Source organism: Aegilops tauschii, chromosome 5 (assembly GCF_002575655.3).
Source record: "Aegilops tauschii subsp. strangulata cultivar AL8/78 chromosome 5, Aet v6.0, whole genome shotgun sequence".
Taxonomy (NCBI): Eukaryota; Viridiplantae; Streptophyta; class Magnoliopsida; order Poales; family Poaceae; genus Aegilops; species Aegilops tauschii.
In genome coordinates, this window is record NC_053039.3 from 392,001,236 (window position 1) to 392,073,324 (window position 72,089).

The following is a 72,089-nucleotide window of genomic DNA, read 5'->3' on the forward strand; positions in this document are numbered from 1 at the left end:
TGCTATGCTTAGGATTGGGTCTTGTCCATCACATCATTCTCCTAATGATGTGATCCCGTTATCAATGACATCCAATGTCCATGGTCAGGAAACCATAACCATCTATTGATCAACGAGCTAGTCAACTAGAGGCTTACTAGGGACATGTTGTGGTCTATGTATTCACACATGTATTACGGTTCCCAGTTAATACAATTATAGCATGAACAATAGACAATTATCATGAACAAGGAAATATAATAATAACCATTTTATTATTGCCTCTAGGGCATATTTCCAACAGACAACTATTATTAACACTGCAAAGAGCACGTATGGAGTGGAAATATCAACCCACATGGCATACGGGGCTAAGAAGGCAGCAAAGAATGTTGTGTTAGAAGATCAGAAGGCCCAGTACACCAGGATTAGGGATTATTTGCAGGCTGTGCTAGATACTAATCCAGGTTCAAGGTGTATAGTGACAACAAGATATCTGAGGGAGCATCCAAGCAAAAACCCTAGGTTTCATGCATTATTCTTTTGCCTAAATGGATGCAAAGAAGGGTTTCTCAGTGGCTGCAGACCATTCATAGGTAATTCCTTGGTATTGATGGATGATTTTGCCTAATGTGTGTTTTCAACTAGTTCCTGCTGGCTTGTTACATTGTTATAGGTCTAGATGGATGCTTCATAAAGCTCACTACTGGTCAACAAATTATTGCTGCTACTGGAAGAGATGGGAACAATAATATATTTCCCATTGCTTTTGGAATTGTTGATAAGGAGGACACATATTCCTGGACTTGGTTTCTGTATCAGCTGAGGGTAGCACTAGGTGGCCAATCTGGGAAGTTTGGTAACTACACAATCATTTTTGATAGGCAGAAGGTAATGAGATCCACTTGTGCTAGTTTTCATTTAGTTATTTCTAGTAGTTACTTGCATTTAGGTGTAGTTACTTTCTGTACACAATCATTTAGTTTTCATTTAGCTCTTTCTAGTAGTTACTTGCATTTAGGTGTAGTCACTAAGTTGGTCAGTAAGTTGTAGTTAATTTCACACAGGGCCTGCTTAAAGCCATAAACAGAGTCTTTCCCAATTGTCCACAAAGGTTTTGCCTTAGACATATTTACCAGAACTTTCAAAATGCTGGGTTTAGAGGGCCAGAATTAAAGAAATACATGGATGAAGCAAGTTACTCATACACTGAATATGGTTTTAATGTTGCAATGATGAGTTGAAGAGAGAGTGTGAGGCAGCATGGGCTTGGCTTAGTAAAATCCCAAAGCACACTTGGGCCAGACATGCCATGGACACAAATTCCAAAATAGATTTAGTAGTTAACAACTTAAGTGAGGTTTTCAACAAGTGGGTTCTAGATGTCAGGGCTAAGCCAATAAGGACCATGGTTGATGGAATTAGAACAAAGTTAATGGTCAAGTTTAATGCAAATAGAACCAAGACTCAGACTGTCAGATGGGAGATTTGTCCAACATATGGAGAGAAATTGGAGGAACCAAAGAAGTGGTCTAGAAACTGCCAATCAATGATGGCTGGCCCCAACCTTTACCAAGTTACTAGTGGGGAGAGAACATATGCTGTTAACCTAGCACATAGGGATTGTGGGTGTAAGAAGTGGGATATGACAGTAGTTCCTTGCAATCATGTTGTTTTTGCTATACACAAGGCTAAGCTTCAGCTAGAGGACTTTGTTCACGATTTCTTCAAAAAACCTATGTACCTGGCAGCTTACAGTCCTATAATATATCATGTACCTGCCCTGACATGTGGCCCAGGACAGATAGTTTGGACACTGAGCCTCCTATTTTCAAAGAACACAAGGGCAAAGCACAGACTAAGAGGAGAAAGGGCCAATTTGAGAAGCCATCTCACAAAGACACTTCAAGGATGGCCTCAATTACCTGCTCGAACTGTAATAAGGTGGGCCAAAGGTACACCAATTGCCATGATGCTCTGAAGCCTGCACTGGCTATGAGAAAGAACAAACATCAGGTAACCACTCTGCTAATAGTAGGACTAAATTTCTTGGTACTTTGTTACTTACTAATATTAAACTACTTCTTTCATTGTAGCCAAGCACCAGCTCTTATCCACCTGATAGTAGAACTACACCAGCACCTGCAAGGACTGCAGCCTCTGCTACTGCCACTGCTGGTGGATCATCAAGGAGGGCAACATCCGCTGCCAGTAGACCAGCTCCAGCAAGGAGGGAAACATCTGCTGCAAGGAGGGCAACATCTGTTGCTGCATCAGGTGCTGCTACTAATACCACACCAGCTAGGAGGCCAACTAGATCAGCTGTTGCTAGTGCACTAGCTGCTCCCAAGGGTAAGGCACCATCCACTAAATCTTCATCAGTTGCTCCCAAGAGTAAGGCACCAGCTGCTCCCAAGGGTAAGGCACCAGCAACTAGATCTTCATCAGCTGCTGCAAAGGAACCAAGGTTAGCTTTCATGCCTCCAAGACCAACTGATGGCTCCCAGAGAGTCAGGAAGCCCAACAACAGAACGAAGGGATACTTGACTTCCTCTGGTGCAGAATGGTGACTATGTTGTCTTGATGCTGTATCAAACTATGGCATTTTGGTTGTGTTGTGTCAAACTATGTTGTGTTGGTACTGTAATGATCAAGTGATGATCAATTAATGTAGTGCTAATCCAGTTATGATCCTTCTGTGAAACTTTGGCATTCTAGTAGTCCTGTGATGATCAACTATGATGATCAATTGGTGTAGTGCTACTCCAGTTTTAAACCTTGTGTCAAACTATGGCATTCTAGTAGTACTGTGATACTCTTGTGATGATGGTGATGGTGCTACTCTTGTGATGATAATGTTGTGCTAAAAAACCAAATTGACCCTACTTGATGCCTCAGTGTCAACAAAAAGCCAAAAAACCCTAATTGACCCTACTAGATGCCTTGGTGTCGATAAAAAACCAAAAACCGCTCACTTGCCCTACTTGATGCCTCGGCGTCGACAAAGAGCCAAAAAACCCTAATTGACCCTACTTGATGCCTCGGCGTCGACAAAAAGCCAAAAACCCCTCACTTGCCCTACTTGATGCCTCGACGTCGATAAAAAGCCAAAGACCCCTAATTGACCCTACTTGATGCCTCGGCGTCGATAAAAAGCCAAAAAACCCTCACTTGCCCTACTTGATGCCTCGGCATCGATAAAAAGCCAAAGACCCCTCACTTGCCCTACTTGATGCCTCAGTGTCGATAAAAAGCCAAAAACCCCTCACTTGCCCTACTTGATGCCTCGGCGTCGATAATAAGCCAAAAAACCCTCACTTGCCCTACTTGATGCCGAGGCATCGACAAAAAGCCAAAAGACCCTCACTTGCCCTACTTGATGCCTCGACGTCGACAAAAAGCCAAAAACCCTAATTGACCCTACTTGATGCCTCAGCGTCGATAAAAAGCCAAAAAACCCTCACTTGCTCTACTTGATGCCTAGGCATCGAGAAAAAGCCAAAAAAACCCTCACTTGCTCTACTTGATGCCGAGGCATCGACAAAAAGCCAAAAACCCTAATTGACCCTACTTGATGCCTCGGTGTCGACAAAAAACCAAAAAACCCTCACTTGCCCTCCTTGATGCCTCGGTATCGACAAAAAGCCAAAAACCCTAATTGACCCTACTTGATGCCTCAGCGTCGACAAAAAGCCAAAAACCACAAATTGACTCTACTTAAGCTCACAATCATCAGTTGAACAGAAACATACTTAAGATCACAATCATCAATTGCAAACATCTTACTTAAGATAACATTAACCAACTCTAAATACCACCACATTCAGGACTAGTTCAAATCCATACATAATCATAGTACTAGATTAGTACATTACATATCCATAGTTCAGGAGTACTCATAGTTAATAGAATTTAAATTACTATCATTACAGCAAATGCCAAACCACACCCTGCAAAAGGTCAGCAAATGCCAAATGATATTGCCCATTCTTCTCTTCCACAACCACCTGCTTATCCATTTATGATGGCCTTGATCCCCTCCAGCTTCACATTGCTCTCTTCAACTGGCTTCTTGAGCTCGTCAATGTGGATCTGCAGATTCTTCCTCTCTTCAGCTAGCTTCAACTTCATGTTCCTAATGACACTAGCTTGAGCAGCTGCTAGGTTCTTAACAGTGTCATACTTCTCCTGCAACTTGGTGGTTTCAGCATCTTTCCTTTCTATCACTGCCCTCTGCTCCTGGGCATCCATAAGTGCATTGACATCTTCAACCAACTTCTCATAGCTGGCCTGGAGTTTCTTTTTCTCTTGTGTCAGGTCATGAATAGCAAATGAATGCATCAGACTGTCCTCATTCATGTCTCTCTTACTCTGTTCATACATAAACCATAACTTGGATAGTGCATTCCCAAGGGTATTGGGCCAAGATGGATCAATCCATTCTACTAGTCCATAGTTTTTATCTTCCTGAAAAAACAATATTAACATAAAGAATTACATAACAGTGACTTTCTTGCAATGATGGGCTAGATTACTTTATACTAAAATTCAGATCATGCAAGCTCAAGCTCAAGATAGAATATTTAAACATGTCCTAAAGTAAACAATGATTTGCTCTAAAGTAAACAACTACTAAGTAAACAATGATGGTGTGCTAACCCATGCATCTTCTGTCTTAAAATAAGCTAACATGGCAGAGTCAACAAAATGACCTAACTAAACAATGTTGCCAGATCCAGACTAAACAATGCTGCCATAGTAAACAATTAATGAATCCACTGTCCAAACTTCACAATATAATACAATTAGTGAAGTTGGAACCATACCTTCTCTGCACAACAAAGGAACCTCCTGCCAGTGTGAATCCCTTCAAAAGAAACACGCCTCTCTGCTGCCTTCCCGTGTCCATGGCACAAAACATACATATCTGTCTCAGGGCCCTCGAAATCTGAGTCTTCGGTGCTAGCAGGAACCTGGAGTGCAAAGGAATGACCGAGATTTGGTCCATAATTTGAAAAGAAGCTCATTCAAGAAATCCCCAAATATCAAACCCTAACCCTAACTCTGAGAACTGACCTTAATGGTGCCGTCGTCGAAAGCTGAGCTCATGTGCTCCACGGTGTGCTCGCTGCTATCCGACCCATCACTCCACGACACCATGGCACTGCGGCGGCGCGGCGGCGACGGATGCGGCGACCAAGAACAGAGCGAGAGCGAGAGATGAGCGAGCGAGAAGACTGGATAAGGAGTAACGGTTCACACTTTTGACTGCTAGGACCGAACGGTGCCGTCTCGCCGTCTAACGGCTGCCGGGACGGCCTGGAGTGCCACGTAGGCGAAAAACGGGCCCCATCTGTCGTAAACTCACTTAAAGCGGCCCGATCCGCCGATCAGTGGTTTTTGCAAAAGAATTACGCAAGACGTGGTGCTTTCTGCAGAGAATCTGTATCCTAGTGTTTTTCGCAAACCTAGCCCTCAAAGTGGTGGTTTTATGCAATCTACTCGACGGGAAGAGATGCTCGTTAATAATCTAAAACTTATTGTGTTTAATAAGATATATAACTCTCTTTATCTTAGTATTGTAAAGAAGCTGGATTGTTTTCCGACAGAGAAAAAAATAACCTTCTCTTGAGTTTGACATAAGAGCCATATCAAAATTAAGAAACAATATCTCTCTACTATTTCTCATTACTAGACTTTCATATCAGCACTTGGACCAGACGGTATGCTCATAAATCTGGAGTCACTGCTTTGAGAGTACTCCTCCCGAGTCTCGCTTTCTCTTGACGAAAGTGAGCACAAATGCACAATATTTGCATTGGCATCCATCCTGAATGGACTAGTGGAGGAGTCGAGAAATAGAGACCTAACCCTTGCTTATTTTTGCGAAACACATTTCACGATGTTTCAGGCCAAATGCAGAATCAATGGCACAATAATGGGATCATTCTCATTCCTGGATAGGCGGCATTCGATAGATGAATGGAAGCCGGCATGGTTCGTCATCTGAAACCCCAAGAAGCCCTGCTTTTTCGTAGGATTCGATACTATCTGCGAGTGTCTCCTCCAACTTCCTTGGTTTCCACCCTAAATTCTTCAGCTTTTCCGAAGTGACTCCAACGCTAAAATCCACATCAACCATCCTGCCAACCCAAAATTTCGTAATGAAAATCCTTCGTATTTGATAATCAAGCTATGACATGGTGTCGATAGTCTTGATGCTATGACACTTACTTGTCTACATAAATGTAGCTAGGGTACATGCTCTTCAGGATTGCGAGCAAATCCTTTAGGTCCATTTGGTCCAGTGAGCATATGTATCTCTCAGACTGCCCTGCCTTGTTGTACAACAGGAGCAATGCGTCGGCGATATCACGAACGTCTACTATGGGAAAGAACTTGTTGTTCATCGTGTCGGGGCCTCCTGCGATCGGACATATGATGGAATTACATTTACGCACAAGGATGTGTACTTTAAAAGGTCATTTTCTGAACTTCATTAAAACCGAGGCTGTCTTAATACACTCTTAATATAAAAGCCGAGGAGCTCCTCCGGCGTCAATTTTTGTTCTGAACTTCATCGCTCTGCTGCACTTCGACGACAACAACAACAGCAAAATGGAAGGAAAACAACCGGCTTTGGTTTCCAATAGTACTAACCTCTAACCATATGTGATGTGCAATGTACAAAATGATTATGTATCCTTGTGATGCATGAGCTGAGGAGTGGAACCTTTTATCATGTAGACGAGGACCTTGCTGCTGGTATTGACCGCCACATGCTTCAACAGAGGGCCGAAAACCAGACCAGGGCAAAATGTGACGACGTGCAGCCCGTTCTTCTCTCCGTATTCCAGGGCCATCTCCTCGGCTTCAGTCTTTGCAAGAGAATACCAGTTCTGCCAACACAAACATGAATAATTTCAAGATTTCGGTGGCAGATTTTAATCCTGGGGCATGCACTTGGTGCATTTATTAATTCACCATCAATGATTAATTGCTGAGCGCTGACCTCAGTCTGTCTGCAGAACTCCTTGTCTGACCAACAGCTCTCATCTTTGATTTTATCTCGAGGCCAATCCGGGTTGAAGCAATTAGTGGCGATGGACGAGACCACGATGAGTTTATGAACTTTCGTAGCTGAGCAAGCCTTGAGCACATTCATGGTGCCCTTGACAGCAGGTTCCATCATCTCTTTCTGCACAAATTTTCAAGTTTATTATCAGTAATAACAGCAGAAGGGTTTACTATAGAAGCAGAGAGTTTTCTGAATGAAGATTTTATTGATCTTTCTATTGAAAAGAATCAAAACTGAGAAGAAAAGCATCTTGACATCAGTGACCAGTAGCACTCGCAGTCAAACTCTGAGCTCATCCAAAACACATTCCTCTTCTCTTGCACTTCTTCAATTCCATCCCAAACTAACAGTCAGTATTTTTTTCAGATCTAGCTTGAATAATACTAACAGTTAGTAGTAATTTTTTTTTCAGGTATAGCTTGAATAATTTTGGAATAGTTGCAGTTAAGCAAATTTGCACTTGCCTGTGGGTCAACCATCTTTTGATCGGGCACTGGAGTGGCAACATGGAAGACGCCCTCGCAGCCGGCGAACGCGGCCGCCACCGTCTCGTAGTCGAGCATGTCCGCCTTGAACAGCCGCAGGTTCGCCGGGGCTCCGTCCAGTTCCGCCAGGAACGCGTTCTTCGGATCACCTGCAAGAGAAACCACGCATCGACCCGGAAGATTAACAAGATGCAGAAATTGAGCGGTGTCGTCAGGGCAGCTGTTGGTGGTGGTTGCATTGCATACGTGGGTCGCGGACGGTGGCGTGGACGGCGTAGCCGCGGGAGAGGAGCAGCTTGACGAGCCACGAGCCTATGAACCCGTTGCCGCCGGTGACGCACACGCGGGGCGGCGGCGGGGACGACGTCGCCATCTCCTGTTGTTCAGAGTTCAGAGTTCAGTGTAGGTGAGAGGACGCGAGAGTTTTCGTTATCGTTTCACAGGACAACCATTCTTGACTCTCTGTCTCTCGCCACAAGCGGCTCGTGTGGATGGCTTCACGCGCACTAACAAAGTCGGGCAACGCGGCTACCAAAGATTTCCGATGATATGTCCAGTGTAGGCATTGTTTGAAAAACCGCACTGGTGACCCGTTTTTGGTTTTAACCGGTCGGACCACCGGTTCACATTTTCAACCGTTGGTTGTTTAGACAAAAGTAAAATGTGCAAAAATAAAAACTCGTATATTAGTTGTCGCTCAAAAGGATGTATCTAGCACAGAAATACGTCTAGATACATCCGTTTTAGCGTCTGCTAGATACATCCGTTTGAGCGATGTATTATATACATCCGTTTGAGCGACAACTAATATAGATCAGAGACCATCATTTGTCAGAAACTTACGCTTGGCTAGATGGTACTAGCTTAGCCCGTGCGGCGGCACGCCGCGCCTAATGCTTATCGATACGATGTGTCCATTTACAACAAATGTTACTGGTTTAAGGTAAGAGAACCCTGTATGTAAAAAGATAAACAGGAAAGAGACATAGAGAAATACACATTGCGACCTCTCCAATAAGACACATTTATTCTCGCCATGCCGTTCTATAAAACAAAGAGCATGCTACAATTTACTTCCTTCTGTTAGTTTCAGTATATAAAGGCACCATTAGCCGAGGGAGTGCCATATTAGTAGTTAACATGATAGAGTTCATTTTTTTTAGAAAAGGAGGATGACCCCCGGCCTCTGCATCTGGGCGATGTATACGGCCACTTTATTAATTATTCTCACAAGACCTTACAAAGTAATATAACAGTAAGACTAAAGCCGCCGTCTAATCATCTCTATCCCGCTGATGAAGGGGCGCAGATAGCCTGGGCCTAATACCAAACAGACATCGCAGCCAAACCTAACATCTAAGACCTGAGAACTCATCCAGGACGCCTGCCAGGCATGGGTCTCACCGATCCGGCGTGCACTCAGATGCCGCCTCCGCCAACTGCCACCGCTCCATCTTCAGAACTGTCCTGATGCATCAACCTTGCTCGGTCTAGCTAACGTCGACGCCACCACGGCGCCAAACGACACCTCCTCCCTGCGCGCAAACAGCTGAACACGTCGCGGTCGCAACTGATACACCTCAGCGCCATGCTGCCAAGTATCACCAGCCGACACAGCTTGAAGTCCTTGGAAGATCTGTCGTGCGTAGCACCTGCCGACTAGGCATGACAAGGCGTAGCACCTGTCGGTCAGGCATGACTTGACATCACCACCGAAGCTCCGTGCAAGATGAAGCCGCTCCACCTCCTGCCTCTGACCTCCAGCGCTGCTCCGCAAACGATGCTCCCAAGAGAGAAACGACACTGCAGTGCCGCCATCGTCCGATCTGGAACACCAGATCCTAGGGTTTCCCCCGGAGCAGCACGAGTGGGTCGACAATAGTTACACGACGATGCCTTCATCAAGGTAACGGCGAGAACGCCGCCATCGCCTGCCATTGGCTCGGTTTTCACCGGCAACCATGTCTCCCCTACTCGTAGCCGGGACAAGATGATGGATCTCGAGATCCGATCACCAAGCCTCTGGCCGGCCATCTCGGGAAGAAGATGACCACCACGTCCAGCAGTGTCACCACGCCTGGCACGCGTCGCCGCCGGCACCCCCATGGTGCCTAGAGGCCGACAAGCCCCGACGATTCCCCTCCAGCCGCCATGGCCCAGACCCCGGCACCCCCAGATCCAGATCGGATCGGGGTCCAGGGCCCCAAGCCGTAACCGCCGCGGAGGCAGCACCACTGGACGATGCCAAGCCCTCCAGCCCGCCGCCGAGTCATCGCCGAAGCTTCGCCGTGCCACGCCGCCAAGCCACCGCCGGGATACCTCGAGCCGCCACTAGAGAAGCCGCAGCCGCCGCGCGTTGGAGAGGGCTCAAGCCGCAGTAGCCCCGCCGCCAGGCAGGGACGCCGCCACCCAGCACGCCCTCCGCCGCGCCGCTAGGCCCCGCCCAGCCCAGCGTCGTCCCGCGCCGCGCCGTCCCGCGCCGGACGCCAGCCGCGAGGAGGGGCAAGATCCCCGCCGCCACCAACGCCGGCCGGTCTTTGCCCGGCGGCGCTGTGCGGTGGCGGCGGGGGGAGAAGTCGACGAGGGTGGGCGAGAGGCGGTGGCTAGGGTTTCCCCCGAGGACGCTCGCGGGAGCGGCTCGGGGGTCTCGAGTGTGTCGTGCTCGTGAGATAATAATGTGCATGAACCTATGCCTGAATCAGTCATTTATGACCATATATACTTCAGCTATACATCGAGATAATGTTTGTGTATAAAAGTGGAAATACCAATGTTTATGTATAGGAAGAAATACCAATAGGTACGACCATCTGTTGCAGTTTTTTTGTCTGACGGTGACTAACTTGCATTCATGACATAGCAATTGAAAAACATTTTCTCAGCCAGAAGCCAGGCAAAATTAGACACATTTCACTGATCTTTAGACTGGTCATTGTCTCATAACATTCAAAGGAAAAACAAATATACAACACAGAGAAACATAGCAAGTGAGATGGGAACACATCACACAAAGAAGAAAAGGTACAGTGATTGTAGTATAAAACCAGGTAGACCGCGCATACAAATTTTGATTCATAAAGTAAGTTTTTTCCTCACAGAAATATAAACTGGGAGAGAAAAGTAAGCTTTCAAAATCAAACACTGGGAGAAAAATGTAAGATGTCCATGTAAATTAGTTGGTGTGCTGCAGAAAAGAATGAATACTGAAAATAGGGTAAAACCATATTTTTAGTATTGATGCCTACATACAACAAATATGAGAATGGGGGTAAACCCATACTGTTTAGTAAGTATCGAGGACTGGTGAAAAATGAGTTACAATATAAATCTTGTAAATAAATAGTTTTGACTGGAATTGGTTCAGTTATTAATTGTAGTCAAGTGACACATATGTTAGTAAAGCATGACAGGCAACAACTAACCAGTGCTATCCTTACGATACTTCAGGAAATTATGTAAATTGTGGGCACATAAACCCACAACTTAATCGATATCCAATTAAATGTAATACAATATAAGATAAAAAGATTCATGTCTAGGTGCGGCCATCATTACTGCTTCCACTTGAATCACGAAGAAACAGTACAAAGGTTCAGGATGAGTTAAACAATGCATCAGTTCAGCTTCAGAAGCTTGTTCTGTTGCCTGGTACTATAATGGCCAGAGCCAATGCGTTTCTTTCCGAGAGCCATTACGCTGAGCTCTAGAGAGCCTTTGAGCTCGTATAAGTAAATAAATACAAAGATATACAGCCTGCCAGTGCTGCTTTCGGCAAGAGAGGCTTCTACGGTTCTACGTTGGCAGCAGAGTGTTGGGGAACACAGTAATTTAAAAAAAAATCCTACGATCACGCAAGATCTATCTAGGTGATGCATAGCAACGAGAGGGGAGAGTGTTGTCTACGTATCCTCGTAGACCGAAAGCGGAAGCGTTATGACAACACGGTTGATGTAGTCGTACGTCTTCACGATCCGAACGATCCTAGCACCGAAGGTACGGCACCTCCGCGATCTACACACGTTCAGCTCGGTGACGTCCCACGAACTCTAGATCCAGCTGAGGTCGAGGGAGAGTTTCGTCAGCACGACGGCGTGGTGACGGTGATGATGAAGTTACCGGCACAGGGCTTCGCCTGAGCACTACGACGATATGACCGAGGTGTGTAACTGTGGAGGGGGGCACCGCACACGGCTAAGACAAATCTTGAGTGCCTTTGGGGTGCTCCCCTCCCCCGTATATAAAGGAGGGAGGGAGGAGGCGGCCGGCCTAGGCGGCGCGCCAAGCATAGGGAGTCCTACTAGGACTCCCAAGTCCTAGTAGGATTCCCTTTCCTATTCGGAGTAGGAGAGAAGGAAAGAGAGGGAGAGGGAGAGGGGGAAGGAAAGGGGGGCCGCACCCTGATAACCCACAAGTATAGGGGATCGCAACAGTTTTCGAGGGTAGAGTATTCAACCCAAATTTATTGACTCTACACAAGGGAAGCCAAAGAATATTCTCAAGTATTAGCAGTTGAGTTCTCAATTCAACCACACCTGGATAACTTAATATCTGCAGCAAAGTATTTAGTAGCAAAGTAGTATGATAGTAACGGTAACGGTAGCAAAAGTAATATTTTTGGGTTTTGTAGTGATTGTAACAGTAGCAACGGTAAAGTAAATAAGCGAAGAACAATATGTGAAAAGCTCGTAGGCATTGGATCGGTGATGGAGAATTATGCCGGATGCGGTTCATCATGTAACAGTCATAACATAGGGTGACACAGAACTAGCTCCAATTCATCAATATAATGTAGGCATGTATTCCGAATATAGTCATACGTGCTTATGGAAAAGAACTTGCATGACATCTTTTGTCCTACCCTCCCGTGGCAGCGGGGTTCTATTGGAAACTAAGGGATATTAAGGCCTCCTTTTAATAGAGTACTGGACCAAAGCATTAACACATAGTGAATACATGAACTCCTCAAACTACGGTCATCACCGGGAGTGGTCCCGATTATTGTCACTTCGGGGTTGCCGGATCATAACACATAGTAGGTGACTATAGACTTGCAAGATAGGATCAAGAACTCACATATATTCATGAAAACATAATAGGTTCAGATCTGAAATCATGGCACTCGGGCCCTAGTGACAAGCATTAAGCATAGCAAAGTCATAGCAACATCAATCACAGAACATAGTGGATACTAGGGATCAAACCCTAACAAAACTAACTCGATTACATGATAAATCTCATCCAACCCATCACCGTCCAGCAAGCCTACGATGGAATTACTCACGCACGATGATGAGCATCATGAAATTGGTGATGGAGGATGGTTGATGATGACGATGGCGACGGATTCCCCTCTGCGGAGCCCCGAACGGACTCCAGATCAGCCCTCCCGAGAGAGTTTAGGGCTTGGCGGCGGCTCCGTATCGTAAAACGCGATGAATCTTTCTCTCTGATTTTTTTCTCCCCGAACACGAATATATGGAGTTGGAGTTGAGGTCGGTGGAGCTCCAGGGGGCCCACGAGGCAGGGGGCGCGCCTCCCACCCTCGTGGAAAGGGTGTGGCCCCCCTGGCCTTGATTCTTTCGCCAGTATTTTTAATTATTTCCAAAAATAATCTCCGTGAAGTTTCAGGTCATTCCGAGAACTTTTGTTTCTGCACAAAGATAACACCATGGCAATTCTGCTGAAAACAGCGTTAGTCCGGGTTAGTTCCATTCAAATCATGCAAATTAGAGTCCAAAACAAGGGCAAAAGTGTTTGCAAAAGTAGATACGACGGAGACGTATCAACTCCCCCAAGCTTAAACCTTTGCTTGTCCTCAAGCAATTCAGTTGATAAACTGAAAGTTGCTCTTGTTGTTGTAAATATGTAAAGCCAGCATTCAAGTTTTCAGCAAGGATTATGAACTAACCATATTCACAATAACATTTAGGTCTCATGTTTACTCATATCAATGACATAATCAACTAGCGAGCAATAATAATAAATCTCGGATGACAACACTTTCTCAAAACAATCATAATATGATATAACAAGATGGTATCTCGCTAGCCCTTTCTCAGACCGCAAAACATAAATGTAGAGCACCTTTAAAGATCAAGGACTGACTAGACATTGTAATTCATGGTAAAAGAGATCCAATCATAGTCATACCCAATATAAATTAACAGTAATGAATGCAAATGACAGCGGTGCTCTCCAGCTGGTGCTTTTTAATAAGAGGGTGATGACTCAACATAAAAGTAAATAGATAGGCCCTTCGCAGAGGGAAACAGGGATTTGTAGAGGTGCTAGAGCTCGGTTTTGAAATAGAGATAAATAATATTTTGAGTGGCATACTTTCATTGTCAACATAACAACCGAGAGATGGCGATATCTTTCATGCTACACACATTATAGGCGGTTCCCAAACAGAATGGTAAAGTTTATACTCCCCCTCCACCAACAAGCATCAATCCATGGCTTGCTCGAAACAACGAGTGCCTCCAACTAACAAGAGTCCCGGGGGAGTTTTGTTTGCAATTATTTTGATTTGATTTGCATAAAGCATGGGACTGGGCATCCCGGTGACCAGCCATTTTCTCGTGAGTGAGGAGCGGAGTCCAATCTTCTTGAGAATAACCCGCCTAACATGGAAGATACGGACAGCCCTAGTTGATACATGAGCTATTCGAGCATACAAAACAGAATTTTATTTGAAGGTTTAGAGTTTGGCACATACAAATTTACTTGGAACGGCAGGTAGATACCGCATATAGGAAGGTATAGTGGACTCATATGGAATAACTTTGGGGTTTAAGGGATTGGATGCACAAGCAGTATTCCCGCTTAGTACAAATGAAGGCTAGCAAAAGACTGGGAAGCGACCAACTAGAGAGCGACAACAGTCATGAACATGCATTAAAATTAATAAACATTGAGTACAAGCATGAGTAGGATATAATCCACCATGAACATAAATATCATGAAGGCTATGTTGATTTTGTTTCAACTACATGCGTGAACATGTGGCAAGTCAAGTCACTCGAATCATTCAAAGGAGGATACCACCCTATCATACCACATCACAACCATTTTAATAGCATGTTGGCACGCAAGGTAAACTATTATAAACTCCTAGCTAATTAAGCATGACATAAGTAACTATAATCTCTAATTGTCATTGCAACCATGTTTATTCATAATAGGCTAAATCAGGAACAAGAGAGGTCGAGTTCATACCAGCTTATCTCATCTCAATCAGTCCATCATATATCGTCATAATTGCCTTTCACTTGCACGACCGAATGGTGTGAATAATAATAGTGCATGTGCATTGGACTAAGCTGGAATCTGCAGGCATTCAATAAACAGGAGAAGAAAAGGCAATACGGGCTCTTGGTTAAATCAACAATAATGCATATAAGAGCCACTTCAACAATTTCATTATGGTCTTCTCCTATCGACCCCCAAAGAAAAGAAATAAAAACTATTTACACGGGAAAGCTCCCAACAGCAAAAGAAGAACATGAAATATTTTTGGTTTTTCTTTTAATTATTACTACTACAGCAAGAAAATAAGCTAGCTAAAAGCTAATACTATTTTTTTGGTTTTCTTAAGGTTTTTCAAACACACAAGAAGAAAGCCCAAAAGGAAAATAAACTAGCATGGATAATACAATGAAAGAGTATGAGCACCGACATCTAGCATGAGCGTGTGAACATAAATGTAATGTCGGTGAGAAATACGTACTCCCCCAAGCTTAGGCTTTTGGCCTAAGTTGGTCTAATGCCACGGCTGGCCTGGCGGATATCCAAAGTTGTAACTGTGGTCGTACTGAGATGAAGCCTCGGGTTGCCACTGGCTGGCAATCTCCTCCGGATTCCACTGATAAACAGACTGTCGTGAAGGATCAAATTGTGGTTCCGGCTCTGGCTCTGTAGCTAATGTGGGGTTCCGGTAGGCGTGAATGGTCTCCAAGGGAACAAGGTACTTGCCTGCAGATAAATCAAACAAGGAAGGAGCAGGCAAGGTAATAGTCTCAGGGTGATTTTTATCAAATAACAGTCTATAGTTAAACTCCTTTCTCCCGTTCTTAACAATGAAATCATGTGCAACCATACTCTTGTAATCTAGAAGAACAGTAGGCAACAATTTTTCTTCTTTCTCAGAATGCCTAATAGGTATTTCAAAATGTTTAGCAAGGCGTGAAGCATAGACACCTCCAAAGATGGGGCCCTTTGTACGGTTCAGACTTAACCGTTTGGCAATAATAGCGCCCATACTAACAGAGTCATCACGGAATAAAGCATGAAACAAAATAATAATATCGGGAACACTAAGGTTTCCACAGTTTCCGTGACCAATTAAGCAACGACTAGCAAATATTGCAAAGTAGCGTAAAACAGGATAATGTATGCTAGTGATTCTTGCATCGGAAACCTTCCTAGTTTCCCTACAGTAATAGTATCAATAAACCCATCCACATCTCTACAATGTGGTTCCTTTAGGCTACCCTCGAAAGGTATTTTGCAAACCCTGCAAAATTCATATAGTGACATCTTCTTAACCACATCATATAAATGAAACTCTACTGAAGGAGGTGATTCCTTAGGATAATAGAAGAACTTTTGCACAAAAGTATTAGTGAGTAAGAGATACTATTCAATCTGGTCGTGGAGGAAGTCGGTGAGGCCTGCATTCTCAATCAATTCATAAAAATCATCATAAATCCCGGCTGCTCTCAAGAAATCATCGCAAGGCCATTCACACGACTGAACCTCCGCGGTGCGAGGCAGATTATATTTGGGCCTCTCTTCTTCTTCACTTTTCTTATCCTTCGAGCTTCGGCTCGAAGAGCCCCTCAAAAATCTCTTCATCATTTTATGAAAATTTCTGAAATTTTTAGTAACTTCTAATAAAAGTGAACCAAACTCAACAAAACTGATAGCAACTACTCCCACAAGTGCCTAGAGACTAAATCATGCATTAGAACTACTTGGAACCATATAAATTTGACATGCAACCTCAAGAACATGGTCACCTAGGCAGCATAAATTTGCAATGAATAAAGAACTAAAGCAGAAACTAATTGGACCATTGGAGGAGTCACATACCAAGGAGCAATCCCCCAAAGCAGTTTTGTGAGAGGTGCTTTGAGCAAGGAGATCGAAAATTGCAGCAAAATGAGCTAGAACTCGTGCTTGAGCTGGTTGGTGATTTTTTTGGGAGGAAGAAGGAGTGTGTGGGTGCAGGAATAAGTGGAGGGGAGCCACCATGGGCCCACGAGGCAGGGGGCGCCCTGTAGGGGTGGGCGCGCCCTGGACCCTCGTGGCCAGGTGCTTGCTCCCCCTGTTGTGTTCTCAATGCCAGATATTCTCAAATATTCTAGAAAAAATCATATTTCAATTTCGGGGCATTTGGAGAACTTTTATTTTCGGGGTATTTTTTATTGCACGGATAATTCAGAAAACTGACAGAATATACTATTTTTGCTTTATTTCAACTAAATAACAGAAAGTAAAAGAAGGGTACAGAAAGTTGTGCTTTCTAACTTCATCCATCTCATGCTCATCAAAAGGAATCCACTAACAAGGTTGATCAGGTCTTGTTAACAAACTCATTCCGGATTGCATGAAACCGGAGAATTTTCGAATAACACTATGTTACCTCAACGGGGATATGCACATCCCCAATAATAAGAATATCATATTTCTTCTTGACAGTAGGAAGAGGAAATTCAAAACCTCCAAAAATAATCGATAGAATTTTTCCAATAGAATTTATATTGTGGACTTGAGGTTGTTTCCTCGGAAAGTGTACCGTATGCTCATTGCCATTAACATGAAAAGTGACATTGCCTTTGTTGCAATCAATAACAGCCCCTTTACTACCTGTGTCGGGTTATCAAGACCATGTGTTTCTTCAACAGGCGGTAAATTAAGACCATGTATTTCTTCAATAGGAGGTAAATTCTTAACATCTTCAGCTTTTATACGTTTTTTTCATAGATTTCTTTGCCTCTTGCATATCTTCAGGACTGAGAAATAGAACACCCCTTTTCTTCGGAGTTGGCTTAGGAGTTGGTTCAGGAAGTATCCAATCATTTTCATTAGTCAACATATTATTCAATAGAATTTCAGCTTGATCAACTGTTCTTTCCCTGAAAACACAACCAACACAACTATCCAGGTGGTCTCTGGAAGCATCGGTTAGTCCATTATAAAAGATATAAAGTATTTCATTTTTCTTGAGAGGATGATCAGGCAAAGCATTAAGTAATTGGAGAAGCCTCCCCCAAGCTTGTGGGAGACTCTCTTCTTCAATTTGCACAAAATTATATATATATATCCCTTAAAGCAGCTTGTTTCTTATGAGCAGGGAAATATTTAGCAGAGAAGTAATAAATCATATCCTGGGGACTACGCACACAACCAGGATCAAGAGAATTAAATCATATCTTATCATCACCCTTTAATGAGAACGGAAATATTTTAAGGATATAATAGTAGCGAGTTTTCTCATCATTAGTGAACAGGGTGGCTATATCATTTAATTTAGTAAGATGTGCCACAACAGTTTCAGATTCATAACCATAAAAAGGATCAGATTCAACCAAAGTAATTATATCAGGATCAACAGAGAATTCATAATCCTTATCAGTAACAAAGATAGGTTAAGTAGCATAAGCAGGATCATATTTCATTCTAGCATTCAAAGTTTTTCTTTGAGCTTAGCTAATAATTTCTTAAGATCACTCCTATCATTGCAAGCAAGAAAGTCTCTAGCAGTTTCTTCATCCATAACATAGCCCTCAGACACAACAGGCAATTCATATTTAGGGGGAGAATCTTCATCATCACTTTCATCAATACTATCAGTTTCAATAATTTCGTTCTCTCTAGCCCTAGCAAGTTGTTCATCAAGAAATTCACCAAGTGCCACAGTAGTATCAAGCATAGAAGTAGTTTCATCATAAGTATCATGCATAGCAGAAGTGGCATCATCAATAACATGCGACATATCAGAATTAATAGCAGAAGCAGGTTTAGGTGTCACAAGCTTACTCAAAACAGAAGGTGAATCAAGTGCAGAGCTAGATGGCAGTTCCTTACCTCCCCTCGTAGTTGAGGGATAGATTTTTGTTTTTGCGTCTTTCAAGTTCTTCATAGTGACCAGCAGATATAAATCCCAAGTGACTCAAAGAATAGAGCTATGCTCCCCGGTACCGGCGCGAGAAAATAGTCTTGGTAACCCACAAGTATAGGGGACCACAACAGTTTTCGAGGGTAGAGCATTCAACCCAAATTTATTGATTCGACACAAGGGGAGCCAAAGAATATTCTCAAGTATTAGCAGTTGAGTTGTCAATTCAACCACACCTGGATAACATAATATCTGCAGCAAAGTATTTAGTAGCAAAGTAGTATGATAGTAACGGTAACGGTAGCAAAAGTAATATTTTTGGGTTTTGTAGTGATTGTAACAGTAGCAACGAAAAAGTAAATAAGCGAAGAACAATATGTGAAAAGCTCGTAGGCATTGGATCGGTGATGGAGAATTATGCCGGATGCGGTTCATCATGTAACAGTCATAACATAGGGTGACACAGAACTAGCTCCAATTCATCAATGTAATGTAGGCATGTATTCCGAATATAGTCATACGTGCTTATGGAAAAGAACTTGCATGACATCTTTTGTCCTACCCTCCCGTGGCAGCGGGGTCCTATTGGAAACTAAGGGATATTAAGGCCTCCTTTTAATAGAGTACCGGATCAAAGCATTAACACATAGTGAATACATGAACTCCTCAAACTACGTTCATCACCGGGAGTGGTCCCGATCATTGTCACTTCGGGGTTGCCGGATCATAACACATAGTAGGTGACTATAGACTTGCAAGATAGGATCAAGAACTCACATATATTCATGAAAACATAATAGCTTCAGATCTGAAATCATGGCACTCGGGCCCTAGTGACAAGCATTAAGCATAGCAAAGTCATAGCAACATCAATCTCAGAACATAGTGGATACTAAGGATCAAACCCTAACAAAACTAACTCGATTACATGATAAATCTCATCAAACCCATCACCGTCCAGCAAGCCTACGATGGAATTACTCACGCACGGCGGTGAGCATCATGAAATTGGTGATGGAGGATGGTTGATGATGACGATGGCGACAGATTCCCCTCTGCGGAGCCCCGAACGGACTCCAGATCAGCCCTTCCGAGAGAGTTTAGGGCTTGGCGGCGGCTCCGTATCGTAAAATGCGATGAATCTTTCTCTTTGATTTTTTTCTCCCCGAATACGAATATATGGAGTTGGATTTGAGGTCGGTGAAGCTCCAGGGGGCCCATGAGGCAGGGGCCCGCCCTGGGGGGGCAGGCGCGCCTCCCACCCTCGTGGACAGGGTGTGGGCCCCCTGGCCTTGATTATTTCGCCAGTATTTTTAATTATTTCCAAAAATAATCTCCGTGAAGTTACAGGTCATTCCGAAAACTTTTGTTTCTGCACAAAGATAACACCATGGCAATTCTGCTGAAAACAGCGTTAGTCCGGGTTAGTTCCATTCAAATCATGCAAATTAGAGTCCAAAACAAGGTCAAAAGTGTTTGGAAAAGTAGATACGACGGAGACGTATCACACCCTCACCCCTTGTCCAATTCGGTTTGGGCAGGGGGGAGGCGCGCGCCACCTCTTGGCCCTTCTCCCCTCTCTCCACTAAAGCTCAATAAGGCCCATTACTTCTCCCGGCGAATTCTCGTAACTCCCCGGTACTCCGAAAAATACCCGAATCACTCAGAACCTTTCCGATGTCCGAATATAGCCTTCCAATATATTAATCTTTACATCTTGACCATTTCGAGACTCCTCGTCACGTCCGTGATCTCATCCGGGACTCCGAACAACCTTCGGTCATAAAATCACTTAAACTCATAATACAAATCGTCATCGAACGTTAAGCGTGCGGACCCTACGGCAAGTCTCTTTACTCGTTCCGTAATGCATCATCCTGCAACTAACTCATTAGTCACAATGCTTGCAAGGCTTATAGTGATGTGCATTACCGAGAGGGCCCAGAGATACCTCTCCGATACACGGAGTGACAAATCCTATTCTCGATCTATGCCAACCCAATAAACATCATCGGAGACACCTGTAGAGCATCTTTATAATCACCCAATTACGTTGTGACGTTTGATAGCACACAAGGTGTTCCTCCGGAATTCGGGAGTTGCATAATCTCATAGTCCGAGGAACATGTATAAGTCATGAAGAAAGCAGTATCAATGAAACTGTAACGATCATAATGCTAAGCTAACGAATGGGTTTTGTCCATAAAATCATTCTCCTAATGATGTTATCCCATTCATCAAATGACAACACATTTCTATGGCCAGGAAACATAACCATCTTTGATTAACGAGCTAGTCAAGTAGAGGCATACTAGGGACACTTTGTTTGTCTATGTATTCACATATGTACTAAGTTACCGGTTAATACAATTCTAGCATGAATAATAAACATTTATCATGACATAAGGAAATATAAATAACAACTTTATTATTGCCTCTAGGGCATATTTCCTTCAGTCTCCCACTTGCACTAGAGTCAATAATCTAGTTCACATCGCCATGTGAATTAACACCAATAGTTCAAATCACCATGTGATTAGTTCACAGCGCCATGTGACTAATACCCAAAGGGTTTTACTAGAGTCAATAATCTAGTTCACATCGTTATGTGATTAACACCCAAAGAGTACTAAGGTGTGATCATGTTTTGCTTGTGAGAGAAGCTTATTCAATGGTCTGTCATATTCAGAGCCGTATGTATTTTGGAAATTTTCTATGTCTACAATGCTCTGCATGGAGCTACTCTAGCTAATTGCTCCCACCTTCAATATGTATCCAGATTGAGACTCAGAGTCATCTGGATCGGTGTAAAAGCTTGCATCGGCGTAACTCTTTACGACGAACTCTTTATCACCTCCATAACCGAGAAATATCTCCTTAGTCTTCTAAGGATAATTTTGACCGCTGTTAAGTGATCCACTCCTGGATCAATATCGTACCCCCTTGCCAAACTCATGGCAAGGTACACAAAAAGGTTCGGTACATAGCATAGCATACTTTATAGAACCTATGGCTGAGGCATAGGGAATGACTTTCATTCTCTTTCTATTTTCTGCCGTGGTCATGTTTTGGGACTTACTCAACTTTACACCTTGCAATACAGGCAAGAACTCCTTCTTTGACTGTTCCATTTTGAACTACTTCAAAATCTTGTCAAGGTATGTATTCATTGAAAAAACTTATCAAGCGTCTTGATCTATCTCTATAGATCTTGATGCTTAATATGTATGCAGCTTCACCGAGGTCTTTCTTTGAAAAACTCCTTTCAAACACTCCTTTATGCTTTCTAGAAAATTCAACATCATTTCTGATCAACAATATGTCATTCGCATATACTTATCAGAAAGGCTGTAGTGCTCCCACTCACTTTCTTGTAAATACAGGCTTCACCACAAGTCTGTATAAAACCATATGCTTTGATCACACTATCAAAGCGTATATTCCAACTCCGATAGGCTTGCACCAGTCCATAAATGGATCGCTGGAGCTTGTACACTTTGTTAGCACCTTTAGTATCGACAAAACCTTCTGGTTGCATCATATACAACTCTTCTTTGAGATATCCATTAAGGAAAATGCAGTTTTGAGATCCATTTGCCAAATTTCATAAAATGCGGCAATTACTAACATGATTCGGACAGACTCTAAGCATCGATACGAGTGAGAAAATCTCATCGTAGTCAACACCTTGAACTTGTCGAAAACCTTTTGCGACAATTCGAGCTTTGTAGACAGTAACACTACTATCAGCGTTCGTCTTCCTCTTGAAGATCCATTTATTCTCAACGGCTCACCGATCATCGGGCAAGTCAATCAAAGTCCATACTTTGTTCTCTTACATGGATCCCATCTCAGATTTCATGGCCCCAAACCATATCGTGGAATCTGGGCTCATCATCGCTTCCTCATAGTTCATAGGTTCATCATGGTCTAGTAACATGATTCCCAGAATAGGATTACAGTACCACTCTGGTGCGGAACATATTCTGTTTGACCTACGAGGTTCGGTAGTAACTTGATCTGAAGTTTCATGATCATCATCATTAACTTCCTCACTAATTGGTGTAGGCATCACTAGAACTGATATCCGTGATGAACTACTTTCCAATTCAGGAGCATGTACAATTACCTCATCAAGTTCTACTTTCCTCCCACTCACTTCTTTCGAGAGAACTCCTTCTCTAGAAAGGATCCATTCTTAGCAACGAATATCTTGCCTTCGGATTTGTGATAGAAGGTGTACACAACAGTTTCCTTTGGGTATCCTATGAAGACGCATTTCTCCGATTTGGGTTCGACCTTATCAGGTTGAAGCTTTTTCACATAAGCATCGCAGCCCCACAGCTTAGGTTTCTTGCCAAACCACAGTTCATATTGTGTCATCTCAACAGATTTAGATGGTGCCCTATTTAACGTGAATGCAGTTGTCTCTAATGCATAACCCCAAAACGATAGTGATAAATCGGTAAGAGACATCATAGATCGCACCATATCTAATAAAGTACGGTTGTGACGTTCGGACACACCATTACGTTGTGGTGTTCCAGGTGGCGTGAGTTGCGAAACTATTCCACATCATTTCAAATGAAGACCAAACTCATAACTCAAATATTCATCTCCGCGATCAGATCATAGAAACTTTATTTTCTTGTTACGATGGTTTTTCCACTTCACTCTGAAATTCTTTGAACTTTTCTAATGTTTCAGACTTATGTTTCATCAATTAGATATACCCATATCTGCTCAAATCATCTGTGAAGGCCAGAAAATAATGATACCCGCCGCGAGCCTCAATACTCATCGGATCGCATACATCAGTACGTATTATTTCCAATAAGTCAGTTGCTCGCTCCATTGTTCAGGAGAACGGAGTCTTAGTCATCTTGCCCATGAGGCATGATTCGCAAGCATCAAGTGATTCCAAAAGCCCATCAGCATGGAGTTTCTTCACGTGCTTTACACCAATATGACCTAAACGGCAGTGCCACAATTATGTTGCACTATCATTATCAACTTTGCATCTTTTGGCATCAATATTTATGAATGTGTGTATCACTACGGTCGAGATTCAATAAACCATTCACCTTGGGTGTATGACCACATAAGGTTTTATTCATGTAAACAGAATAACAATTATTCTTTGACTTAAATGAATAACCGTTTTGCAATAATTATGATCCAATCATATTATGCTCAAGGCAAACACCAAATAACATTTATTTTAGGTTCAACACTAATCCCGAAGGTAAAAGGGAGTGTGTGATGGTGATCTTATCAACCTTGGAATCACTTCCAACACACATCGTCACCTTGCCCCCAATTAGTCTTTGTTCATTTTGTAACTCCTATTTCGAATTACTAATCATAGCAACTGAACCAGTATCAAATACCCAGGGGCTACTATGAACACTAGTAAAGTACACATCAATAACATGTATATCATATATACTTTTGTTCACTTTGCCATCCTTCTTATCCGCTAAGGATTTGGGGCAGTTCCGCTTCCAGTGACCTTTTCCTTTGCAGTAGAAGCACTCAGTTTCAGGCTTGGGTCTAGTTTTGGGTTTCTTCATGGGAGTGGCAACTTGCTTGCCATTTTTCTTGAAGTTCCCTTTCTTTCCCTTGCCCTTTTACTTGAAACTAGTGTGAAAGAAATATGCCCTAGAGGCAATAATAAAGTTATTATTTATTTCCTTATTTCATGATAAATGTTTATTATTCATGCTAGAATTGTATTAACCGGAAACTTGGTACATGTGTGAATACATAGACAAAACAAAGTGTCCCTAGTATGCCTCTACTTGACTTGCTCGTTTATCAAAGATGGTTATGTTTCCTAACCATAGACATGTGTTGTCATTTGATGAACGGGATCACATCATTAGGAGAATGATGTGATGGACAAGACCCATTCGTTAGCTTAGCATTATGATCGTTAAAGTTTCATTGCTACTGCTTTCTTCATGACTTATACATGTTCCTCAGACTATGAGATTATGCAACTCCCGAATTCCGGAGGAACACCTTGTGTGCTATTAAACGTCACAACGTAACTGGGTGATTATAAAGATGGTCTACAGGTGTCTCCGATGGGTGTTTGTTGAGTTGGCATAGATCAAGAATAGGATTTGTCACTCCGTGTATCGGAGAGGTATCTTTGGGCCCTCTCGGTAATGCACATCACTATAAGCCTTGCAAGCATTATGACTAATGAGTTAGTTGCGGGATGATGCATTACGGAACGAGTAAAGAGACTTGCCGATAATGAGATTGAACTAGGTACGAGGATACCGACGATCGAATCTCGGGCAAGTAACATACCGATGACAAAGGGAACAGCGTATGTTGTTATGCGATTTGACCGATAAAGATCTTCATAGAATATGTAGGAGCCAATATGAGCACCAGGTTCCGCTATTGGTTAATGACCGGAGATGTGTCTCGGTCATGTCTACATAGTTCTCGAACCCGTAGGGTCCGCACGCTTAACGTTCAATGATGATTTGTATTATGAGTTATGTGATTTGATGACCGAAGTTTGTTCGGAGTCCCGGATGAGACCGGGGACATGACGAGGAGTCTCGAAATGGTCGTGAGGTAAATATCGATATATTGGAAGGCTATATTCGGACATCGGAAAGGTTCTGAGTGATTCGGGTATTTTTCAGAGTACCGGAGAGTTACGGGAATTCGCCGGGAGAAGTATTGGGCCTTATTGGGCCATACGGGAATAGAGGAGGCAGGCCAAAGGGAAGGAGGCGCCCCCCCATGGGTCCGAATTGGACTAGGGGAAAGGGTGAGGCGCCCCCCTTGCCCTTTCCTACTCCCTCTCTCTTTCCCTCTTTCTTCTCTCCTACTCCGGAAGGAAAAGGGGAATCCTACTAGGACTTGGGAGTCCTAGTAGGACTCCCCACACTTGGCGCGCCCCCTCTAGGGCCGGCCTCCTCCTCCTCCCTCCTTTATATACGTGGGCAGGGGACACTCCATAGACACACAAGTTGATCATTGATCTCTTAGCCGTGTGCAGTGCCCCCTCCACCATAATCCACCTCGGTCGTATCATTGCAGTGCTTAGGAGAAGCCCTGCGCCGGTAGCTTCATCATCACCGTCATCACGCCGTCGTGCTGACGAAGCTCTCCCTCGACACTCAGCTGGATCGAGAGTTCGTGGGACGTCACCGAGCCGAACATGTGCAGATCGCGGAGGTGCCGTACTTTCGGTACTAGGATCGGTCGGATCATGAAGACGTACGACTACATCAACCACGTTGTCATAACGCTTCCGCTTACGGTCTACGAGGGTACGTGGACTACACTCTCCCCTCTCGTTGCTATGCATCACCATGATAGATCTTGCGTGTGCGTAGGAATTTTTTTGAAATTACTGCATTCCCTAACAGTGGCATCCGAGCGAGGTCTATGCGTAGATGTTATATGCACGAGTAGAACACAAATGAGTTGTGGGCGATAATAGTCATACTGCTTACCAGCATGTCATACTTTGATTTGGCGTTATTGTTGGATGAAGCTGCCCGGACCGACATTACGCGTACGCTTACGCGAGACTGGTTCTACCGACGTGCTTCGCACACAGGTGGCTGGCGGGTGTCAGTTTCTCCAACTTTAGTTGAATCGAGTGTGGCTAAGCCTGGTCCTTGTTGAAGGTTAAAACAACACACTTGACGAAAAATCATTGAGGTTTTGATGCGTAGGTAATAAGAACGGTTCTTGCTCAGCCCGTAGCAGCCACGTAAAACTTGCAACAACAAAATCGAGGACGTCTAACTTGTTTTTGCAGGGCATGTTGTGATGTGATATGGTCAAGACATGATGAGATATAAATTGTTATATGAGATGATCATGTTCTGTAAAGTTATCGGCAACTGGCAGGAGCCTTATGGTTGTCTCTTTATTGCATAAGATGCAAGCACCATGTAATTGCTTTACTTTATCGCTATGCGATAGCAATAGTTGCAAAAAGCAATAGTTGGCGAGACGACCATGTGACGACACGTTGATAGAGATCAAGATGATGGAGATCATGGTGTCATGCCAGTGACAATGGAGATCATGATGGTACTTTGGAGATGGAGATCAAAGGCACAAGATGATGATGGCCATATCATGTCACATATTTTGATTGCATATGATGTTTATATTTTATGCATCTTATTTTGCTCAGTACGACGGTAGCTATATAAGATGATTCCTTACTAAAATTTCAAGGTATAAGTGTTCTCCCTGAGTATGCATCGTTGCGACAGTTCTTCGTGCTGAGACACCACGTGATGACCGGGTGTGATAAGCTCTACGTTCACATACAACGGGTGCAAGCCAGTTTTGCACACGCAGAATACTTGGATTAAACTTGACAAGCCTAGCATATCCAGATATGGCCTCGGAACACTGAGACCGAAAGGTCGAGCGTGAATCATATAGTAGATATGATCAACATAGTGATGTTCACCATTGAAAACTACTCCATCTCACGTGATGATCGGACATGGTTTAGTTGATATGGATCACGTGATCATTTAGATGACTAGAGGGATGTCTATCTAAGTGGGAGTTCTTAAGTAATATGATTAATTGGACTTTATTTATCATGAACTTAGTCCTGATAGTATTTGCATAACTATGTTGTAGATCAATAGCTCACGATGTAGCTCCCCGTTTATTTTTGATATGTTCCTAGAGAAAAACTATGTTGAAAGATGATAGTAGCAATGATGCGGACCAGGTCCGTGATCTGAGGATTGTCCTCATTGCTGCACAGAAGAATTATGTCCTTGATGCATCGCTAGGTGACGGACCTATTGCAGGAGCAGATGCAGACGTTGTGAACGTTTGGCAAGCTTGGTATGATAACTACTTGATAGTTTAGTGCACCATGCTTTACGGCTTAGAACCGGGACTTCAAAAATGTTTTGAACGCCACGGAGCATATAAGATGTTCCAAGAGTTGAAATTGGCATTTCAGACTCATGCCCGAGTCAAGAGGTATGAGACCTCTGACAAGTACTTTGCCTACAAGATGGAGGAGAATAGCTCAACCAGTGAGCATGTGCTCAGATTGTCTGAGTACTACAATCGCTTGAATCAAGTGGGAGTTAATCTTCCAGATAAAATAGTGATTGTCAGAGTTCTCTAGTCACTATCACCAAGTTACTGGAACTTCGTGATGAACTATAATATGCAAAGGATGACGAAAACGATTCCCGAGCTCTCCGTGATGCTGAAATCGACGAAGCTAGAAATCAAGAAAAGCATCAAATGTTGATGGTTGACAAAACCACTAGTTTAAAGTAAAAGGGCAAGGGAAAGAAAGGGAACTTCAAGAAGAATGGCAAGCAAGTTGCCACTCCCATGAAGAAGCCCAAAGATAGACCCAAGCCTGAAACTGAGTGCTTCTATTGCAAAGGAAATGGTCACTGGAAGTGGAATTGCCCTAGATACTTGGCGGATAAGAAGGAGGGCAAAGTGAACAAAGGTATATTTGATATACATGTTATTGATGTGTGCTTTACTAGTGTTTATAGCAACCCCTCAGTATTTGATACTGGTTCAGTTGCTAAGAGTAGTAACTCGAAACGGGAGTTGCAAAATAAACAGAGACTTGTTAAGGGCGAGGTGATGATGTGAGTTGGAAATGACTCCAAGGTTGATAAGATCACCATCGCACACTCCCTTTACCTTTGGGATTAGTGTTGAACCTAAATGTTATTTGGTGTTTGCGTTGAGCATGAATATGATTGGATCATGTTTATTGCAATACGGTTATTCATTTAAGTCAAAGAATAATTGTTGTTCTATTTACATGAATAAAACCTTCTATGGTCGTACACTCAATATAAATGGTTTGTTGAATCTCGATCGTAGTGATACACATATTCATAATATTGAAGCCAAAAGATGCAAAGTTAATAATGATAGTGCAATTTATATGTGGCACTGCTGTTTAGGTCATATCGGTGTAAAGCGCATGAAGAAACTCCATGCTGATGGACTTTTGGAATCACTTAATTATGAATCACTTGATGCTTGCAAACCAAGCCTCATGGGCAAGATGACTAAGACTTCGTTCTCCGGAACAATGGAGCGAGCAACTGACTTATTGGAAATAATACATACTGATGTACGCGGTCCGATGAGTGTTGATGCTCGTGGCGGGTATCGTTGTTTTCTGACCTTCACAGATGATTTGAGCAGATATGGGTATATCTACTTGATGAAACATAAGTCTGAAAACATTTGAAAAGTTCAAAAAAATTCAGAGTGAAGTGGAAAATCATCGTAACAAGAAAATAAAGTTTCTACGATCTGATCGTGGAAGTGAATATTTGAGTTATGAGTTTGGTCTTCATTTGAAACAATGCGGAATAGTTTCGCAACTCACGCCACCTAGAACACCACAGTATAATGGTGTGTCCGATCATCGTGACCCTACTTTATTAGATATGGTGCGATCTATGATGTCTCTTACCGATTTACCACTATCATTTTGGGGTTATGCATTAGTGTAACATCCCAAATTTTCAATTTGGAATGTTATACACTAGATCATCATTGCATAGCATATTTTATTGCAGTTTGGCTAATCCTCGAAATCCTAAGCAGCTCAAGGACCCTCGGAGAGAGTTGGGGATTTCCCGGTTTTCATATTTGATTTTCATCAAATTATGAAACGAGGATTTTGGTTTTAATTATTTTTTCACTCCGAAAAATATTTCATATAAAAGTATATGAGAGGAGAAAATATGACTTCACCAAAATAATTGAAATATTGGAGGAAAAATATTAAAATCAAATGTTCATCGCGTTCTAATTATTTTAATTAGATGGTGAAATTTTGTTTTGGCATTTTTAGATTTTATTTATTTTTGTACGATTTATTTTACTTCGGCGTAATTTAAAAAAAATCGCCCGCGGACCGAACTGGGCCGAAGGCTCAGCCGGCCCACCTACCGCGCCACCTCGCCCGAATCGTGGCCGAGCCGGACTCCCGCCGGAGTCCGGGACGACACCGCCGCCCGGGGTCGCCCCCTTCTCCAAGTCGGACGCCCCCCCCCCCCGAACCTATAAGTACCCCGCCCCGCCACCTCGTTCCCCACCCCGACCCCGCCGCCCGCGCCACCAACCACCGCCGCCGTCGCCGAACGCCGCCGCCGCGGGAAGCCGCCGCCCGACACCTCCCGTCGACCCTGCCGCCACCCGCCGCCCCACGCCGCCTCCCGAACCCCGCCGGAGCCGCCCGACCCCGCCGGATCCCGCCGGACCCAAGGTAGCCGTCGCGCCGGTTTTCGCCGGAAAACCGTGCAGTTTTTTTGAAACCCCGGTTTATTTTATATATATATAGATCGGTTTGGTTTTTTTCGGTTTAGTCTTTTTAGCGAGCGTTCGCTCGTTCATTCGTTTTAACGAACGCGTTCATCATTTAGTTACAGTTAACGAACGTTCGTTCGATAACTGTTCGTCAGTTTTTCTTTTTCTCGGATTTTTCCGCGATTATTCCAGATCGCGATTTCTGATCCGATTTTCGTTCTAGTATAACTTTTCGCTCGTTTATCGGAATCAGGCGATTCAAGCGCCTAGAGTTTCGTCTCGAAATTCTCTTTCTGTTTAACCAACTCAAACAAGTTTTGCTACTGTAAAATTTGACTTAGATCTAGATTAATAAATGAAGCTTGTTTCTTTCGCCGTTTGACTTTCGTTGCTTCGTTTGATTTGATTCTTTTTGCAAACCGGAGTTCTTAAGTTGAACTTTCTGGTTAGATCTTTTATTTGAGTTTTACCTGTGCATTAGATGAGTGCTTATTGTATGCTTGTTTGTTTGCGATAGAGTACCCGGAGTGCGCCGCTTGCTACTTCGAATCTCTAGGTTTCACGGATCATCAGCAAGGCAAGTAACACTTTGATCATACCTCTTTACTACCCATTTTTATTGCATTAGACCAATCCTCAAACATTGCATGATTAGGATCTGATTAAATTGTGGGTATCAGGAAGTAGATGAGGTAGTACCTATTACCTGTTTTGTTATCAAACCTTTGGGAGTTACTTCTACGTTTGCTCATATTGCTATGCTATGCTTGTAGACGTGGATTGGGTTTGAGAGATCTTTCCATGACAGTTGTGAGATTGTTAATTAATGGTTAAACTTAAGGTGGCAACTTAAACTCACCTCTGGGTGGATTGAGGCACCTGGAGAATCCAGTGTTGCCTGTATTTTTGGAAATCCCGGGGTTCCGTGTGATTATCCTATGGACCGCCACCCAGGCTCAAAGGAATCATAAGATTATTCATGCTAGAAACTTCCGTGTGCAGCCGCAAGCTATTATGGGCTCTAGCATAGTTGAGTAGGTTGCATGACCTCTTCCAGTGGTAGGCTAGCAGATGTAGGGGATGTAGGTTGGTACTGTCTACCCGGGGTTAGAGTTAATGCTTCTGAAAGACTGTGTCTCGGTCATCCGTTTCTCAAACACCATGTAGTGCGAGAATCCCAACGGAGGAGATCGAGTCTTGTGGGGAAAAGTGCACAAACCTCTGCAGAGTGTATAAACTAATCATGATTAGCCGTGTCCCCGGTTATGGACATCTTGAGTATCTAATTCTTGGATTATCATGTGAATCTCATCACCATGTTACTTAAGTTAATTTGATTGGGTTAATCACGTTCTTAATTGGGATTGAGATGCTGTCAACCATCTCAATGTTCAACAACCACCATGATAGTTAAATAAAATTTTATTCCTTTGCAGTAGGGAAAAATTGGCTTTTCACAAAAACTGCAACCATAGAGCTTTACACCAGCCAAATATGCATGTAGTATAGCCTTATTCTGTTCATTACTCTCTATGTGTTATATTGCCAGCATATTCCATGTGCTGACCCGTTTTCGGGCTGCAACGTTTCATGTTGCAGACTTTTCAGACGACGAGTAAGGTGTCTTAGGTCGTGGTCTTATACTCAGTGATGCCGTTGGAGTTGATGGACTCACTTATCTTCCAAGTCTTCCGCTGTTATCGTTTTTAGATGGCCTTAAGCCATATTTATCATACTTAGTTCTCTTTTGAGACACTCGATGTAATAAGTGTGTGATTGCTACTCTGTTATAAATCCTTCGAGTACTATGCGTGTCAGCATTACTGATCCAGGGATGACACTGGTGCACAGTAGATCAGACTGTTTGAGGTCTGGTCGCTACAATTAGAGACAGCTGCATTCACGTTAAATAGGGCACCATCTAATCCATTGAAACGACACCGTATGAATTGTGGTTTGGCAAGAAACCTAAGTTGTCGTTTCTTAAAGTTTGGGACTGTGATGCTTATGTGAAAAAGTTTCAGCCTGATAAGCTCGAACCCAAATCGGAGAAGTGCGTCTTCATAGGATACCCAAAAAGGTAACTGTCGGGTACACCTTCTATCACAGATCCGAAGGCAAGATCTTTGTTGCTAAGAATGGATCCTTTCTGGAGAAGGAGTTTCTCTAGAAAGAAGTGGGTGGGAGGAAGGTAGAACTTGATGAGGTAATTGTACCTTCTCCCGAATTGGAAAGTATTTCTTCACTGAAATCAGTTCAAGTGATGCTTACACCAATTAGTGAGGAAGTTAATGATGATGATCATGAAGCTTCGGATCAAGTTACTACCGAACCTCGTAGGTCAACCAGAGTACGTTCCACACCAGAGTGGTACGGTAATCCTATTCTGGAGTTCATGTTACTTGACCATGACGAACCTAAGAACTATGAGGAAGCGATGATGAGCCCAGATTCCGCGAAATTGCTTGAGGCCATGAAATCTGAGATGGGATCCATGTATGAGAACAAAGTGTGGACTTTGGTTGACTTGCCCGATGATCGACAAGCCATAGAAAATAAATGGATCTTCAAGAGGAAGACGGACGCTGATAGTAGTGTTACTATCTACAAAGCTAGACTTGTCGAAAAAGGTTTTTGACAAAGTTCAAGGTGTTGACTACGATGAGATTTTCTCACTCATAGCGATGCTTAAGTCTGTCCGAAACATGTTAGCAAATTGCCACATTTATGAAAGCTAGCAAATGGATGTCAAAACTACATTCCTTAATGGATTTCTTAAAGAAGAGTTGTATATGATGCAACCAGAAGGTTTTGTCGATCCTAAAGGTGCTAACAAAATGTGCAAGCTCCAGCGATCCATCCATGGACTGGTGCAAAGCATCTCAGAGTTGGAATATACGCTTTGATGAGTTGATCAAAGCATATAGTTTTATACAGACTTGCGATGAAGCCTGTATTTACAAGAAAGTGAGTGGGAGCACTACAACCTTTCTGATAAGTATATGTGAATGACATATTGTTGATCGGAAATGATGTAGAATTTTCTGGAAAGCATAAAAGGAGTGTTTGAAAGGAGTTTTTCAAAGAAAGACCTCGATGAAGCTGCTTACATATTGAGCATCAAGGTCTATAGAGATAGATCAAGACGCTTGATAAGTTTTTTCAATGAGTACATACCTTGACAATTTTTTTGAAGAAGTTCAAAATGGAACAGTCAAAGAAGGAGTTCTTGCCAGTATTGCAAGGTGTGAAATTGAGTAAGACTCAAAGCCCGACCACGGCAGAAGATAGAAAGAGAATAAAAGTCATTCCCTATGCCTCAGCCATAGGTTCTATAAAGTATGCCATGCTGTGTACCAGATCTATTGTATACCCTACACTGAGTTTGGCAAGGGAGTACAATAGTGATCTAGGAGAAGATCACTGGACAGCGGTCAAAATTATCCTTAGTGGAATAAGGATATGTTTCTCGATTATGGAGGTGACAAAAGGTTCGTCATAAAAGGTTACGTCGATGCAAGTTTTGACACTGATCCAGATGACTCTAAGTCTCAATCTGGATACATATTGAAAGTGGGAGCAATTAGCTGGAGTAGCTCCATGCAGAGCATTGTAGACATAGAAAATTTCCAAAATACATACGGCTCTGAATATGACAGACCATTGAATAAGCTTCTCTCACAAGCAAAACATGATCACACCTTAGTACTCTTTGGGTGTTAATCACATCGCGATGTGAACTAAGATTACTGACTCTAGTAAACCCTTTGAGTGTTGGTCACATGGCGATGTGAACTATGGGTGTTAATCACATGGTGATGTGAACTATTGGTGTTAAATCACATGGCGATGTGAACTAGATTATTGACTCTAGTGCAAGTGGGAGACTGAAGGAAATATGCCCTAGAGGCAATAATAAAGTTATTATTTATTTCCTTATTTCATGATAAATGTTTATTATTCATGCTAGAATTGTATTAACCGGAAACTTAGTACATGTGTGAATACATAGACAAAACAAAGTGTCCCTAGTATGCCTCTACTTGACTAGCTCGTTTATCAAAGATGGTTATGTTTCCTAACCATAGAAATGTGTTGTCATTTGATGAATGGGATAACATCATTAGGAGAATGATTTTATGGACAAAACCCATTCGTTAGCTTAGCATTATGATCGTTACAGTTTCATTGCTACTGCTTTCTTCATGACTTATACATGTTCCTCGGACTATGAGATTATGCAACTCCCGAATTCCGGAGGAACACCTTGTGTGCTATCAAACGTCACAACGTAATTGGGTGATTATAAAGATGCTCTACAGGTGTCTCCGATGATGTTTGTTGAGTTGGCATAGATCGAGAATAGGATTTGTCACTCCGTGTATCGGAGAGGTATCTCTGGACCCTCTCGGTAATGCACATCACTATAAGCCTTGCAAGCATTGTGACTAATGAGTTAGTTGCAGGATGATGCATTACGGAACGAGTAAAGAGACTTGCCGGTAACGAGATTGAACTAGGTATGAGGATACCGACGATCGAATCTCGGGCAAGTAACATACCGATGACAAAGGGAACAACGTATGTTGTTATGCGGTTTGACCGATAAAGATCTTCATAGAATATGTAGGAGCCAATATGAGCATCCAGGTTCCACTATTGGTTATTGACCGGAGATGTGTCTCGGTCATGTCTACATAGTTCTCGAACCCGTAGGGTCCGCACGCTTAACGTTCGATGACGATTTGTATTATGAGTTATGTGATTTGATGACCGAAGTTTGTTCAGAGTCCCGGATGAGATCGGGGAGATGACGAGGAGTCTCGAAATGGTCGAGAGGTAAAGATAGATATATTGGAAGGCTATATTCGGACATCGGAAAGGTTCCGAGTGATTCGGGTATTTTTCAGAGTACCGGAGAGTTACGGGAATTCGCCGGGAGAAGTATTGGGCCTTATTGGGCCATGCGGGAATAGAGGACGCAGGCCAAAGAGAAGGAGGCGTGCCCGCCCCCATGGGTCCGAATTGGACTTGGGGAAAGGGGGCGGCGCCCCCCTTGCCCTTTCCTACTCCCTCTCTCTTTCCCTCTTTCTTCTCTCCTACTCCGGAAAGGAAAAGGGGAATCCTACTAGGACTTGGGAGTCCTAGTAGGACTCCCCACACTTGGCACGCCCCCTCTAGGGCCGGCCTCCTCCTCCTCCCTCCTTTATATACGTGGGCAGGGGACACCCCATAGACACACAACTTGATCATTGATCTCTTAGCCATGTGCGGTGCCCCTCTCCACCATAATCCACCTCGGTCATATCGTTGCAGTGCTTAGGCGAAGCCCTACACCGGTAGCTTCATCATCACCGTCATCACGCTGTCGTGCTGACGAAGCTCTCCCTCGACACTCAGCTGGATCGAGAGTTCGTGGGACGTCACCGAGCCGAACGTGTGCAGATCGCGGAGGTGCCGTACTTTCGGTACTAGGATCGGTCGGACCGTGAAGACGTACGACTACATCAACCGCGTTGTCATAACGCTTCCGCTTACGGTCTACGAGGGTACGTGGACTACACTCTCCCCTCTCGTTGCTATGCATCACCATGATAGATCTTGCGTGTGCGTAGGATTTTTTTGAAATTACTGCATTCCCCAACATAGTGGTCTTGTCAATCATCAACATTTGATGCTTTTCTAGATTTCTACCTTCGTCGATTTCAGCATCACAAAGAGCTCGGGAATCGTTTTTGTCATCCCTTGCATATTATAGTTCATCACGAAGTTCCAATAACTTGGTGATAGTGACTAGAGAACTCTGTCGATCACTATTTTATCTGGAAGATTAACTCCCACTTGATTCAAGCGATTGTAGTACTCAGACAATCTGAGCACATGCTCACTGGTTGAGCTATTCTCCTCCATCTTTTAGGCAAAGTACTTGTCAGAGGTCTCATACCTCTCGACTCGGGCATGAGTCTGAAATACCAATTTCAACTCTTGGAACATCTTATATGCTCTGTGATGTTCAAAACATTTTTGAAGTCCCAGTTCTAAGCCGTAAAGCATGGCGCACTAAACTATCAAGTAGTTATCATACCGAGCTTGCCAAACGTTTATAACGTCTGTATCTGCTCCCGCAATAGGTCCGTCACCTGGCGGTGCATCAAGAACATAATTATTTTGTGCAGCAATGAGGATAATTCTCAGATCATGGACCTAGTCCGCATCATTGCTACTATCATCTTTCAACATAGTTTTTCTCTACGAACATATAAAAAATAAACGGGGAGCTACATCGCGAGCTATTGATCTACAACATAGTTATGCAAGTACTACCAGGACTAATTTCATGATAAATTAAAGTTCAATTAATCATATTACTTAAGAAGTCCTATTTAGATAGACATCCCTCTAATCATCTAAGTGATCACGTGATCCATATCAACTAAACCATGTCCGATCATCACGTGAGATGGAGTAGTTTTCAATGGTGAACATCACTATGTTGATCATATCTACTATATGATTCACGCTCGACCTTTCGGTCTCAGTGTTCCGAGGCCATATCTGCATATGCTAGGCTCGTCAAGTTTAACCCGAGTATTCTGCATGTGCAAAACTGGCTTGCTACCGTTGTATGTGAACGTAGAGCTTATTACACCCGATCATCACGTGGTGTCTCGGCACGACGAACTGTCACAACGGTGCATACTCAGGGAGAACACTTGTACCTTGAAATTTAGTGAGAGATCATCTTATAATGCTACCGCCGTACTAAGCAAAATAAGATGCATAAAGGATAAACATCACATGCAATCAATATAAGTGATATGATATGGCCAGCATCATCTTGTGCCTTTGATCTCCATCTCCAAAGCACCGTTATGATCACCATCATCACCGTCTTGACACATTGATCTCCATCGAAGTATCGTTGTCGTCTCGCCAACTATTGCTACTACGACTATGCTACCTCTTAGTGACAAAGTAAAGCAATTACATGGCGATTGCATTTCATACAATAAAGCGACAACCATATGGCTCCTACCAGTTGCCGATAACTATTAGAAAACATGATCCTCTCATACAACAATTATATATCATCACGTCTTGACCATATCACATCACATCAAGCCCTGCAAAAACAAGTTAGACGTCCTCTACTTTGTTGTTGCAAGTTTTACGTGACTGCTACGGGCTTCTAGCAAGAACCATTCTTACCTATGCATCAAAACCACAACGATTTTTCGTCAAGTGTGCTGTTTTAACCTTCAACAAGGACCGGGCGTAGTCATACTCGATTCAACTAAAGTTGGAGAAACAAACACCTACTAGCCACCTGTGCGCGAAGCACGGCGGTAGAAGCAGTCTCATGAACGCGGTCATGTAATGTCGGTCTGGGCCGCTTCATCCAACAATACCGCCGAATCAAAGTATGACATGCTGGTAAGCAGTATGACTATTATCGCCCACAACTCTTTGTGTTCTACTCGTGCATATAACAACTACGCATAAACCTGACTCGGATACCACTGTTGGGGAACGCAGTAATTTCAAAAAAAATCCTACGATCACGCAAGATCTATCTAGGTGATGCATAGCAACGAGAGGGGAGAGTGTTGTCTACGTACCCTCGTAGACCGAAAGCAAAGCGTTATGACAACGCGGTTGATGTAGTCGTGCGTCTTCACGATCCAACCGATCCTAGCACTGAAGGTACGGCACCTCCGCGATCTGCACATGTTCAGCTCGGTGACGTCCCACGAACTCTAGATCCAGCTGAGGTCAAGGGAGAGTTTCGTCAGCACGACATCGTGGTGACGGTGATGATGAAGTTACCAGCGCAGGGCTTCGCCTGAGCACTACGACAATATGACCGAGGTGTGTAACTGTGGAGGGGGGCACCGCACACGGCTAAGACAGATCTTGAGTGCCTTTGGGGTGCTCCCCTCCCCCTTATATAAAGGCGGGAGGGAGGAGGCGGCCGGCCTAGGGGGCGCGCCAAGCATAGAGAGTCCTACTAGGACTCCCAATTCATTGTAGGATTCCCTTTCCTATTCGGAGTAGGAGAGAAGGAAAGAGAGGAAGAGGGAGAAGGAAAGGGGGCCGCGCCCTCACCCCTTGTCCAATTTGGTTTGGGCAGGGGGGAGGCGCGCGCCACCTCATGGCCCTTCTCCCCTCTCTCCACTAAAGCCCAATAAGGCCCATTACTTCTCCCGGCGAATTCTCTTAACTCCCCGGTACTCGGAAAATACCCGAATCACTCGGAACGTTTTCGATATCCGAATATAGCCTTCCAATATATGAATCTTTACCTCTCGACCATTTCGAGACTCCTCGTCACGTCCGTGATCTCATCCGGGACTCCGAACAACATTCGGTCATCAAATCACATAAACTCATAATACTAATCATCGTCAAACGTTAAGCGTGCGGACCCTACGGGTTCGAGAACTATGTAGACATGACCGAGACTCATCTCTGGTCAATAACCAATAGCGGAAGCTGGATGCTCATATTGGCTCCTACATATTCTACGAAGATCTTTATTGGTCAAACCGCATAGCAACATACGTTGTTTTCATTGTCATCGGTATGTTACTTGCCCGAGATTCGGTCGTCAGTATCACCATACCTAGTTCAATCTCGTTACCGGTAAGTCTCTTTACTCGTTCCGTAATGCATCATCCCCCAACTAACTCATTAGTCACATTGCTTGCAAGGCTTATAGTGATGTGCATTACCGAGAGGGTCCAGAGATACCTCTCCGATACACGGAGTGACAAATCCTAATCTCGATCTATGCCAACCCAACGAACACCTTTGGAGACACCTGTAGAGCATCTTTATAATCACTCAGTTATGTTGTGACGTTTGATAGCACACAAGGTGTTCCTCCGGAATTCGGGAGTTGCATAATCTCATAGTCTTAGGAACATGTATAAGTCATGAAGAAAACAATAGCAATAAAACTCAATGATCATAATGCTAAGCTAACGGATGGGTCTTGTCCATTACATCATTCTCTAATGATGTGATCCCGTTCATCAAATGACAACACATGTCTATGGTCAGGAAACATAACCATCTTTGATTAACGAGCTAGTCAAGTAGAGGCATACGTGGGACAATTTGTTTTGTCTATATATTCACACATGCACTAAGTTTCCGGTTAATACAATTATAACATGAATAATAAACATTTATCATGATATAAGGAAATATAAATAATTTGCCTTTTAGGGCATATTTTCTTCAGAGGGGTGACATCGTCGTCCACAGCGCATACAACTACAGAGCACGGACACCGGCAACGCAGCAAGGACACGTACGCACACCTGACTTACAGTGGTTGACGATAAACTCGCAGTCCCGAGCCAAGTGCACACCTCGTTGAGGAGGGAGAGCGCCATCCTGTTGTTGACACGACGCGGAGGGGGAGGAGCAGGGGCGGCTCCTCACAACGGCTTAGGCGAGGTAGCACCTCTACACGGCGACGACATGGGGCAAAGACCTCCCGTGGTGATGGAAGAAAAGGCGCCGACGGCCTGGGCGAATGTGAGATCGAGATGGCGACGACGTGACACCGGATGGCGGGGCGCCGGCAGATTGGAAGGTCGCGAGCTCGCGATCTACGCGGCCGCCGTGGGCAGGCCGACGGAGAGGAGCGAGGGAGGCCCAGCGTCAGCGTAGGGGGAGAAGAGGCACTTGAAGTCGCCGCCGACCTCGATCGGCTTGGCCTTGCATCAAGAACTGAGCTCAAGCCCAACAACGTCGAAAACAACGATAAGCGGCAGACAAACCGACTAAGCGACATCACGAACGATCGCGGCGCTCCACCTACGAACGCAAACACGACACGGTAGCAAAGTCTAGAAGCAGCAGGAAAAGCGGTTGCATAGGCCATCACGTGGTCACATAAAAAATTTGCTGTACATGCATGGGCCATCCACGTCGCCATATGAGGCTTCACCGCCCGACAAACCAGCTGTTTGACCTGGGAAGCAAATCTCCAACAGAATCGCTAGATCCACACGAATAGTTGGACATCACGTTAAGAAAATTTTCACGGGACAGTTAGATCCACAAGCAGATCTTACCCCTCCACCTACCAAACTAATGCACGTGTCCGACACCAGATTACCAGGAAGTCATTTTCACACAAGTGGCAAAACGGCAAAGCGAAAACATCCCCGGAAATAGGGGCTTGGTTATGTGGGTGATTTGAGTTTGATTCCCACCTGGAGCAAGCCTTTTTTCTACTACCCCCCCCCCCCCCCCCCCCCGGGCTATAGCATGAAAATTTTCTCCGTTAACATGGCGAATTCTTTTCTTGACAACGTCTCTACATTTTTCTCTGCTGATAACATTTGTTATAGCATGACAATTTTCTAAGGTGGCCATGGGTCTCCGCAGGAGCTATACCTCGCCTAAAGCAAGATGGTAGCTCCGCTAGCCCGAAGTGCCCATGCGTATGGCCCGGCCCACTCGTGTGTTTCTCGGTCATGCATTCGTTCCTTCGTTCTGATCGTTGTTGTGTTTCTTTGAGGTTTTCGCTTTCTTTTGTTTTTCTTCTGTTTTTTCATTTTTTTCACTGGTTATTTTTTTGTTATACTTCGGTTTTCTTTGTTTCTCCACAAGTTTTTGATGGGTTTTCTTTTTTATTTGTTATTATATTCAGTTTCTTTCTTTCCTTCTCAGCTTTTCATTTTTCTTTGCTTTTTATTTTTGGTTTTCTTGGTTTATTTTTCTTTTCTTTTTTCAAAAAGTGTGTAAATTTTTCTTACACATTTAATATTTTTCGTGTACGTCAAGAAAATTTTCTTAATACAAGTTTAACATTTCCTAAATATATTATTAACATTTTCCCAAATATATGTTTTGATGTCTATTGTTTTCATATACATTATAAAATTTTTATATACATATGAAATGATTTTCTATACACAATTAATTTTTTTCAAATACATTGTTAACTTTTTTGCAAATATATGTTTTCATGTGTATTGGTCTCATACACATTTTACATTTTTGGTACACATCTAAAACATTATTTTATAAAAGTTTTAAAATATATATATACATAATTTTTTTTAATATGTGTTTTGATGTCTATATTTTTTTCATACACATTGCATATTTTTCTTACGCATCCAAACATTTTTTATAGATGTTTCAACTATATGTTTTGATGTCTATTGTTTTCATATACATTGAATATTTTTTATATACATATAAAACACTTTTATACAGGTTTAACACTTTTCATATACATGATTAACATTTTGTCAAATATATGTTTTGTTGTCTAGTTTATACATACGCATTGTATATTTAATTGTACACCGGAAACATTCTTTATAGACATTTAACATCTTTTGGAAGTAAAGTAACATTTTTGTACATTCAATAAACATTTAAAAAAATCCATGTACGTGTTTCTGAAACACATGAACATTTTGTAAATGTCACAAACATTTTTCTTAAAGCTATCAACATTTTTATGCTAAAAAAATTACACTTAGTTAACATTTTTCAAATTCTTGTTTTAGTTTTTAAAAATAAGTTAAGTTTGGAATATATGTATTTAAAGTTTAATCTAAAATATAAACAAAAGTAAAAAAGAAAAATGAAAGAGTGAAGAAACGTTAAAAAGGGAACCAACGTTAAAGTTGGGCCGACCCATACTTGCGGCTAGGAATACTGGGCCGGCTTAGCGGTGCATCCTTGACGGGAGTGTACGTCAGACATAATCGCGCCCATGGGTCTCACTTGTCAGCCTCCCATCTATCCCCACTCTTACCCACGGTTTTCCAGATCTTCTACCCTCTCGCTTAGGGTTTTCGCATCTGGCGGCGGCGATCTAGCCGTCGTCTAGAGTTTTTCCCGATCGATCGCTGGCTAACCCTGCCGATCCTCTTCGAAACCCGCCTGATCTGCGGGGGCACAAGGGGGCTAGGGTTTTGCGCTGGTTTCTTGTGTTGTTCTTCTCCGAAGCCGCCACCGTAACCTAGATGGCGGGCCAGGAGGGGTCGTCGTCCTCGGCAGGCCTAGCAGGGAGAAACCTAGAGGAGATGTTGAAACATCTGGATCTGCAGGATGATGAACTTGATGACGTCGTGGTGGGAGAAGAAGAGGTGAAAAAGTATGCAGCAGATGCGAGATGGCTTGCGATTGGGAAGGTAAACACGACAAGGCAGTTTAGCGCATCGGCGATGTTCGAGAAGCTGAAGTCAGTCTGGAGGCTTGCTAATGTGCCAACTTATCGCGAGGCAGGTGAAAATCTCTTCATCTTTCAGATGTTTTGCCTGGGTGATTGGAAGAAGGTTGTGCATGGAGGTCCATGGCTGTTTAGGGGGATGGGGATGCTAATCGAGGATTATGGCGGCAAGCAGGAGCCGTCTTCTGTCATTTTTGATGGTCTGTATGTTTGGGCCCAGATCCACAACATCCCGAAGCTATACCGGAAAGCAGAAGCAGTAGATCAACTAGCTCGCCGCATTGGTCGCGTGAAGGAGACACAACTCTCGCCTCGCCTCTTTTATGAAGGTGATTATGTCAGGGTTCGTGCGAGGATACAGGTTAATAAACCGCTGACGAGAGTGACGTCCCTGAATGTTACTGGTGAGGGTAGGAAGTTTCTCCCGGTGAATTATGAGAAGATCCCTTTTTTCTGCAAAGTTTGCGGTTTCATGGGTCACAATCATGAGGAATGCGGTGATGGTGTTTGGGAGGAGAAGAACAAACAGTGGGGAAGCTGGATGCTAGCAACTAGAAGGGAGTCACCTCGGTGGCCGTGCGGGAGGACGAGGGCGGGGTAGAGCAAGGCGTGGAGCTCCAGAGCGTCGCCAAAACTCGCCCCCCCCCCCCCGGAAGAGATCATCGCAGGAGGCAGGCCTGGACTCAGGGCCGGAGGAGGAAGAAGTGACCAGCCCCCTTAAAACGGTTGCAACTGAGACTGAGGTCAGAGATGAAGTGGGGGCTCGACGCAACCTGGATGCAGCAATGTCAGAAAGTGCCAACGCAGCGGTACTAATGGTTCGGCCGGGCTCTACGGCAACATCTTTGGAGGCTCAAAATTTGGCTCTGGCAGGGGGTGCAAGCACCGTCCAGGGTACAATCCCGCCGCTACCTCCGGCGTATGTTTCACCACGAGACCTAAAGAAACAAAGGAAGGGCAGCTCTCCCTTGAAGAAGAGCAAATACATGATGGCGACATTGGCGGGCTCCAACCAGGGGTTCCGCCAGGCCCAATGAAAATACTAAGTTGGAACTGCCGTGGGATAGGCGATCCCGCGGCAGTTCGCGAACTCCACGATCTCCTTGAGATCAGCTCGCCATCTATCCTTTGTTTAGTAGAAACTCAGTTACAAAAGGCTCGTGTTGAGGGTCTTCGTTCTTCCTTAGGTTTTGATTTCAGTTTTGGCGTTGGTAGTACTGGTCGCAGTGGCGGCATTTGTATCTTCTGGAAAAACTCTCTTGGTGTTGCAATAAAGAACTATTCGGAATATCATGTGGATACCTGGGTTACTGAACCAGGCAGGGAATAATGGAGGATGGCGTGTTTTTATGGTGAAGCAACAAGAAGTTTGAGGTATAAAACATGGAACACAATGACGAGACTTAGGGGGGAGAGTACCCTCCCATGGATGTGCATAGGTGATTTCAATGAGATCTTGAGAGCTGATGAACAACATGGCCCTAATGAACGAGATAGTGCCCAGATCGAAGCGTTCAGAGAAGCGGTGGATGTGTGTGGCCTCGCTGATCTTGGTTACCGCGGCCTAGACTGGACTTGGGAGAAAAAAGTGACTGGTGGTCATTACCGTAGAGTCCGTCTGGACCGAGCTTTAGCGACCGCTTGTTGGTCAGGGTTATTTCCTTTCGCCACTGTTGAGCACCTCACGGCAGCCAAGTCCGACCACTGCCCTATACTGTTGGAGACTGATCTGGTGGATACAAGTGTAAGAGCGCGGCAAAAACAATTCCGTTATGAATGTATGTGGGAGTGGGATCCGAGGTTTGGAGATGTGGTCACCGAAGCTTGGAATGCCACTGCCCGAGCGTCGACTGTGGTTGATCTGTCGCATAAACTGGCCTCGGTTGCTGGCTCTCTGCAGCGCTGGGGTCGCACCACTTTTGGTGCTGTCCGGGCGGAACTGCGGGCTCGCCGCACGCAGCTGCAGGACTTGCGTGCTATGCCTAGCCGAGTGGGTTCGTCTGATGAAGAAAAAAGGGTCGAAGCCCGGATGACTGAGTTATGTATGCGGGAGGAGATTATGTGGCGTCAACGGGCCCGTATTCAATGGCTGGCAGAAGGTGATAGTAATACCAAGTTCTTCCACCGCAAATCTAGTGCACGAAAGGTCCGAAACCGTATCACAAAGCTTCAGCAGGCGGATGGTTCTGTAAGCAAAGATGATCAGGAAATGGCTAGTATGGCCACGAACTTTTACAGCAACTTGTATGCTTCCGAGAATACGGTTGGAATAGAGGAAGTCATGTCTCATATACCAAGGAAAGTGGATGATGCCATGAATAATATTCTGACGGCTCGCTATACTAACGTCGAGGTCAAGGAGGCTCTCTTTCAAATGTTTCCAACAAAGGCCCCAGGACCCGACGGCTTCCCTGCACATTTTTTCCAGCGGCATTGGGACCTATGCGGTGAGGAGGTAACTGATATGGTGTTGCGTGTTCTTAGCGGAGAGGATTCCCCGGAGGAGATAAACAAAACGTTCATCGTCTTAATACCCAAGATTGCAAGTCCAAAAAATTTAGGACAGTTCCGACCGATCAGCCTTTGTAACGTGATCTTCAAGATTGCATCAAAGGTCCTGGCCAATCGGCTCAAACTAATTCTCCCCGATATCATCTCAGAAGAACAGACGGCATTTGTACCAGGTCGTCTAATCACTGACAACTTTATCTCAGCCTATGAGTGCCTACACTACATGAAAACAAGGAAGCTCAAGGGAAATAGGTTCTGTGCTCTGAAGCTTGATATGATGGAAGCCTATGATCGTTTAGAGTGGAATTATCTGGAGAAGGTTATGTTGAAACTGGGAATCAGCCCTAAGTTCACAGAGATTGTGATGCGGTGTGTTTCTTCAGTATCTTTTTCTGTTATCTTCAATGGAGGGAAACAAGAGGACTTCACGCCATCGCGTGGTTTGAGACAGGGGGATCCCATATCTCCATATCTCTTCCTACAGGCGGCCAAGGGCCTTTCATGTCTATTGAAATCGATGCTTCCGATGGAAAGGATACATGGCATTACGGTGGCAGCAGGTGCACCGGAGGTAAACCATCTTCTTTTTGCAGATGATAGCCTTCTTTTCTTTAATGCTACACCGGAGATGGCAAAACGGGTGGATAATCTCCTGCAAAGGTATTGCTCTGCCTTGGGTCAGCGTATAAATAAAGATAAATCCTCCGTTTTCTTTAGCAAGGGTTGTGCTGAATCTCTGAGACAGGAAATCAAGCAAGTTTTGGATGTTCAGAATGAGCAGCTCTCTGACAAATATCTTGGCCTCCCTTCTGATGTGGGTCGGGCCAAAGAGGGTGCTTTCAATTATTTGAAAGATAGAATTTGGAAGCAGATTCAGGGTTGGATGGAGAAAACATTGTCAATTGGTGGCAAAGAGGTCCTTATTAAATCAGTTGCTCAAGCTATTCCTACCTACTCCATGGCATGTTTCAAACTGCTCAGAGGATTATGCCAACACATTAATGGGTTGTTACGCAAGTTTTGGTGGGGCTCAAAAAAGGGAGAAAGGAAGACTGCCTGGGTCTCTTGGGAAGTCATGTCACAACCAAAGTTTATGGGAGGAATGGGTTTCCGTGATATCAAGCTTTTTAACCTGGCATTACTGGCCAGGCAGGCCTGGCGCCTCCTACAGGAACCCACCTCCTTGAGTGCGCGGATCCTAAAGGCTGTTTACTATCCTCTGTCCACAATTCTTGATGCAGAAGTGGGCAATCATCCCTCACAAGTTTGGCGCTCTATTATTGAAGGAAGAGACACTCTGAAGCTAGGGCTTGTGAAACGGATTGGTTCGGGAGAGGACACAAACATATGGAATGACAATTGGATTCCACGTGATTTCAAGCTTCGGCCGGTTTGCCCAAAGTCTTTGGATCCTCCTCACAAGGTGTCGGACCTCATTGACCCAGTTAATATGACATGGGACCGAGCTGCTCTTGATCAACACCTCTACCCCATGGACGTTGAAGCAATTCTTAACATCTTGTTAAGCTCAAGAGTCCGCGATGATTTCTGGTCCTGGCATTATGAGAGAAGGGGTGTTTTCACAGTACGGTCTGCATATAGACTCTTGGCCTCCACAAAGCAACAGCGGACGGATTGGCTAGAGCACAACGACGGCCATTCGCGCCTTGAGTCTGACCGCCGATCTTGGACAAAGCTGTGGGGAGCATTGGTCCCTTCCAAGGTTAGAATTTTTGCATGGAGATTGGCTAAAACTTCCATCCCTACGGGAGAAGTCCGCAAGAATAGAAGCATGGCTGAAACACCGGAGTGCACCCTGTGCAAGGCGGCGGTGGATACGTGGCGCCACTCGCTTTTTGATTGCAAGATGGCTAGGTGCGTTTGGGCACTAGCTGATGAGGATCTCACGGAAACCATTGTCTCGAACCGGACTGACGACGCAAAGTTGTGGATGTTGTGGCTTGTTGATACTCTTCCCTCGATGGAACTTGCGCGCGTCCTAGTGACGATGTGGGCAAATTGGTGGGCACGGCGTCGAGCTATCCATGATGATCAGTACCAAAGTCCGCTAAGCACGCATATGCTCATTGAGAAATTCTTGTCAGAGTTGGAGGCGATCCCCGACGGGAAGGAGCGACCCAGGGACCGGAATGCAAAATCTAAGGACCTGCATGTAACGCCCAGGGACGTGCATGTAATGCCCAGGGAGGATTCGGTGCAGCGAGACCGATCAGTGCAGCCGGTCTGGCTCCCGCCAGCGAAGCATGACGTTGAATGTTGATGGTGGCCTTTCCAAGATTGGAGATCGAGGTGCTTCGGCGGTGATCAGCAGGGATAGGCATGGTATGTTCCTTGGTGCTTCCGCAGTTATATTCGAGGGTTTGCTTGACCCAACTATACTTGAAGCCCAGGCGTGCAACGAGGCCCTTGCTCTTGCCGCGGATCTTCATGCTCAATCCGTGTGCGTTGCATCGGACTGCCTCGAGGTGATTACCAATATCCATACTGGTGCCCCACGCCGCTATTTTGCGCTTTTGGAGGAGATCAAGCATAGAAGACGTTCTATCCAAGATATTCAGTTTGTGCACGAGAATAGAAAGCATAATGAGGAAGCTCATGCCTTAGCTAAGGCGGCTGCTTCTCTCCCTCCCGGGCGCCATGTGTGGCTTACTTCTCTGCCCGATATCATCTGTATCCTTATGTGTTTGAACATTTAATAAAGGATACATTTTCTACTCAAAAAAAAAATCTATCCCCACTCTTCTTCTCCGCTCTTCTAGCTCCATGTGGGCGACCCCACCCAGCCCCTTCTCCATCAACATAATGTTACGGCAGTTGGTTTTGAAGTGCCTAGACTGTTACTCCACCCGTCCCATAATATATGTTGTTATTACAACTGATATATGTAACATATTTTTTTACATCATATGCAACATCTTATATTATACTAGGTCGGGGGGTGTACTACTTTATTTGCCACTGAATGATTTATTCATTTTCAGGAACTTCTTTTTTTTTCGAAAAAGAAAAGTGTCATGCAAGTCTACGGAGTTCTCCAAATGTGAATCCTTAATAATTCTGCAAGTCATGCTCAATATGTTAAGCCGATGTTACCTTTTTGTAACCTGTACCAGGTTTAACATTTGAAAATCATGAATCACACGTGTATGCGGTTCCAGTAACACTCCCTTTTGCACAATAAGAACATGCAAACAATGCACAATACTGGCACCCCTGTTGGTGTGTCTGTGAAATTAATCGTGAATCTATGAAAAAAGACACCCACAGCCTGAGAATAACCTACAGTATTTCATTGTGTATGCCCAAAATGCACCTAAAGTGATTCTTCTAATCTAGCTGTAGGGCTGCCTGGCGCCGTCAGGCTGACGGTAATATAGCCTTCAGCTCATCGCAGCAAAAGGCTAGCGTGGAAATGGAGGGAAATCTTGTTCCTTTTGACAGTCAGACAGGGGGCAACAGATATAAGCAGGATTTATTTCATCGCTGTTACGCAGCAAGTTGTTCGACCATTGTGGCTGTTGCGAGACTCCGTCCAGCGACACTACACCTTACAGAAGTTCGACCATAAAACAAACAAATCACCAGCCACCACGGTTCATTCACTGATCACCAGCCAGACGGAACAGATGCGGAAGCCGGCAATTACGCCCAGCGGAACCCTGCAGAAGGCCGGCCTTCTCGTAGCAGCCCACGCTGTCCGAGAGCGTCTCCTCCAGCTTCCTCGGCCTCCAGCCCAGACCCTTCAGCTTCTGCGATGACAGCCCCGCTTTACGGTCCACGTCGACGATGCTGTAAAAGCAGAGCAGGGTTTCTTCAGATCATGAACTGGCTTACTGGCTGCAGGATAATTGTGCAGTGCAGTGTGACAAGTTCTGACCGAGCGAACGAGAGATGTAACCTACTTGTTCACATAGCTGTACTGTGGGTACATCTTCCTCAGCAGGTCCACCAGGTCCTTTGTGCAGACGCTATTCGGCGCGCAAATGTATCGCCCGGACGATTCTGCCTTCTCGTACACAAGCAGCAAGGCGTCCGCCACGTCACGGACGTCCACAATGTGCCACAGCTTGTTGCTCATCACGTCAGGGCCTCCTGTGAATTGTGACACAATGTACCGATTTGCGGAGTTTCAGTACAATCATGCAGACACATTTATGCAGCGTGCAACAGCAAGAATAAGACAGCACAAACATCAAAAGAGTTACTGGAGACTATCATTTATTTCAGGACTAATCATTTTCTAAAAGCTCACTTCAACAACACGCCAACGGTGCCGCTTCAACGATTCTAGCACGGAATTTGGCATTGTGTGCTTCTGTCGTCGATCGCTGTTCAGGGCATAATATCGACAATGAATGTGGTATATATCAAGTGCGCAAGCACATGCAACAGGTTGTAAAGGATCAGCTTATGGATGGATGCCCTCATCTCACAGCTGTAGAGCATCATACAAAGGCATAGCAGCTATCGTTGAAATTTGAAAAAGAATATAAAGAACAAACAGGTGCCAGGAGAGGAACCTAGTTATCATCTGCAAACAACAAGTTCTAGATAATGACCGGTGCCAAAGAAAAAATTGGACTTCTCCACTGATGGAAATTGAAGAGCGGATCGATATAACAACAGGGACTATCAATGTGATTGATCCCATCTATCTATATCTAACAACAGGAACAATCAGGATGATCTCATCCATATCTAACAGCAGATAGCCGTATGATCCACATCCAAAAGTCTTTTGGTTGGACATATGGAATACATTCATTCCTCAAATGGTAGATAGACTTGGATTAAACCAAATTGCCAGGTCAAACATGATATTTATTAATGTGAAATTTCAGGCAATAAAAGAGAACAGATGGATAGAGATCAGTATTACCATTAATAACATAGATTAAGAATTTGCTACTGGTATTCACAGTAGGCTGCAACAATGGACCAAAAACCAAAGGAGGGCAAAGCGTAACAACGTTTAATCCATGTTTCTCTGAATATTCCAAGGATGCCTGTTCAGCAACAATCTTGGCAACAGAATACCAGTCCTGCAAGCAAAAATCAGTAAAGGTCACAATTTAGTCTTCGTGGAAATTATCCCTAAGAAAACTTTCTTTTGTTACGGGTACAAGCCTTTCAAAAGAGCAAACACTACATCTTTAAGTTGTACTCATGTGCCTTTCAAAAGAGCAAACACGGAACCAGAAAAATTGTACTCCTGTGCCTGCCAAGAATTGTGACGCGTGCATAGTGATTTGGAAATTTCCTTTACTAAATAGCATCTCTAACCTGGTTCTCCTGGCAGAAGTCTTTGTCTGACCAGCAACTCTCGTCTTTAAGTTTATCTTGAGGCCAATTCGGGTTAAAATCAACAGCAGCATTGGATGACAAGACAATAACCTTCTGAACCTTCATAGCTGAGCAGGCCTTTAGCACATTTGAAGTACCTTTCACAGCAGGAGCCAATACTTCTGACTGCACAAATGCGTTTAAACTGTGGTGAGACGAAATGCATCCTGACAACACGCACTTCTAACACTTTGATAATCTAAAAATGTTAGCACACAAAGGCGAAAGCACATAGCAATCTACTATGTACATTGCACTAATTACTCCCAATGCTATAATATGATGTGCAAGTGTTCTCCAGGAGCCAGTATTGCAAACATACATTACGATGAGCCTAGCTTTGCAAGAACCAAAAATTGCCAAATTATGTGGGATCGAGAAGTGCATTATCCGATAAAGAGCGACACGTGCCAATAGGTATTATTCAGAATACTGCTTCAGTGTCAATACAAGCTCAGTACTGTACCAAATAATGTAGATACAGTAACACACAAACTGATTTTTCAGACACCGTAGCATTAGTTGGAAAGAACACCTGCCTCAGGATCAACAATCTTATCTTCAGGCACCGGAGTGGCGAGGTGGAAGACCCCCTCGCATCCCTCAAACGCACGTGTTAGCGCGTCGTAGTCGAGCACGTCGGCCTTGAACAGGTGCAGATTCTCCCGGACCTCGCCCATCTGCTTGAGGTGGACATTCTTGGGGTCACCTGAAAGAGCATTCAGCCATTAATCAGAACACTATACAGCTCCCACCTTGGCTTATCCGTGGACTAAGCACTTTGTTTTATACATTCGCTTTCGCCCAGGATCAACTAAACCTTTGCTTTCTTCATGCGGACACGGAACTCCGATCGATTAACATTTAACAACCATGAATATGAATGAATGCAAAGCACATGACGACACAGAACACTGGTTCACATTTTCCAACTGTGAATGAATGCAAGGCTCATCTAGACACGGAACTCTGATTGATTTACAACTATTGAACTCTGATTGATTTACAACTATGGATGAATGCAAATCACATCTATGACACGGAACTGAATCGACTGCAATTGCAAGGGGGGCCGGTCGCGCGGGCGTGAGGCGAACAGGTCGACGGGCGGCTGCGTCCGTACGTACATGGGTCGCGGAGGGTGGCGTGGACGGCGTAGCCCCGGGAGAGGAGCAGCTTGACGAGCCACGAGGCGATGAACCCGCCGCCGCCGGTCACGCACACGCGCCGCGGCGGTGCCATCTTCCCTCCTGCCCTTCTTCCTCCTGCCCGCCGCCACCACCAGTGCACTGTAAAGTACGCAGAACTGGAAGTAGCAGGTCGTAGCACTAGCAGCCCGATGTGGAAATCGATTAAGAAATCCGCGCCGAAACAAAAATGGATTTGGACTCGTCCGGGAGAGCGGTGCGGAGCGGAACAAAAACACGTGGAGCGAGCGGTGGAGCAGACACGCACATCGCGGCCACCTGTTCCCTTCTCCGACGACGACGACGCCGCCGCCGTCGCTTGGACTGCGGGGTTCCTGGGGTCAAGAACGCCATCGCCATCGGAACCATTTTTTTACAGCGCCACCGCTGGTCGATGTTTTTTTTTGTTTGAGGCAACCGCTGGTCAATGGCTGCGAAGCCACGGCCCAGTACAGCCCATCCACGTGACTGGGCCTAGCTCATCAATCTCGAGAAAGGAGGAGGAACCGGGAGAGCAACTAGTCAACGAGCGCTCCACCCCTCAAAAAAAGTTAACGAGCCCTCATTCGGAGCCTTGCAATGATCAGCGCCACTTGGCGCGCTCTCAGCCGTTCGCCACGTGTCGCGCTCTGGACGCTCCCTCCGGATTTTGTTTTTATTTTTATTTTCCGCACGCGTTTTGGCTTTTTAAACGGGTTTTTTCTGGGTTTTTTCGACGTTTTGGTTTTCCCCGGTCTTCTTTAGCTTTTCGATCAAATTTTTTAGAAAAACATTTTTTTGCACGAAAAAATGTGTTTTCTTTTTTTTCTTTCACGCAAGTCACGGTTTTTCTTCCGTGAGAGGCATGGTTGTTCTTTAGCGAGAGTCACGGCGGTGTCTTTCGGAAACGAAAAAAAACACGTTTTCTGTTTTTTCTTTCACGAGAGTTAAGGTTTGCTTCCGCGGGAGGCACGGTTGTGCTTTCGCGAGAGTCACGGCCGTGCCTCTCGAAAAGGGAAAAACAAAACTCGTTTTCTGTTTTTTTTCTTTCACGAGAGTCACGCTTTTGCTTCCGCGAGAGGCACGGTTGTGCTTTCGCGAGAGTCACGACCGTGCCTCTCGGAAAGGAAAAAATTATGCGTTTTCTGTTTTTTTTCTTTCACGAGAGTCACAGTTTTGCTTTCGCGAGAGGCACGGTTGTGCTTTCGCGAGAGTCACGGCCGTGTCTCTCAGAAACGAAAAAAAACCGCGTTTTCTGTTTTTTTTTCTTTCCACGAGGGTCACGGTTTTTGCTACCACGAGAGGCATGGTTGTGATTTCGCGAGAGGCACGGGCGTGCCTCTTTTTGAAAGGAAAAAAACCATGCTCCCGGTTTGGTTTTTTTCGTCGGTTTTTTCATGAAAAAAAAGTTCGTCAAAACCTATCAACATGAGATCTAATTTTGAAGATCTCGACGCGAGGAATCCAATGGTGAAAACGGTTCGAGATTTGGACGCACGGTTTAAGAGATACAATGTTTTGAATAAACGAATCTACGAAAAAAGGGAAAACTCTCAGGTTGCGACAAGTAGCGCGCTGCATGTGCGCCACTTGTCGCGACCTGGGGAGGTGGAGTATTCTTTGCAACAAGTACTCCTTAATTAGTGATTTCGAGGAACCGGAGGCGCGCTGGTGGCCTGCTGCTGAAAAAAACCATGAAGCTTTCCTTTTGTTCTCCAAAAAAAAGTTGGATGTGGCTAGTGGGCGCCCGAGCGCCGTTGGTACGATCTAGCGCTCCTTCAAATAAGGAAAGAGCAGCTGACGCGCACGAAGTTGTTCATTAAAAAAGGAATCTTATCCCTACGTGCACTTATTTGTGGTCCAAAAAGTTTAAAAAAACTGTAACTTTTAGTTTAAGCGTCGAAATTCAATTTCCTTTTCACAACTAGGTTTCTCGCGACGAGTTCTTCAAAACTAGATCTCATATCGATAGGTTTCGTCAAACTTTTTTTAGGCAACTTTTGAGTACGATGAAGACAACTTTAGTGCTACAGGAAAGCAACTTCATTTTTTTGCCTAGTAGGGCCGCCTATTAGGTTGGTTTGTGTAAAAATGAGAAAATCACACAAAACATGATGCACCTTTAGAGCTACGTAGCTTGATTGCACCATGTGTATCAATGAATCTGGTTAACATTATCACAACTTGTCTACCATGGTTGCTCACTTACCTACCATGGATATTCAGTTGCCTATTATTGATGCCCAGTTGCCTACAATACTATGAAATTGGTCTAATATTGATGTCGAGTTACCTGCCATTGATAATTAGTTACCTACCATTGCTTCTTAGTTGTCTAACTTTGCAAATTAGTTGCCTACAATATTATGAAGTTTCTTGTCCCCTAAAAACACTTCGTGATTTTATTTATGTCCCCATGACCAGCTCACACCGCTCCCCCTCTATGATCATTTCACCAAGTATTTACGATCATACCAGGGGATCCCACCCCAAGGAGATGAAATTCTTGATGCATCTCTATCACACAATCTTAATTGAAAGGTATCTAAAACCTTTACATAGTAGCCAAATTATGGACTTGGTAATGTTTCTATTATTGAGGATTGGGCAACTGAATACATGGTTCTAGGCAATTGTATAGCTGATTGTGGGCAACTATGACACATGAAAAAGTGATAATGAACATACACATGTTAGTTTTTTAGGGGTTCACAGATATATTTAATCCCATAAAAAAACTTCATGGTTTAGTTATGTCCCCATGACCAACTCCACCCCGCCACCCTGTATGATCATTCGCCAAGTGTTTACGATCATACCATTGGATCCCACCGGCCCCGAAGAGAAGAAATTCTTGACACACCGCCGTGACACAAACTTAATTGAAGGTATCTAAAACCTTTAGATATTGGCCAAAATCGTGGTCTTTGTAATGTTTCTGTTCATGAGGATTGGCCAATGAGATACATGATTTTAGGCAACTGTATGGTTAATTGTGGGCAACTATGTTATCTTTCATGTATTGTGCATAAGAAAGGGGATCCAGGTATTTTTTTTCTGTGTGTTTTTGTTGCTTTTGTTGTGTGATAGTTTTTCCGAAATCCAACCGTGATTTGGGTGGTCGGCGAGGTCGCCTGCTGCCTCCCTCCGATGGAGAATCACGGTGGGGCACGAGTGAATCCCCTCCCATTTCTCCCTTCATCTCTTTGACGGTAACCAACAGAAAAATGGGGTGGGGTGGGGGCGGCTCTTCCACGATCCGCAGTGATTATCTCTTTTCTATTTTTTTTGGAAGGGGCCTCACCATACCTCCGGTCACCACACTAGACAAGAAAGCATCTGCGCGCGATTTGTGCCAAATCGAATGGCTTGGGAGGGTGCGCTCGACGTCTCCAAACATTGCAGTAGCACTAACAAGCATTTGGGGACAACTTATACGTGAATTTAGTGAACAAGGTAGTCATGGGAGGCAACTTATAATGACTTCTCATTGATAGGCAATCATAGTAGGCAAACTACGAAGAAGTTGATTTCCTATAGCACTAAAGTTGCCTTTTTAACACGCAAAGTTGCTCAAAACAGAAAGTTTGTCGAAACATATCCATATGGGATCTAGTTTTGAAGAACTCGTCGCGAGAAGCCCAATGGTGAAAATGAATCTGAATTCCAATACTTGAATAAAAAGTTATGGCTTTTTAAAATTTTATTAAGCCCAAATAAATGCACGTACATGTTCTTTCTTGACTGATTTGTGTAAAGTAGGCAGCGTCAACGAGATCAGGAACAGGTACTTTCCTTTTCCGTAGTGTAATGATACACAGAATGCTAATTACTATTTTTGTAGTGTGAGCTTTTTGCCGTGTACTGCGTGCGCTCGCAACGCCCAATTAGTGCAGCTGCACTATTAAGCTTTTAGGAAAAAAGTTTGTGTTTGTTCGGTCAGAATGCAACGTTTTCTTTTATGTTAAAAAAAGAACGCAAAGTTTTTAGACAGAGCAAAATGCAACTTCCATCGACAACGAAAAAATCATGTAAAAAAAAGTCATGTATCAAAATGCAACTCCTTGTGAAGGTAACATAACACAACTTGCTTTCCAACACTTGCAGATCAAATACAAGGACGTGAGACCAGCTTGAAATTTATGGAACACTAGCATAATGTTCAATTGAGATTGTATTGGATTTTAGTAGTATACAACAAACAGCGCACTTGCGACACTGTGAAAAGTAACCCAATCAAGCCGGCAACACTTACTCCCGTGAGTCCGGAGCCATGGAAGCACTGATGCAAGATTTGTACGGCAGAGACATGGCCATATTTCTATATTTGAAAGTTAGGAGGACAAAGATTAGAAGCATCGGTTGTCGGTGATTGGGTGGGAGCGAGGCAAAATTTCGTATTTTGACCCTTCTCGCATACAAATTCAGGATCTGACCCCGGTTGGGAATTTTTTTGGGATTTGATCCTTTTTCTTATCGCCAGGCACGCTGGCGGTAGGGTTAGACATCCTACCGCCAGGGAGGGTACTAATCCACGTCGGCACGCGGAGACGACCGCCGTCCCCCTCCGTCGCACCCTACTGCCAGGGTCCCTGGCGGTAGGATGTCTAACCCTATCGCCAACACCCCTGGCGGTAGGGTGCGAGCAGTTATTTCGCCTGACCCCGCGCCCCTACCCATCTCCCAACCCCTCCCCTCCCCTGTCGGCAGTTTCTTCTTTCTCCCCCCTCGCCCCTCTCTCCCTCTCTCATCTCCTCCACTCTCCCCCTCGGATCTTCACCGTTTCTTTATCGTTTTTGCGGATCGAGATGAGCCCGAAGAGAGAAACGTAAGCTCCTCCGATCCCTCTAAGTAGTTTTTGCAAACTTGCTTCTGATTCGACGCATTATTTGCTTGAAATCCCTCATATTTTTGAACTTAGATTGGAATTTTTTTTCCACCTTGGATTGTTTTAGCTTGATTGTAGTTCTAGTTCTTAGTTCTTTAGTAACTAGTGGTATTGAATATGAACTCTAATCAATAGTTAATATGTTAGTGTGAAGATGAACCCTAGTTCATAATTTTTTTTGTTACAAAATTTATGATGTAATGCATGTGGGAGGACTTGTTTTGTTTTATGATGCATGTTGATATGATGATATGAAGATGTTGTTTGGAGAAAATACATTCAAGATGAACTCTATTTTTTTAAAAAAGATTTGTTTAAAAAAATGATGATATGATGCATGTTGGAGGATTTTATTTTGATATGATGCATGTTGATATGATGTGATCCATCATGTGTAGTAGGTGTTGTTGGAGGAATATGCATGTTGGAAGATGAACCCTAGTTAATGTAACCAAGAAATTTCATTTTTTGTTTATGTATGCTTATGCTTATGATGCTTTTGTTTATGAAATTTTATTAAGGCGGGCACCTCTTGCGGACAACATCGGCCCACGGTACTCCATGCTTGACTACGCATTCTGTTGGAAATATGCCCTAGAGGCAATAATAAAATGGTTATTATTATATTTCCTTGTTCATGATAATTGTCTATTGTTCATGCTATAATTGTGTTATCCGGAAATCGTAATACATGTGTGAATACATAGACCACAACATGTCCCTAGTGAGCCTCTAGTTGACTAGCTCGTTGATCAACAGATAGTCATGGTTTCCTGACTATGGACATTGGATGTCATTGATAACGGGATCACATCATTAGGAGAATGATGTGATGGACAAGACCCAATCCTAAGCATAGCACAAGATCGTGTAGTTCGTTTGCTAGAGCTTTTCCAAATGTCAAGTATCATTTCCTTAGACCATGAGATTGTGCAACTCCCGGATACCATAGGAGTGCTTTGGGTGTGCCAAACGTCACAACGTAACTGTGTGGCTATAAAGGTGCACTACGGGTATCTCCGAAAGTGTCTGTTGGGTTGGCACGAATCGAGACTGGGATTTGTCACTCCGTATGACGGAGAGGTATCTCTGGGCCCACTCGGTAATGCATCATCATAATGAGCTCAATGTGACCAAGTGTTTGGTCACGGGATCATGCATTACGGTACGAGTAAAGTGACTTGCCGGTAACGAGATTGAACAAGGTATTGGGATACCGACGATCGAATCTCGGGCAAGTAACGTACCGATTGACAAAGGGAATTGTATACGGGATTGATTGAATCCTCGACATCGTGGTTCATCCGATGAGATCATCGTGGAACATGTGGGAGCCAACATGGGTATCCAGATCCCGCTGTTGGTTATTGACCGGAGAGTCGTCTCGGTCATGTCTGCATGTCTCCCGAACCCGTAGGGTCTACACACTTAAGGTTCGGTGATGCTAGGGTTATAGAGATACTAGTATGCGGTAACCCGAAAGTTGTTCGGAGTCCCAGATGAGATCCCGGATGTCACGAGGAGTTCCGGAATGGTCCGGAAGTGAAGAATTATATATAGGAAGTCCAGTTTCGGCCACCGGGAAAGTTTCGGGGGTTACCGGTATTGTACCGGGACCACCGGAAGGGTCCCGGGGGTCCACCGGGTGGGGCCACCTATCCCGGAGGGCCCCATGGGCTGAAGTGGGGAAGGGAACCAGCCCTTGGTGGGCTGGTGCGCCCCCCTTGGGCCTCCCCTACGCCTAGGGTTGGAAACCCTAGGGGTGGGGGGGGGCGCCCCACTTGACTTGGGGGGCAAGTCCCCCCCCCCTTGGCCGCCGCCCCCCCTTGAGATGGGATCTCTGGGGGCCGGCGCCCCCCCTGGACCCCTATATAAAGAGAGGGGGAGGGAGGGCAGCCGTACCCAAGCTTCTGGCGCCTCCCTCTCCCTCCCGTGACACCTCTCCCTCTCGCTGAGCTTGGCGAAGCCCTGCCGAGATCCCCGCTGCTTCCACCACCACGTTGTCGTGCTGCTGGATCTCCATCAACCTCTCCCTCCCCCTTGCTGGATCAAGAAGGAGGAGACGTCTTCCCAACCGTACGTGTGTTGAACGCGGAGGTGCCGTCCGTTCGGCGCTCGGTCATCGGTGATTTGGATCACGACGAGTACGACTCCATCAACCCCGTTCACTTGAACGCTTCCGCTCGCGATCTACAAGGGTATGTAGATGCACTCTTTTCCCTCTCGTTGCTAGAAGACTCCATAGATTGTTCTTGGTGATGCATAGAAAATTTTAATTTCTGCAACGATCCCCAACACATTCGACAAGGGTCATCGTGCCCGTTTCATAGAGAACGGAGTGGTAAGTAATATGAAGGAAATATTGATCAAAGTTTTCGGATTGATGAAAATAAGTTCCTAACTTTTGCCGTCCACTTTCTGACAGATGCTCCAGCCACTGCGCATGAGGGGTCACGAGGTTGCCAGGAAAATGGACTACGACGAGCGCTACGCGTCGTACTTCAAGAGAGCCCAACTGTTGGGTTTCGTGTTGCAGTTCAAGTGTCAGCCGCCGACGCTTGTCCATGCAGCTCTGACAGCTTTGATTGACCGGTGGCGACCAGAGACCCACTCTTTCCATCTGCCATGCGAGGAGATGACGGTGACCCTCGAGGATTTGTCGATGATTACTACCATGCTGATCGAGGGTCATGCACTCACCGGGCTAGTGGAGAGGACCAACTGGCAGCAGAGGGTTACCACCCTCATCGGCGACTGCCCCGGTGCTAAGGGTAACCGTACATCCGGTGTATCGTTGCCCTGGCTCTCGGAGCACCGGAAGACATGCCCCGAAGGCGCAGATGAGGCGACTGTGGAGTGGTACGCGAGGGCCTACCTGTAGTATCTTCTCACGGAGGCCGTGTTTCCAGACAGCTCCAGGAACTCTGCCAACTGGTCGTATCTATTCTTCCTAGCCGACTGGGATGCAGGGTACAGTTGGGGGACCGCATCTCTCGTCTACCTATACCGTTCGGTAAGAGAGTATCTAATTGCCTACCTACGAAAGTATGTCCATGACATTTTGTTATATCTGATCCTCATTTGATGTTTTGCAGCTTGACGACGCAACCCAGAGGATGGGAGCCAAGTCCAATATGGGTGGCTTTGTCTGGGCCCTCTCCATTTGGATGTGGGAGCGGCTGCCGGTGGGTGATACGTCTCCAATGTATCTATAATTTATAAAGTATTCATGCTAATATTTTATCATTCTTGGATGTTTTACAATCATTTTATAGAAACTTTATATCATTTTTGGGACTAACCTATTGACCCAGTGCCCAGTGCGAGTTGCTGTTTTTTGTTTGTTTTTTACATCGTAGGAAATCAATACCAAACGGAGTCCAAATGCAACGAAACTCCACGGAGATTTTTTTTATGGACCAGATGGAACCCATTGGGCCAGAGCAGCACCTGGGGGTGCCCCGAGGGGGGCACAACCCACCAGGGCGCGCCAGGCTCCCCTGGGGCGCCCAGGTGGGTTGTGCCCACCTCGGTGGCCTCCCGCACCCCCTCTTTGCACTATAAATTCCCAAATATTCCGAAACCCCTCGGGGTTACCCTAGATCAGAAGTTCCGCCACCGCAAGGTCTCTTTATCCGCGAAAACCAATCTAGACCATGTTCCTGCACCCTGCCGGAGGGGGGAATCATCTCCGGTGGCCATCTTCATCATCCCGGCGGCCACCACGATGAGGAGGGAGTAGTCCACCCTCAAGGTTGAGGGTTTGTACCAGTAGCTATGTGTTTGATCTCTCTCTCTCTCTCTCTCTCTCGTGATCTACATCATGGGCTTTGTTAATATAGTCAGATTATATGATGTTTCTCCCCTCTATATTCTTGTTATGATGAATTGAATCTTTACCCTTCAAAGTTTTGTCTTGTCGGATTGAATATTCAGAGATGAGAACACATGATATATGTCTTGCAATATGAATACTTGAGGTGACAATGAGGTATCCTATTGATTCACTTGATATGTGTTATGGCATTCAACTCGCGGTTTCCCGCGGTGATATTGGGGTAATCTATGCATAGGGGTTGATGCACGTTTTTCTTCGACGAAAACTTTGGGGTCTCTTTATAGTTCTTTGTGTGGATTGAGTATTATGAATATGAATTTGCTTTGGTGTTATTCTAGTATGAACTCTAGGATAGATCGAACGGAAAAAATAGCTTTGTGTTATTTTAGTACGAACTCTTGAATAAACCGAACGGAAAGAATAGCTTTGAGGTAGTTTCGTGCCCTACAAACAATTCCTATCTTTTGTTCTCCGCTAATAGGAACTCGGGAGTGATTCTTTATTGCACTTTGAGGGATAATCATATGATCCAACTATGTTAGCATTGTTGAGAGGTTGCACTAGCGGAAGTACGGACCCTAGGCCTCATTTTTAAGAATTGCAATACCGTTTTTGTGCCCGCTTACTATTTGCTACCTTGCTATTTTTATTTATTCAGATTATAAACATATATTCCTACCATCAATATTACACTTTTATCACCGTCTCTTCGCCGAACTAGTGCACCTATACAATTTGCCATTGTATTGGGTGTGTTGGGGACACAAAAGATTTCTTGTATTTGATTGCAGGGTCGTTTGAGAGAGATCATCTTCATCCTACACGTCTCACGGATTGATAAACCTTAGGTCATCCACTTGAGGGAAAATTTGTATTGTCCTACAAAACTCTGCGCTTGAAGGCCCAACACGTGTCTACAAGAATAAAGTTGCGTAGTAGACATCAAGCTCTTTTATGGCCCCGTTGCCGGGAAGGCGAGTGCATGAAGGTATATCTTTAGATCTTGCAATCAAATCTTTTAATTTCTCGTTTATCTTTAGTTTGGTTTATAAAATAAAGCTACAAAAAATGGAATTGAGGTTGCATCATATTATTGATCATCTTTATAATATCTTTCTTCAAAATGATGGTTCAGAAAATTGTGCTCAATTGTTAGAAGAAGAAGTCAATAAAATGTTCAGCACAAAATATTTGAATGATGAGCATGATTGCAATGTTGTTAGTATGAATTCTTTGAATATCCATGATGCTAATGATATGCAAAGCCATAAGCTTGGGGATGCTATGTTTGATGAAGATGATCTTTTTACTCCCCCAAGTTATGATGAGAAAATTTATTATGATGAAAGCATGCCTCCTATTTATGATGATTATGGTGATGACATGTATGCTATATTGAATAATGATAACTATGAAACTTGTCATCATGATTTTAATTTTCACTCTCATGATAGTTATTTTGTTGAGTTTGCTCCCACTACTATTGATGAGAAGAAATTTGTTTATGTGGAGAGTAATAAAATCTCTATGCTTGTGGATCATGAAAAGAATGCTTTATGTGGTTATATTGTTGAATTTCTTCATGATGCTACTGAAAACTATTATGAGAGAGGAACGTATGCTTGTAGGTATTGCAATAATATCAAGTTTCCTCTCTATATGTTGAAAATCTTGAAGTTGTGCTTGTTTTGCCTTCCTATGCTAGTTGATTCTTGTTCTCATAAATTGATTGCTCACAAAATCCCTATGCACAGGAAGTATGTTAGGCTTAAATGTGCTAGTCATATGCTTCATGATGCTCTCTTTATATTTCAATTCTTATCTTGTATGCAAGCATCATTGAAATCATCATGCATAGCTTAAAAGGCATTAAAGAAAAGCGCTTGTTGGGAGACAACCCAACACTTTTAACTACTGTTTTTGTGTGTTAACATGATTATGCTACTGTATTGATCATGTTTTATTGCTTTGTTTCAATAAATGCCAAGTAAAGCCTTTGGGATCATGTTGGGTGATAGTTGAGTTGACCCTGCTGAAAAATAGAAACTTTTACGCTCACGAAAATAAGTGCCATTTTTAACAGAAGAGTGATTTTGGGTTGATTCTTTTTGCAGGAGTTTAATATACAAACTTCTCACGTGGTACAATTTTTTTCATAATTTTTGGAGTAGAAGAAGTATGGTTTGAGTACAGATTCCTACAGACTGTTCTGTTTTTGACAGATTCTGTTTTCAATGCATAGTTTGCTTGTTTCCTAGTTTCTATGGCTTATATTGCTCAATATAAATTGTGGAAATGATATGCTACAGTTGGCATTGTGTGGAAACAATTATGAATCTTGTCTTTGACAGTACCAAAGTGAAATGGTTTGCTCTTTATCATACTAACCTATCTCACAATGTTCCGTTAAGTTTTGTGTGATTGAAGTTTTCAAGTTTTGGGTGAGATATCGATATGAGGAGAATAAGTAGTGACAAGACCCTAAGCTTGGGATTCCCAAGGCACCCCAATTTAATATCCAAGGAATATGCAAGCAACTAAGCTTGGGGATGCCCCGGAAGGCATCCCCTCTTTCGTCTCCAACATTATCGGTACCTCACTTGGAGATATGTTTTCATTCGTCACATGATATGAGTTTTACTTGGAGAATCAATTTATTTTGTTAGGATTTGCTTTCTATTATTTAGAATAATGTTTTGCATTTTTTTAATTCAATAATAGTGGCATTGATAGCCTTTGACATGCTTATCTTGCAAGTATACATGTTGCTGTTTGAAAACAGAAAGTTTATCGATGTTGCAAAAATTCCCTAGAAAAGTCAGAGTGTGATAAAATGTTGAACTTTTTTGCAAATTAAGCTCTGATAAATTTTCTACAGTGTGGTAGAATTTCATAATGTTTGGAGTTCATTAAGTATTGATACTCTTGCATCCTTTGCAGACTGTACTGTTTTGGCAGATTGCTGTTATGTTTGCATATGTTTGCTTGTTTAATGATTCTATTTGAGGATAGGAGTATTAAATATGCAGAGGCATTTAGTAGGCAATGTTGAATAATAATTTTAGTGATTTGCTACAGTAGAGAATGATAAAGTTTTTGCATTGGTTTATACTAACTTATCTCACGAGTTCTTGTTGAGTTTTGTGTGGATGAAGCTTTTGAGATTTAGGAAACCGTGATATGAGGAGAATTAAGGAGACACAAAAGCTCAAGCTTGGGGATGCCCATGGTACCCCAAGATAATATTTCAAGAAGTATCAAGCATCTAAGCTTGGGGATGCCCCGGTAGGCATCCCACCTTTCTTCTTCAACAATTATCGGTTAGTATCGGTTGATCCTAAGTTTTTGCTTCTTCACATGATGTGTGCGATTCTTGAAATGTCATTTTATTTTGTTTTGCTTGCTGTTTTAATAAAATACTTAGATCTGAAAGTTTTTTAAATAAGAGAGAGCCCTCACATAGCTATCTATTTACTTAACTACTCGCATGATCTTCACTTATATCTTTTTGGAGTAGTTTGTCATTTACTCTTGTGCTTCACTTATATCCTATGAGTAAATTGTTGAATAAATTGAATGCATGAAGTTGAAATCATATCATGCCTAGTGGTAGCTTCACATTTGGGTTTAGAAAGTGAAATCTTTTTAGGCTTGACAATCACAATATTGTTCATACAAGCAATTCACGAATAATTAGTATAAGGAAGAGAAATTTCACATGCAAAAACACTATCCAAGAAATCTTTTGTGATTGTGAGCCCCCATCAAAATATTATATGTCAAAATTGTTGACGTTGGACAAGGAAGACAACGTAATGATTTATGTTTGTTCATATTCACATAGAAGTCATATTGTCATAGATCCTTCAACATGTGGTGCTTGCCCCCTATCTTTGCTAGGCAAAAATTCCGCACTAAGTAGAGATACTACTTGTGCATCCAAAAACCCTTAAACCCAAAACTTTTTCAAGTGTCCACCATACCTACCTAGGGATTGAGCAAGATCCCTCAAGTAAGTTGTCATCGGTGCAAAAAAAGGGCAATAAAAATTGCTTCAAAAAGTGTGAGATCGTTTAGTGTAAGAGAAAATTGAGCGTTGCACGAACTTGGATGACAAAGAATAAAAGCGACAGACTGCATAATAAAGGTTGTCATCTTAAGGGGCAATGTAACATGGTGTTCTTTTGCACTAAGGGATTGAGCATACAAACAAATAAGCGCATGGCAACCTCTTCTTCCCTCTGCGAAGGGCCTATATTTTACTTTTCAGTATTTACTTTTATCCAAAGAGTCAAAGTTATTCTCTCTATTCCTTTTTATTTTTTCTCTTTTGGCAAGCATCATGTGGTGAGGAAAGATCTAGGCACATATGTCCAGTTGAATATGGGTAGCATGGGTTATTATTGTTGACATCACCCTTGAGGTGAATACGTTGAGAGGCAAAACAATAAGCACTTATCTTTCTATGTGTCCGGTTGAAACGTTTTGCTCATGTGTATGCGGTGAGTGTTAGCAATCATAGAAGACTATATGATGGTTGAGTATGTGGAGCTCTTACTTAGACTCCGATGAATAAATTGAATTGCAATTGCTTGGTGACTAAGAACATAAGTTGTTGGGTTTCAAGAGAATTCATTGTTTGAACCTTAACATGTGAATTGGTTGCCGCTATAACATGAGAAGTTTTATAAGAAAGAATTGCTGTTATGATGCTAGGAAAAGTGATTGAAATTATCATGGATCAAAGTTATGCACTTTGCTAGCATTCACACTTCATAATTATTTCTTTAATCATTTACCTACTCGAGGACGGGTAGGAATTAAGCTTGGGGATGCTGATACGTCTCCAACGTATCTATAATTTATGAAGTATTCATGCTAATATTTTATCATTCTTGGATGTTTTACAATCATTTTATAGCAACTTTATATCATTTATTGGGACTAACCTATTGACCCAGTGCCCAGTGCCAGTTGCTGTTTTTTGCTTGTTTTTTACATCGCAGGAAATCAATACCAAACGGAGTCCAAATGCAACGAAACTCCACAGAGATTTTTTTTATGGACCAGATGGAACCCATTGGGCCAGAGCAGCACCTACGGGTGCCCCGAGGGGGGCACAACCCACCAGGGCGCACCAGGCCCCCCTAGCGCGCCCAGGTGGGTTGTGCCCACCTCGGTGGCCTCCCGCACCCCCTCTTTGCACTATAAATTCCCAATATTCCGAAACCCCTTGGGGTTAGCCTAGATCAGAAGTTCCGCCACCGCAAGGTCTCTGTATCCGCGAAAACCAATCTAGACCATGTTCTGGCACCCTGCCGGAGGGGGAATCATCTCCGGTGGCCATCTTCATCATCCCGGCGGCCACCACGATGAGGAGGGAGTAGTCCACCCTCAAGGTTGAGGGTTTGTACCAGTAGCTATGTGTTTGATCTCTCTCTCTCTCTCTCGTGATCTACATCATGGGCTTTGTTAATATAGTCGGATTATATGATGTTTCTCCCCTCTATATTCTTGTTATGATGAATTGAATCTTTACCCTTCAAAGTTTTGTCTTGTCGGATTGAATATTCAGAGATGAGAACACATGATATATGTCTTGCAATATGAATACTTGAGGTGACAATGACGTATCCTATTGATTCACTTGATATGTGTTATGGCATTCAACTCACGGATTCCCACGGTGATATTGGGGTAATCTATGCATAGGGGTTGATGCACGTTTTTCTCCGACGGAAACTTTGGGGTCTCTTTATAGTTCTTTGTGTGGATTGAGTATTATGAATATGAATTTGCTTTGGTGTTATTCTAGTACGAACTCTAGGATAGATCGAACGGAAAAATAGCTTTGTGTTATTTTAGTACGAACTCATGAATAGATCGAACGGAAAGAATAGCTTTGAGGTAGTTTCGTGCCCTACAAACAATTCCTATCTTTTGTTCTCCGCTAATAGGAACTCGGGAGTGATTCTTTATTGCACTTTGAGGGATAATCATATGATCCAACTATGTTAGTATTGTTGAGAGGTTGCACTAGCGGAAGTACGGACCCAAGGCCTCATTTTTAAGCATTGCAATACTGTTTTTGTGCCCGATTACTATTTGCTACCTTGCTGTTTTTATTTATTCAGATTATAAAAATATATTTCTACCATCAATATTACACTTTTATCACCATCTCTTCGCTGAACTAGTGCACCTATACAATTTGCTATTGTATTGGGTGTGTTGAGGACACAAGAGATTTCTTGTATTTGGTTGCAGGGTCGTTTGAGAGAGACCACCTTCATCCTACACCTCTCACGGATTGATAAACCTTAGGTCATCCACTTGAGGGAAAATTGCTACTGTCCTACAAAACTCTGCGCTTTGAGGCCCAACACGTGTCTACAACAATAAAGTTGCGTAGTAGACATCAGTGGGGCGTCCAGAGAAGATGCCAGGACACCCATGGGGTGCCTAGCGAAGACGGCGACGAGACTCGACACCCCACCGTAGCTTACGAGTGGGACGTTGTCAAACTCTACACGGGCCTAAAGAAGACTTCGTACAAGACCTACACCAACGAGTTGGACGCTTTTACGCACATGCAGGTATATGAACTCGCTCACCACCTTTCTCTTTGATTCCACTTTTGACAGAGAGTGGGAACTTACCAATGTATATGTAATAGGTAAACTGGTGGCCGTATCATGACCGAGAGTGGGACTTCGATCTGAACGTGATGTGTGATGTGGACAGTGGTCTTTGGCGGTGCATCGTGCCCATGATCTGTGTGTACGCCGTCGAGTGGCACTTGCCAAACCGCGTGGCCACGCAGTTTGGGATGTATCAGCATACCCCACCAGGCCCACCGACCGATACCGGCGGCCACGCGCTCCACATGTGAGTGCGCTTGTTCTTCGTGCCCATGATTTCATTGCGTTCGACTTTATTATGATGTTTCTTGTGGCCTATGCCTTGCAGGATGAGCCGGCAGAAGAATCAGTCGATCACAGACTAGGAAGAGGAGCATAAAACTCGTGTGACGGAGTGGAACCGACGGAGGTACCGTAAAGATGGGGAGAGGAAAGTGACTGAATGGGATGCTTACCTGGTCCGACACATGAGGTGGTATGATGATGGCCAGAAGCACCGTCTTCGTCTCAGGCCTCGGTGGACGGCGAAAGACATCGCGGAGCTGGAGAGGGATGACCCCGAGGAAGAGGCCTACCAGACTGGCATCAGAGACATGCATAGTGGATTTAGGGAGTTTGCACTCCTCATCAAGAGAATGATAAGTTTGAACCGACAGTTGTATTTAAATTATTTTATTCGTCATCGTGACAGACTTATGCCGTTACAGTCCGGTGAGCTGAACAGATGCATCTTTGAAGCCTCAAATGCACTAGGTGATGCCCTCGGGAGCGTACAATCTGAGAACAAAGTGAGGGGGACGATGAAGGTACAATTTCAGCCTCCTCAGAACAGATGCATCTTGTTCACTTGCAATCATAAATCTGATACTTATTATGCCCTTGTTTCATTGTGAGTGCAGAAGTTCGTGAAGCGTTGTCGCAAGCTGGTAGGGCTGCATGGGTGTGCTGGAGCTGGGTCGGTTGAAGCTTATCGGCCTGTAGCCACACAGGGTCACATCGGCTCATTGAGCCATGTTCCCTCATCGTCTAGGTTGGTTGAGGAGGAGGAGGAGAAGGAGGAGGAGGAGGCCACACATGAAGAAGGGGAGGAGGAGGATGAGGAGGATGAGAGCAATGGGGAGGAGGAGTACGATGAAGATTATGGACCTCCACTAACTCAATCATCTCAACCATCTCAGCTGCCGAAGAGGAATCCAAAGAAGAAGGATTTGCTGAGTCCGGACCCTTTCCAGAGACTGGTTACTCGACGGCCCAAAAAGAAGACTGAAGAGACTCGTTCAAAGAGGAACGAGGACCGTTCCTCCAAGAGGAGTAGGAGCAAGTAATTCTGCTCTTGAATACTTGGCTCTTGTAGTTGTCTAGTGGTTGTGAAACTACATGAAACTACGTGTTTGCTATTTTGTGAAACTATGTGTTTGCCATTTGTGAAACTATGTGGAACTCCGTTTGCTAATTAGTTGAACTTCGTTTGACATGTCTATGTACTTCAAGTATTATTAATGTGTATGTGATGCCCATGTCTATGTACTTCAAGTTGCTGTGATTTGATTTTGAAAAGAAGCAAGCAATTAAACTTGAAACCATAAAACGCAGAACCCTACCGCCACGGACCCTGGCGGTAGGGTCACACATCCTACCGCCAACCCCCCTGGCGGTAGGGTGAACCTACTGCCAGGGCACTTTGATATTTTGTTACAGAAACTTTCCAAGGCAAAAACCCAGCCACACCCTAGCGCCAAGGGTTCTGGCGGTAGGGTCAGACAGGCTACCGCCATTGTCCCTGGCGGTAGGGTACTTATCCACGTCAGCTCGGGCAAACGGCCACCATCCCCCTCCGTCGCACCCTACCGCCAGGGACCCTGGCGGTAGCCTGTCTAACCCTACCGCCAGAACCCTTGGCGGTAGCGAAAGGGTCAAATCCCAAAATTCTTTCCAACCAAGGTCATATCCTAAATTGGTATGCGGAAAGGGTCAAAACACGAAAATTCGCCTGGGAGCGATGGCTAGAGCTGCTAGAGGATGCATATTGGCCGGGGGAGGCGCTAGAGGATGCATATTGGCCGGGGGAGGAATCACGACGGGAAGAAAATATAATTGGATTGACCTGGTACCAAAAATTACGTATTGTATATACTTATAAAATACTTTCTCATTCAAATCATGAGTGAGGTGGTCTAATTTGACCGAGTTGGGTCAAGAAGCAGATGTGAGTTCAAGGCTCCCCAACTATTTTTTTACAGTTTTAGTACCAAGTTCAACAAAACCAGAGGGGTCCTCTAAGACCTACATGGATGAGAGGGATTGGTTTGAAGTAGAGGCTGAACTCTTTTAAACCAAAGGGGTCTCATGGGTTCTAGAAGGATAAGTGAGATTGAGGTGAAGTGGGGAGTGAATTCAGCACCACCACCACCAACTTCGGTTTATAAGGTAGTAGAGATACTTGAGTTACAACATTTGGAAACTCAACGGAAAAAAAACTTTTGTTTGGGAACACCAGGTATTCCAGTATTTTTTAAATGTTCCACGCATAGGCATGAAAGGCGCTTGAAGCCAAAGGCCTTAGCCGAAGACACAAAGGAGTTAATTGCACAAAACCACCACATTTGGGGCATCGTTTGCAGAAAAGCATGAGGTCACTATTTTTTTGCAAAAGTCACCGCATTTTCAGTAGACTTTTTGCAGAAAGCACTGATCGCGTGCTTTGCCGCGTTTGTTCGCATTTCAGACAGGTGGGGCTGATAACCCACAAGTATAGGGATCGCAACAGTTTTCGAGGGTAGAGTATGCAATCCAAATTTATTGATTCGACACAAGGGGAGCCAAAGAATATTCTCAAGTATTAGCAGTTGAGTTGTCAATTCAACCACACCTGGATAACTTAGTATCTGCAGCAAAGTATTTAGTAGCAAAGTAGTATGGAAGTAACGGTAACAGTGGCAAAAGTAACAGTAGCAGTTTTGTAGTAATTGTAACAGTGGCAACGGAAAAGTAACTAAGCAAAGATCAATATGTGAAAAGTTCGTAGGCATTGGATCAGTGATGGATAATTATGTCGGATGCGATTATTCATGCAATCGTTATAACATAGGGTGACACAAAACTAGCTCCAATTCATCAATGTAATGTAGGCATGTATTCCGAATATAGTCATACGTGCTTATGGAAAAGAACTTGCATGACATCTTTTGTCCTACCCTCCCGTGGCAGCGGGGTCCTATTGGAAACTAAGGGATATTAATGCCTCCTTTTAATAAAGTACCGGACCAAAGCATTAACACTTAGTGAATACATGAACTCCCCAAACTACGGTCATCACCGGTAAAGTATCCCGATTATTGTCACTTCGGGGTTAACGGATCATAACACATAATAGGTGAATATAGACTTGCAAGATAGGATTAAGAACTCACATATATTCATAAAAACATAATAGGTTCATATCTGAAATCATGGCACTCGGGCCCTAGTGACCAGCATTAAGCATAACAAAGTCATAGCAACATCAATCTCAGAACATAATGGATACTAGGGATCAAACCCTAACAAAACTAACTCGATTACATGATAAATCTCATCCAACCCATCACCGTCCAGCAAGCCTACGATGGAATTACCCACGCACGGCGGTGAGCATCATGAAATTGGTGATGGAGGATGGTTGATGATGACGACGGCGACGGATTCCCCTCTCCGGAGCCCCGAACGGACTCCAGATCAGCTCTCCCGAGAGAGTTTAGGGCTTGGCGGCGGCTCCGTATCGTAAAACGCGATGAATCCTTCTCTCTGATTTTTTTCTCCCCGAACGTGAATATATGGAGTTGGAGTTGAGGTCGGTGGAGCACCAGGGGGCCAACGAGGCAGGGGGCGCGCCCAGGTGGGTAGGCGCGCCCCCACCCTCATGGACAGGGTGTGGGGCCCCTGGCCTTGATTCTTTCGCCAGTATTTTTTATTAATTCCAAAAATATTCTCCGTGAAGTTTCAGGTCATTCCGAGAACTTTCATTTCTGCATAAAAATAACACCATGGCAATTCTGCTGAAAACAGCGTCAGTCCAGGTTAGTTCCATTCAAATCATGCAAGTTAGAGTCCAAAACAAGGGCAAAAGTATTTGGAAAAGTAGATACGTTGGAGACGTATCAGGGGCCCGCTAGTCAGGAGCTGACTTGGGAAAAAAATTCCATGTGTGAGACTTGACCAAGTCTTCTTCCTTCTCCTCTCTTCCACTATCACACACATTACAACAAACACATTGTGTGCGTGAACTGGGAGGGGGAAGGCCCGACACCGTCAGCTGGTACGGGGAGAGCGGAGCCGTTCGCCGGCGAGCAGCCGCCGCTCGTGTGCGTGGTGCAGGAGGACCCGTTGTTGTCGGGCGTGCAATGGCCGAGGGAGCCGCATGGTAGCGGGAGGTCTGGTCGCCGCCGTGGGGGAGTAGGCCGTGCCGAGCCTGAATGCTCGCGACGATGACTTGGGCGCCTAGCTGACGCACGCGCTGCGCAGGATCCAGGCGGCGGCGTTGCTGGGGTCGATGGCGACCAAGAGAGACTGCTGCGGCGTGTCGAGCCTTGCGCGGGCCACAAAGTTGCGAGTGCGAGCATGCCAGGAGCAGCGTTGAACTGCACACGGAGACCGCGGCCATCCAAAACGCAGATAAGAGCACGACGAGGATGGTGGATAGTCTTGGAATGGACATGGTTCCCGCTGGCCATGTGGGCGTGGACGGATAGCTGGGAGATGCAGGGGAGCTCGGGAAGGTCCAAGGACGCGTGCGCGCCCGGCGACGGCGCTTCTAACGCGCCCAGCGAGGGGGGCCGCACAGAGGGAGCGCCGGAGGGAGCGAGGCCACCGTGCAGAGGCTCTGGCTTGCGAGGCCACTTGTGTCAGGAGCGCGGCGGCGGTTGCTTGCCGGGCGGCGCAATAGCGGGTGCCCTGGTCGTGGGTGTTGAGGGAGCGGCCGGCGGCGAGCAGCGGTGAGACTCTCCTCCATGGCCTATCACACGGCGGGGGAGGGGGGAGGGGGTTGATTGCTTTTATTTTTAAGATCTAAGGTGTATATGTAAATATTTTGCCAAGTCAGCTCCCGAGAATTCAGCCCCACTTGTCAGAAAGTGAAAACGATCTAAATCACTCGATCAGTGCTTTTTGCAAAAAGTTAACTGAATGTGCGGTGTTTTTTGCAAAAAATTAGTGACCTTGTGGTTTTCTACAAACGATACCCCAAATGTAGTGATTTTGTGCAATTAACTCCAAACAAAGGGAATATCAAATGTAGTCCATGGAATATACGTATGTGCCTGCCTTCCTACTATTCCCTGGGTTCAAAATAATTGAAGTTCTAAGCTTTTCCTAAGTCAAACTTGATTAAGTTTGATTAACACTATAGAAAAATATGCTGAAATATAAATCAAATAAACATAATATGACAATATATTTCATAAAACAATCTCAAGAGATTAATTTGGTGGTCTAGATGTTAATATACTCTTA

The 72,089-nt window shown here is 44.1% G+C and overlaps 4 protein-coding genes across 4 annotated transcripts; 1 reads left to right on the forward strand and 3 right to left on the reverse strand.

Annotated features, from left to right (window-relative positions):
* Positions 1–3,750: 3,750 nt before the first annotated feature.
* On the reverse strand, positions 3,751–8,063 carry LOC109763263 (cinnamoyl-CoA reductase 1). Its single transcript, XM_020322108.4, has 8 exons — positions 7,789–8,063; positions 7,522–7,691; positions 6,992–7,177; positions 6,713–6,878; positions 6,214–6,403; positions 5,056–6,122; positions 4,806–4,952; positions 3,751–4,446 (listed from the first exon to the last, which is right to left on the reverse strand). Exons 1-6 carry the CDS (start codon positions 7,913–7,915, stop codon positions 5,930–5,932), a joined length of 1,032 nt encoding a protein of 343 aa, XP_020177697.1. The 5' UTR covers positions 7,916–8,063; the 3' UTR covers positions 3,751–4,446; positions 4,806–4,952; positions 5,056–5,929.
* Positions 3,991–5,139, reverse strand: LOC109763264 (uncharacterized). The gene is made up of 3 exons (XM_020322109.4): positions 5,056–5,139; positions 4,806–4,952; positions 3,991–4,446 (listed from the first exon to the last, which is right to left on the reverse strand). Exons 1-3 carry the CDS (start codon positions 5,137–5,139, stop codon positions 3,991–3,993), a joined length of 687 nt encoding a protein of 228 aa, XP_020177698.2.
* Positions 8,064–41,988: 33,925 nt separating the features above from the next.
* LOC141022909 (uncharacterized) lies at positions 41,989–42,795 on the forward strand. Its single transcript, XM_073499190.1, has one exon. The coding sequence runs from the start codon at positions 41,989–41,991 to the stop codon at positions 42,793–42,795; it is 807 nt and encodes a 268-aa protein (XP_073355291.1).
* A 5,389-nt stretch (positions 42,796–48,184) lies between these two features.
* LOC109763259 (cinnamoyl-CoA reductase 1) lies at positions 48,185–51,425 on the reverse strand. The gene is made up of 6 exons (XM_073500479.1): positions 51,197–51,425; positions 50,605–50,778; positions 50,010–50,191; positions 49,606–49,768; positions 48,629–48,818; positions 48,185–48,515 (listed from the first exon to the last, which is right to left on the reverse strand). The coding sequence occupies exons 1-6, from the start codon at positions 51,309–51,311 to the stop codon at positions 48,326–48,328; spliced, it is 1,014 nt and encodes a 337-aa protein (XP_073356580.1). The 5' UTR covers positions 51,312–51,425; the 3' UTR covers positions 48,185–48,325.
* Positions 51,426–72,089: the final 20,664 nt, after the last annotated feature.

What these genes read in the sequence shown, in the direction of transcription:
- LOC109763264 (XM_020322109.4), bottom strand. Translation starts at nt 5,139, where the DNA reads ATGGTGTCGTGGAGTGATGGGTCGGATAGCAGCGAGCACACCGTGGAG. An exon ending in TCGACGACGGCACCATTAAG is followed by an intron (nt 4,953 to 5,055) that starts GTCAGTTCTCAG and finishes TTTGCACTCCAG; the next exon opens with GTTCCTGCTAGCACCGAAGA. An exon ending in TCCTTTGTTGTGCAGAGAAG is followed by an intron (nt 4,447 to 4,805) that starts GTATGGTTCCAA and finishes TTGTTTTTTCAG; the next exon opens with GAAGATAAAAACTATGGACT.
- LOC109763263 (XM_020322108.4), bottom strand. Translation starts at nt 7,915, where the DNA reads ATGGCGACGTCGTCCCCGCCGCCGCCCCGCGTGTGCGTCACCGGCGGC. An exon ending in CGCCACCGTCCGCGACCCAC is followed by an intron (nt 7,692 to 7,788) that starts GTATGCAATGCA and finishes TTTCTCTTGCAG; the next exon opens with GTGATCCGAAGAACGCGTTC. An exon ending in CCTCGTCTACATGATAAAAG is followed by an intron (nt 6,404 to 6,712) that starts GTTCCACTCCTC and finishes GTCCGATCGCAG; the next exon opens with GAGGCCCCGACACGATGAAC.
- LOC141022909 (XM_073499190.1), top strand. Translation starts at nt 41,989, where the DNA reads ATGGCGGGCCAGGAGGGGTCGTCGTCCTCGGCAGGCCTAGCAGGGAGA.
- LOC109763259 (XM_073500479.1), bottom strand. Translation starts at nt 51,311, where the DNA reads ATGGCACCGCCGCGGCGCGTGTGCGTGACCGGCGGCGGCGGGTTCATC. An exon ending in CGCCACCCTCCGCGACCCAT is followed by an intron (nt 50,779 to 51,196) that starts GTACGTACGGAC and finishes ATGCTCTTTCAG; the next exon opens with GTGACCCCAAGAATGTCCAC. An exon ending in CAGTACAGCTATGTGAACAA is followed by an intron (nt 48,516 to 48,628) that starts GTAGGTTACATC and finishes CTGCTTTTACAG; the next exon opens with CATCGTCGACGTGGACCGTA.